Source organism: Coptis chinensis, chromosome 3, assembly GCF_015680905.1.
Source record: "Coptis chinensis isolate HL-2020 chromosome 3, ASM1568090v1, whole genome shotgun sequence".
Lineage (NCBI taxonomy): Eukaryota > Viridiplantae > Streptophyta > Magnoliopsida > Ranunculales > Ranunculaceae > Coptis > Coptis chinensis.
Genome location: NC_141458.1, coordinates 98193349 through 98265437, shown reverse-complemented (window position 1 = coordinate 98265437; position 72089 = coordinate 98193349). Strand labels below are relative to the sequence as shown.

Sequence of the window (72089 nt, the reverse complement as noted above, 5' to 3'; positions counted from 1 at the left end):
AGTGGTCCACTTTCAAACGTCATTCAAAGCAACGTCCGTGTTTTTAAGTTTAATATATCACTGAGCGACGGACTTAGACCATCGCAAACAGAAAAATAAAGCTTCAAACGTGTGTTGAAGTGACGTCCGAGTTTTTAAGTTAAACAGACGTTATTTTAAATGACGTCCGGGCTTTTTATTAACTAATAGCGAGAGAGAGAATTTCCTACCCTCTCTATTAACTAATACACTATTACCTACGGTATAGCACCCCCATTGGAAAGAGTTTTTTGATATTTGGGGTGTAAAATTTCCACTCTATACGGTTTACACCCCCCATTGGAGATGCCCTAAGGAAAACTCCCCCAGCAGCAATGTTATTTCCATTAACCGGATTTTTGGTTTTCCAATTTTGCCCTCGCTTAAAATTTCTATTTATAATGTTATAATCTGATTTTATTTGTAATTTATTATATTTGATAAAGATGAATATATAAATATAATTTTCAACTCTAACTAGAGTGGTCAACAATTGCGGCTGTGCTAAAATTCGATGGCCTTTTTAGTGGGCTTCGGTTGCAATTTTTTAAAAATCAATCTTGCTACATGGATTGGGCTTTTGTTGGGCTTGCTTTCGTGGCTTGATTAATTGAGCAACTCTCAATTTTACGCTCATAGAGCGTGCCCAAAATGCTAGTCAAATTTAAAGTACACAGGATTGTCATACCAACAACTTTTTCCACTACTGGATTTTCTAGAAGACACAAAAATGAATAATCACATTAAAGTTGATGTTTCATCACAAGATCGCTCACCAAAACAGTTAAACTGGAAAAAAAAAAAAAGATAATATTAGACAGACCCAACACAAAAACCAACAAAATTGAGATACTAAGATAAATTATAAAAAGATACATAATAGTGCGATCATCGCTAGAAGCCATTTTCACTACATTAAAAAGTCATCAAACATGATTAGAATAAAAAGCGGATAACAAATAATAAGCCATAATAAGCCAATCCTGAATTACAAAATATCACATTGAAATAACAACATTTTTATATTTAGATCATATCAGGTCTTGATTATAAAAAAGTTTGAGGAATAATTCTTTAAAATTATGACTACAAAATTTCTCCAAAACTAATTCATAAGAAAATCCATGGTAACAACCACAAACACAACATATTAATAATTAAAAACAACTCTGAACAATTTAACTGTCATCTAAACATGAATTAGCAGATTAAAACATTCCTCAATCAGATACATCAGCATGTAAAATGTTTAAAACAACACATTAAAATTTCACTCAATTAACCATTGTAGATCATAACATTTCATGATTATAAGATTACTTTAAAAATTATGACGAAAAAAAAATCTCATAACATAAATCATATTTAAATTCACGTTCACAATTCCCAAAAAACTGAATAACAATAACTAGCTAGAATCAAATGTATACAATTGAGAATGAATAAGTGAAAATTTAACAAATGGACCTTCAAATTTTAACACATCGGCTCTCTCTATCTCCGTTATTTTAATTATTAAATGAAAGCAATTTTTCTTGGTAATATTTGTATTGGTGTTCTTGAATATTTAATACCACCAGTTCCAATCCCCGAAACAAACCCACCAGTAATTTGTCTTGAATTTGTGTTTTGTAATATTTGCTACAAGTTCTACCATTACCGAGCCCATTTCATTAAAATCAAAAATTGAAAATCAATGAGAGTCTCACTTGCGTCATTTTTGTTCAATTTTTGGTGAGCAATTGAAGAAAACGATTTTGGGAGAATTTGGAGGAGTCAAATTTTCGTTTTTTTTTATTTGATTTGGACAACAAATTTTGGGAGAGACATTTTCGGGTTTAATTTTGGAGAGCTGAAGTGATTTGGGAGAGAAAGAAGCAAAAATTATCATTCTGCCATTTTAATTTGCTTTGTTTAATTTATAGCAAAGATATGGCATTTGATCTGGTGCAATTTGTTTTGATCCAGCGGCCGACATTTTGCTATTGGGATGCTGTCTAAAAGTTTGTTGTCTACTTAGCCGGCCCGTATATTGGGGGGAGATAGAGGCACATTCATTATGCGTGCATTATAGCCACATTTTCGACATACAAATTAACTAAGGCCTAGTTTTTTGTGGAGATGATCTCTCCACCATGAAGATCATTCTCACAGAAAATCATAATATCTGGATATATCTAACCATATAAAAACTAGTGTTCATTTTTTAACTTTTCATCTAACAGTCTAAAAGTTTTGTGAGCATGTTCTAATGTTAGACTTCTTTGAATGAGTTGAATTTTTGTGAGCACGTTCTCCATGGTGGGGAGATCATATCTACAAAAAATCATCTCTTAATTCAACTTTTAAATCCATGATTTTGCTTGGATTCATTCACAACGTGGCTATATATATATAATTCGGCGGAATAACGATATTCAATTAAAGTGGACACTGGGATTAAATAATTATATACCAAACCAAAACAAATTGCACGTGGAAAATTAAATTATACAAAAAATAAGAGCATCTCTAGGTGGTAGTAGTATACTCTTCAAATTTGAAGAAATTTTTTGGAGAATCTGGTCGCAAATTTCGACCAATTCTAGGTGGTCGCAAATATCGTCCGCAAATGCAATTGTAAACCCTACCACGCGCGCCATTGGTACTGGCGCGCACCAGTACTAATGTCGTGCGACATTACCACTGTCGCCCCCAAGTTTAAAAAAAAACTCCCGCGACATTCCCACTGTCGCACCAAATTGAAAAAGCAAAAAAAAAAAAAAAAAAAACTTGCGCGACATTAGTAGTGGCGTGGTGCTTCAAAGTCAAAAAAAAAAACTTGGGGCGACATTAGTACTGGCGCGCGACATTACTATTGTCGCTCCGCATCCGCATCCAAACCTCCAGATTTGCGAACAAGAATGCGAACATACAGGTTATGCGACCATGAATGAGGCCACCTAGAGATGAAATTCCGAGAAATTCCAAATTTTTTCTTCAAATATGAAGAATTTGACAGGTTATACTACCACCTAGAGATGCTCTAACATCACAAAATATATAATAGAAAATGAAAAAAAAATAACGGCAAAATAATAATAACAAATATTTTTAAACATATATAATACTGAATGAAACTAACGCCAAAAAACAATTAATGGGGAACCGAAAATTGGATGCAAATGCATCGAACTAACATCAAATAATATTTAACGGGAAATCGGAAACTGGATGCAAATGCAAACATTAAACTAATCTTAAAAAGTAATTAATATAAAATCGAAATATGAATACAACTGCATTAAACTAACCTCGGAAAATAATTAACGGAAAATCAAAACTTGGATGCAAATACATCAAACTAATATAAAAAAATGATTGTTGGGAAATCGAAATGGATGCAAATGCATTGAACTAACCCTCAAATATTAAATTAACGGGAAACCAAAAACTGGATGCAATTGCATTTAACTAACCTCAAAGAAAATTTAATTATAAATTGGAAACATGATGCAAATGCGTGAAACTAATCTTAAAGAATAATTAACGGGAAATCATAAACCGGATGCAACTGCACTGAACTAATCTTTAAAAAAAAAAAATGAATGAAAATGCATTGAACTAACCTAAAAAAATAATTAACGGTAAATTAGAAACTGGATGCAAATTTATTGAATTAACCTCAAACAATAATTAACAGAAAATCGGGAACTATATGTAAATACAACCTTATCAAATAATAAACGATAAATCGAGAACTGTATGCAAATGCATTAAACTAATCTCATATAATAATTAACGGGAAATCAGAAACTAGATACAAATGCATTGCTGACCTCAAAGAACAATTAACAGGTAATTGGAAATTAGATGCAAATGTATTGAACTAACTGCAAATAATAATTAAGAAAATCGAAACTAGATGCAACCGCATTGAACTACCCTAAAAAAAATAACGGGAATCGGAAATTAGATTCAACTGCATTGAACTAACCTCAAAATATAAATAATAAAAAATTATAAACTGGATGCAAATGCATTGAACTAACTTCAAAACATAGTTGGATTATATGTTGTGAGAATGTCTCGATAAGTATAGTTTTGCATTTAAAATTGTGTTTATCTGACCTTTTTCCGTATGATTAGTAATTCCTTGCTATTCAAGTAGTTTCAATATATATGAATTTCGCTTTATTAGACAATCTTACAAAACTTCAATCAAACTTCTATTATTAAACAACAAAATGAAGTTGAACAGTGAACGAGTTTAGGCTGTGAGTGGTTAGAAATCTCCATTGATCCATGAATCCACACCCACTTAGCTAAGTTGTGAGCAACCCTACTACATAATACCAACAAAATAAACTAAATTACACAGTGTTGTTGTGATTAGAGTAATGAACAAAATGGTGCACGGGTCAAAATGATGTGGAATTTATGTGGAGTGGTGGGAAGTATGTATTAACTCGTTATTAGTGAACAACCCAACTCAAATTGATGCATTGAACGAACTCTAATTGGTTTAACCCATCACTTAATTTTGTTAGTGGCCGGGTTAAGTTGTCTTCTTCACACCTGATTCTGTCCACTCCCTGGTCTAAGCCCAGTTTATAGGCCCAGATAGTATTTAATTGGCGCACGTGGAACTATCTTATTGGCTGTTCTATGTCAGCAAAAGTTGTTGAGTTAGTTAAACTGTCAAAGACTTGTACAATAGTAGTTATCTACACCCTTTGTAGGCTTGAACTCAAAATCCAAGCAGGCTGGAACGAAGAGAAAAACAAAATGCTGCGTGTTGTAACATGGACACGTGTCATTGCAGCATTAGCTTTCATCTTCCTCCTCTTTGTAACCATCACAGAATCTCACACAAATCCCCAGGTTCATCTCCAACTTCACATCTCTAGAATTTAATCTCTCTGTCCTCCTGAAGATTATAATTTTCTTTTAATCGCAGATCAATTGCAGCAAAACGTGTGTAGCACAGAATTGTAATTGTAAGTCCTTATGATCTTGTTTTTTTAAATAGCTCACGTGCGCTAAAATATTCATTAAATTTTCAGCATTTGGAATACGATATGGAAAGTTTTGTGGAGTTGGGTGGACTGGTTGTCCTGGCCAAAAACCATGTGATGAACTCGACGCTTGTTGTCAAATTCACGACGAATGTGTTGAGAAAAAAGGTATTACTTTATTTTACTCAACGTTTTACCACATTGTAAACAAATTTGTTTATGTGCTAATTTTTTTTTAGAGATTTGACAGTTCATTGATAGTAGTAGAAGTTTACGTGGTACTCTGTTAGAAGAGAGGTAAAAACTGGAATACAAAAGTTGGCTAGTGAGTTTGAATTTGAAAAGGTGAACAAAGTATATTTTTTAGCTTCTAAAGATTTATGAGATAGTACCGTTAATATGAAAACTACATACTCATATATTTTGCCTTGGGCATCAATTTGCTTAGGAAGGGCATTGGAGGTTAGTGGAACGAGTCTCTTTTTCGTTGATTTTTTTATGGGGCAATTGTTGCAATAAATGTGTATATATTTGTGATCTCAATAACTGCAAAATTAGATAAATAAAGAACTTAGAGTCTTATGGAAATCAATGAGAGAAAAACCGATCTAGAGTAGTGTTTGACACTAGACACTATGTCCTTAAGAAAATATTGCCCCGCTATGGTGCTTACGGTTCTTGCGACAATTTGTCTTCTAGGATACAACGATCTATCGTGTAGAAGAAGCATTTTAATCTACACGTTTGTGAATCAAAGTTATCCTTGTACTCTCATAGATAAAACTTGAAGAATTCAAAAATGCATTAGTGAAACGTTAGTGTCGAAATGGCGTATGCTATGGATGCATGAAGTTCTTCTCAAATGCATAGGGACGTTGGGTTTATATAGTTGTTAGTCAAGACACTCCAACAGGTGTGAAACCTATTGGAAAAGGTTTTATGTCCTTTTGAAAAGGCTTGATAACCTTTAGAAAAGGCATCATGTCTTTTAGACATTAACTTGAATGGACATCACAACCTTTCAGAGCATTGTGTCTGTTAGAGACATTCTTAAACAGACACCTATCTTGTTTGAACAGTCACACATTTATTAGATTTGTTCCTGCACAAATAGTTACATAACTACCTAGTAACTCGCAAGTAATTGGCTTATGCAAGAGCGACACATACACAGTTTTAGTTTTGCCATTCAAAAATCCAACATCAAGTACTATGATACTGTTTCTTGTACTTTCCTTCTTACGTTTCTGGGTTTTATGAGATGGGTATTAAGCTCTTAGGGTTCGCAATGTTTCGAGTAGCGTCGGAGTGGGAACACGCCTATATTAATCTTGAGTTCTGTACTTTCCCTCCTAGGTTCTTACCTTTTCAATACATATTTGATCTTATTGTTGGAGTATGCATTTGGAAATACAATCATGATATAAGTGGATCTGTATGACTGTAAGTTCCCTTGTCCCACTCCTAACCGAAAACTCACCAGATGGGCTCTCCTTCCTGTCCCTTTCTTTTTTAGAAGAGTAAGCATCTTATTATGCAAGGTGCTCATGCCATGCCTGTCTTTTTTTCCATCTGAAGAATATGGACTGGTTTCCAGTATTTTAAAACTAACTCCTTGTGTTAATCAGTGGTTCTTATGATTTTTGAACAAATTGTAGTTTAGAGTTTAGCATACCCAGTTTGTTATTTCCCTAGCCTATCTCTATTTTTCGCTAGTTCGTGATATATAAACAGAAAAAGATTAGAGGTTGTGCTAGGATGAATACTTGGAATGTGACATGTCGTTCATCTATTTTGGCTTCTGAGCTTCCTTACAGAGGAGCTTCTGAGCTTCCATAAATTTCACGACATCACTGATTTTAATCTGCATAACACCCATATCTGATTGGGAAAATATTTTGGGATGGTCTTGGGCTACACCGTATCAGGTTCGGGCTTCATCTGGCTGGGCACAATCAGATTTCAAAGGACTTCAAAATGCTTCTGGTTTGCGCTCAGATTCCAAGGACTTGACCACATCCTGGCCCTAATAAGCCCCAATGATTTGGCTGGGGATCCGGTTGGATAAATCACATATAGTTTGGGTTGCACTCTGATCATGTTTCAGGCTTTAGGCTAAATTTTCATCCCTAATGTGAGAGTCCAACTGTGGTATGGTTTCAAGACAAGTCTAACTATCCTAAAATACAAAAAAAAAAATACAGTGAAATGAGAGCAAAACATAAAGGAATACAATATCAGAATTGAACGAAAGATATTGTCACAGCCCGAATTTCTAAACAATAACAAAGTGAATATTTGAAATATAAATATCTCAAACATCACTAGTTTCACTTATTTAAAAACCCAGACTATGACGGAGGATACTACACATACAAATCCTAATAGCCATGTCATAAAAGAAACAACTTAAATTAAAATAATCCCAATAATTATCCGCCATTGCTTTATTAAGATATCATCCGTCCAAATAAAACATCAAACAAACTCTCAATATAAAATTCCTCACTACCATGTTCTCATGCCATGAAAAAAAGTAAACTACGTTATTACATTCTTCCAATAAAGAATCAGACCTAAAAGAATACTAACGGATTTTGCTCCGGCCTAATCCGATTACACACCACTCTGGTTCCATCAGCCTTCCACCTATGTTCCCAAGAACACACCCACGTTACCAAAACAAAGCAAACATGGGTCAGCAAAATGGAATTTGCTGGTATGAGTAGACTAACCACATATAAACATTCCAATATTTTTTTATCCAACTAACACTTTAACTCTATCATAACCTAATCATTCTCAAATTTGGGAAGAAAGGTAGTTCCGTCTTCTCAACCGCATAGTTTCTTCCCAAGCAAAACTTTCATTATATTAACTCATTTTAATCACTTCGTTTTAATATCTAAATACTTGAATTAATACTTACCAATATCCATTTCTTTGTATAAGGGTAGGACTGGCGTCCCTCATACAAAATATTATTAAGTCCTACCCTCCTCCGATAAAAAGAAAGTTAGAACTTGTATATATAACATACGCAGATATCCTATATGTATTCAAAGGTAAAAACCACGCCAAGATAATCAAATCAATTTCTCTTATCAATTAATCAATTACTTTTCTTATACCCCCACCCTTTAGTACCTACTCCACGATTTGCACTCCACACATTTGCCAAATCACATATTCTTTGTGTCTCTCTCCCGAATACCACAATATCATAGCCATCTCCGGGCCTTCATACACATATTTCACGACCTCTTTAACAAAACTTCGGGTCATTCATGGCACATTCAATGAACACCTTAGGTCATTCCCGCCACATTCAATGAATACCTATCATATCACTAACGGGCCATTCATGACACATTCAATGAATGCCCCGGGTCATTCCCCGCCACATTCAAGGAATACCCAATCCTACATTCCGTTACAGACACTCAAGGAATATAACTAACCCGCTAAAAGGCTTAATACCTTAGTTCCTCTTTAGAGCAGTCTAAACCATCTGGTCATTCATGGCACATTCAATGAATACCTGGGTCATTCATGGCACATTCAATGAATACCCTTATATAACGCTAACGGGCCATTTATGACACATTTAATAAATGCACACCTAACATATGACATCATCAGTCATAAAACTCAATTCCAAAACTTGAGGCGTGAAGAGTTCTAAAAGGATGCGATAAGTTTTGTTTACGCATTATTGAAATTTATTGCATATATTTTTTTTCAGAGAACGAAGGAATATCTTGATTCAAGTATTTTTGGTTTACGCGTTATTAATTTTATGGATGTATAAGTGTCATAACGTTGTGTATCATAAAAGATTGAAAAATCACAAAGCAGTAAATACACGTACACAAGTATATTTAGAAAGGTCCTAGCCTAAGTCAAACATGCTAATTGTCCTAGACTTATCCTAATAGGCCGAATCATAATTTTAGGAAAAAGTCAAATTTTCGGGTCAACTGGTCAAAGTCAACCCTGGTCAAAGTCAAAGTCAACTCTGGTCAACTGTCAAAGTCAACCATGGTCAAACTCTTCTAACCCCAAAAGCCCAAAGCCTAAAGCCCATAGTCTAACTTAAGCCAAAAATAAAAATCCAAAAGTAAAAGATATTAAAAAGATATTAGCCCATACGATTTGGGCCCAAGCCCAAAGTCGTTTTTTTTGCTACTGTTCATCTCCTTCCTCTCAAATTTCCACCAACGCCTCCACCACCGATGCAGCCACCACCGGCCATCGATGACTAAAACAAACCCAGCGGTTTTCATCCCCACAAAAACCCCTACACACCTATCCTAACAATTCATGATTTCGCGTTTATCGCAAAAATCGTGATCCCACGCCATTAACAAACCTTTGGAGCTTCGACAGCTCCTCTCCAGCACCCAATCCACCGCAACACATCCACCACAACCCAACAACACTCTCCCAACAAAAACTCAAACAACAACACCAATCCAAACAAGAAAAACGCAGGACGATTTGGTGCGGTTTTTCATATCGCCATCCGAGCTTCCTCGGGCCCACACCTCGCGACCCCAACAACCCAAAACCCAACAATTAACGTCACCACACAATTAAACACAACCCATCATTCAAACACAACCAACAATATATATGGGACGGTTTGGTTTCTGATGGCGACGCCATTAGCCACCGGTGTCCAGACTTCAACAGCTAAATGCTAGAAGTCGCCCTAGTTTATTCATCGTGCGGTGGTTCAAAATGGTATCTAACCATTAAGAGAGTTGACAATATCGCAATTAGAGAAAACGGCATTACTGATATGCTTAATCGAAACCAATAAAAGAAATATAACATATTATGACTACTCACCGTTTTAAAACCGAACAGCCCGAACAGCTCTCCGAAAGCGAAACCCCGAAAGCCCGACGTCTACTGTCACGCGAAAAGATAATCTTCCTCGTTCAAAACTTTTTCAATAAAACTCTCCCTTTTTTTTTTTATAAACCCTCGCTGTGTTTTTCCCTCAGAAACTCTCGTGAGAAAACTCTATTTTTTTCTAGTTTTTAAAACCTCCCCGAAAACAAGGGTTTTAGACTTATCTACTTACTTACGGGCTTTTATCCAAAACTACTGGATATCTTATCTCTGTTATTTATTTACATTATTATTATTATTATTATTAATATTAAAATTATTATAGGAAAAACAATTAAAAGACGGGGTGTTATAGATATACCATAAACTTGATAGATCTGTCGTGTGTTTATAAGCTAGTGGATGCTATTCTAAAAATGGTATTGCTTCTTGGTAGAAATACTGTAATTTGAGTTGGTGTGTGTGTTAAATCCTAGTGGTCATAAAATTAATGTTTTTACAATGAACTGAGTAGTGTCCATCAGATCAATATAATTAGCAATGGTTAGTTTGCATGGTGACATAGTTGGATCTCTTTCAATGCAAATGGTTTGTGTAATAACACTGTGTAAACATCTCCCTTCTTCAGCTCGATTGAGGTTCTTAACTTGTGATTTTTTTAGGAATGATGAGTGTCAAGTGCCATGAGAAGTTCAAGAGCTGCATAAAGAAAGTACAAAAGTCTGGGAAGACCGGCTTCTCCATGGATTGCCCTTATGATACTGCTGTGCCTACAATGATGAATGGTATGGATATGGCTATTTTACTGAGTCAGATGGGTAGTCAGAAGCTCGACCTCTGATTTTGTATTTTAAGTCCTTCAGCGAGAGTGGATTTCATGCCAATTGGGAAGCAATTTATACTCAATCTAGGTCTTCTTTTATGATAATTATTTGATGAAGGACTGGAACTTGCATGTACAGAATTGTACAAACAAATCATCAATGGTCTGCCTTTATTTTGCTATTTGATCTTTAATTTAAAGTTTGTGTTCGGCTGGTGAGGGCAAAATGTATATTGGTCGTTTCTTGAGTAATATTACCAGAAAAAAATACAAATTGATTATAATGCTTTTTGTTAAAATTTTAAATACAGCTCATATTCATAAAGTGCGATCCAAAAAATCTAGCAAATATAGAAACAAAAAGATAGCTATTCCTGAACACAACTTATACTGAGAACTCTCACTGACATCTGGCTTGCTCCCTAATAGAGAAAGAATTCTCAGAAGGAGTGAGATGGAGGCATGCAATTGCTACAAGGGCTTAGCTACTACCAGAATGCAGAATGAGAACTCTCTCCCTTCTGAAAACTACTTTAATCCAAACTTTTTTGAGTTTGATTCTTTGTTCCCTGTTATTCCTAATGAGTGTATTAATATAAGATATGATGCTGCCTTTCAGGGTATGTCAGGGGAAGCAGCTGCTGGTACTATAGCTTGGGATTCAGAAGGAAAAGTAGTAGGGGCAGGTACTAGGAGTTTCCGAGCAAAGTCTGCAGAGGAAGCAGAGATGGTGGCTGGTGAGGTGGCACTAGGACTTGCGTTGCTTCATGGGTGGACTGCTTTGTATATAGAAGGGGACTGCTTAGAGGTCACTAAGGCTCTTAATGGTCAGACATGTTCTTGGAAGTCTGAGAGTTTGAGAGACTATGTAGTAAAGTTAAGCTCTAATTTTGCTTTCTGTAAGTTTAAGTAGATTTCTAGGAGGTTTAATGGAGAGGCACATTTGCTTGCACAATGGGCTTTCCATAAGCAGCAAATGGACCAGCTTCCTCTGTGTATCTTGCAAGACAAGTTAATCCCTGTTCTGGTTTGATGGATTAGTAATATATATGGTATTAAAAAAAAAAAAAAAAAACTCTCATTAACTAAGTAACTGAAATTTTTATCAACAATTTGTTTCTTTAGTAACTAGTACTCTCTAGTAATACCAAGCGCAAAGATTGTATGGAATTCTGTATTGTTTTTTTTTTTTCTATGAACACGTAATTCTATGAACACGTAAACCAACATTTTTATTTTGTTATAATATGTTAAGAAAAACAATGTGTGTAGCTGTTGACATGTAATATAATAACATAATTCACAGCCATATGAGACCTGGACGGTGTGAGGGCAAATAATTTTTCGACCCAGCATTATTTTTCTTTATATTCCTATGCCTTCCCCTTCTTAAAAAACAACTGAAAGTGTCACATTTTACTGGTGGTTTATGGCAGTCATATGTCTCTCTCTTAGGATGCAAATTTAATATCTCGATATTATAATGCTTCAATTTCTCTAGGTAGATAGTTTTAGAAAGTGAGAATGATAGAAATTTCAAAGAGAAAACCAAGTTACCCATGGCTGCATAAGTTATTAATGGGATGAACTAATGACCGTCAAATTGTCTTTCATTAACGGCCTGCAGATTATATATATGGAACAAAAACACGAGAATAATTCTTGTAAAGTTCTTCACCACCAACTAGTTTTCCTTCTTTACAGTACTCTCTATAAAATATATAGTTTTGTACGACAGCTAGTAACGATTGAACAAATATTTGTTGGACGCAAATCACAAAAGAGCGTCAACAAGGGCTTAGGGTCGAGCAACCAGCATGCAATGATGGAACTAGATCATCATACCAAAGTTTCTTTCGTTTCAAAATTCCTAAACTCATGTAAAATAAATGAAAATTTGTGGATGTTGCATGGAAGACTTGCGAATGTTTGAAATTCGTAGATGCCCACTAACAAAATCGGTAAAATATGTGGGTGATGATACTTAGAGGTTTGGGGGTGGATCAAATAATTATTGGTCTCATTTAAATTGGGTCCTGTTAAATACACGCCCCGGTTCCTAAGAGGGCACTCTCCGACCCGGAACCAGTTCTGGTTAAAAGAAAATACATCCGGTTCAATAGAAAATTAGAGGGGCACGCTCCTTGTAACTGGGTGACTTCTTTCCTCGGTTACCAACAGTCGTAACTCATCTATAGCAACGCGAAAAAAAAAAAAAAAAAAAAAAAAAAAAAAAAGTCGTAACTCTCGCAAACAGATCTGTATCTCTCCTTCCACATTTCAAGTGAGTTTTACTTTATACTTGAATGTTGTTTCCTTGTGAGATTTTTCGTTGTTTGAATTTAATCATTACAAAAATTCAATTGCTAGTCATTGGATACAATGGTAGAGTTGTTGTCTTACTATGTTGTACCAAAATCATAGATATAGCGTATATGATTTTTGAAATGAAATTTAACTTATTGAATTGTTAAAAAAATGTGTTTTTTGTAGATCTGATGTTGATTCTATGTTTTGATTCGTATTTAGACAAGTGGGTATTGGAAATTTTCTATTGAATTTGAAGTTTTAAGTGTATGGTTAGTTTAGAATCACGTTAGAATACTTTAATTTAGCATGTTGAAGACAATTGAATCAGTGTAGTTGAAACTTTAAGTTGCTGGTGTTGATTTGTTAATGAAAAAGACTTATTTTTTAGTTCTGAATATTATTGAAAGTTTTGTTGTCATTTGCGTTGTGTTGATGAGTGATGATCACTATTATTTAAAGTAGAAGTATATATTACATTTTGGTTGTTTGGATTATGCTTGTGTAAAGACGTAATAAACGACTTCGTTTTATGCCTTCATGCATGTGTTGTTGTTGTTGTCATTGATTTTTTTCTTATTAGGTTTAAAAGTTGCTAATTAAGTGGTAATAAGTGTTTAAGTGTTGTTGTTGTTGTTGTCAGTTCAATTATTCAATTTGTTGTGTTTACGTCGCTTGAGCGAGTTTTTTCTCGGATAAATCCCATTTTGTGTTCTTTAAGTTTCTTTGAGCAAGTGTTAGCTTAATCTTTGCACCCTTATTCAATTCATTCAATTTTAGTCTACTACTTGCCTATCTTAAGAAATAACCCTTTTAAATAATAAAATAAAAAACCTTTGTTTGGATATGAGTTGTTTGTAGGTAGTTATTACTTATTGCGAAGTTCGAGTTACTTCAAGTATATGAGTATATCGTTCTTTGGTACTTGGAGATAGTTTTAACTTCCTTGAGTGCTATTAGACCACAAGTTTGGTAAAGTAAAAGAGTATATATATGAACAAAGAAACAAGGTTCTTAAGACTAACGCGTAACAACTTCCTTGAGTGCTATTAACAGCTCAGGTACCTAACCAGATCGACGTAGATGATATCATCACAACCTCTCTTTAACTAAACTGTAGAAGATTGTAACCTGCAACTACTGTATGAGGTTGCAAAAAGACAAACTTCATGCAGTCATACCAGTTCAATCACTGCCACTACCATCGCCAACACCACTACCACTGCCATTACCATTACCACCATTACCTTCACCAGTGAAATTATTTTAACTTGTTGTAAGAAGTACTGAAACAAGAGTACTTTGTTTTTTTTTTTGCAATTCTTTCTTTTTGGGTGTTTGATCGCTCACTTGTTTCATTTTGTTTCAGGGAAGTTATTTGCCGAGGAAAAGGGAACTTGTCAAGGTATGTACATTTCTTTTTAGTCCACTAATAGTGTGAGCTAAATTTTGTATTTGGTCCTGCTAAATTACGATTTTGCATAAGAATGCTTATGTTAATCTCAATGTGTGGAAATGTGGTTCTCACTTTTGAAGTCATATGAATAGTTTTTTACCATGCTGCTAATTTTTAGTGCTATTTTATAGAATTGGTAGCAATGGCAAGGACAAAGATAACCAGCAGACAAGATAATGATCAGATGAAATTAAAATTGGCTAGTAATGAAGAACTTTTAAAAAATAAAAGAAAGCCCTCGACTGCTTCAAACCGAAGGAAGAACAAAAAAGTAGCAATGGATTTTGAAAAAACCCATTGTGACGAGGTCGAAGCGGAAAATAGTGAAATTCGTATGGATGTCAATGAGACTGAAAATGTAGATGGTGGTAATAGTTCTCATCTTGTGGCTAGGGATGGTAGTGGTGACGATAATTATGGTGAGGGTATGGAAGAAGATATCGATGGTGAGGGTATGGAAGAAGATGTCAATGGTGAGGGTATAGAAGAAGATGTCGACAATGATGGTGAAAATGAAAGTGATGGTGATCAGTCTAAGGAAATGGAGGAGGTCGGAGCGAATAAAAAAAGAAAAGGTAAAGCTCAAACTAAAGACTTGGAGGCTAACGAAGGCAAGTTTTGTGGTGGTCCTATGGACTCCTCCATTTTGTATGGGTATAAATGTCACGTGGCTCACGATGTATGGATTGGTAACTTAAATGAATTGATAATTAAGTCTTTTGGTATTTATAAACCACTAACTAATAGTTGTAATTCATGTTGTTCGTCGTTTCCTTTTCATGAGTTCGTAATTCACGTTGTCTTTATTTCAGGAGCGTAGTGTTATAAGGTGTATTCAACACTTGGCCAAATTGGATCAATGGAAATTGGAAAATGAATGTAAAGGTTTCCACAAGAAGCTGAGAGAAACCGGGTTACATGGTTTGGTGTTTGGTGTATATAGGCACGTGAATCCGGTGTTGGCTTGTGCCTTTTTTGAAAGATGGCATTCAGAGACCAACTCTTTTCATCTTCCGTTTGGGGAGATGACCATCACCCTGGATGACGTCAAACAAATTTTTAACCTTCCTATCAATGGAAAATCAGTGTCTGGTGAGTTGAAAATATCGAATGCTGAGGCAAAAACCCTGCTCCTTGAAGGTCTTGGGTTAGAAAAAACATTGATCGATAAAGTAATGCCAGGATGCGCCACACAAATAAAGCTAGAAGTGCTTAAGAAACATTTGGCAGAGAAGGTGAAAGACCCAAAAGAAGAAGAAGGAGATGGAAAAGAAGACAATGAGAAAGGAAAGGGAAAAGGGAAGAAGAAGAAGAAGAAGAAGAAGACAGATGAAGGATCAAGTGAGGAAGAGATTGAACGTGCCGTTAGAGGATACATTTTGTTCTTCTTCGGTTGCACCGTGGTTCTCGCGGACCAACCGAGTTGCCGTTCAGGTTTGTGTATCTTAAAGCACTTATGAAGTTCAAGGATATCAAAGATTTTGCTTTGGGGCGCAAATAGTGTTGGCATATATATACAAGAACCTTGGGGTCGCGACAAAAGCTAAGAAAAAGACAGAGTATGTTTGTTTATGACTCTTTTGCAGGTAATTAATATTTATTTTATTTTTACTTTTTTAATTTGTTTTTGCATTCACAAGTGTGTACTAAAACTATAATTTTTTTGCAATAACTATAGGCATGGATATATGAGCATTTCCCAATGTTTAGCCCTCCCCCGAACATGAATTATGTGAATACATTGCCGCGTGTTATGCGATGGGCAAATGGCATGTCAACCTATCTCGATCCGTTGGGGGCATTGAAGCATTTTAGGTTGATGATGGATAAGATGACACGTCATGATGTAAGCATAGTTTGTTAGTTTATTTATATACACATAGTTTTTGAAATCTTGTTTGTTAATTTTAATTTTGAACTTGATAGGTAATTTGGAATCCATACAGAAACGTTCAAGACGTCTGCCCGTTGGAGGATATTACATTTTACAATGGGGGTATATGCTTTTTTGACATAGACGAGGTATATTTTGGAGAAAGGGTGTTGCGTCAGTTTGGAATCCAACAATGTATACCGTCAGCACCATCTCCATCTCTGTCATCAAAAAACAAACTGGAAAAATTAGTATGCAGGGAATTGTGACCCAAGATCGGGAGTGTCGGGATCATTATATTATACGGTCAAGTGAGAATAGAGTACCTCTTTCTCAAACTCCATGGGATTGTGTGGATACGTACTTGGAGTGGTATAACGCGATCAGTCATCCTTACCTTGTGAACTTTAACCCTCGTGATCCTCCTCCTTACATTACCCTATATAGACCACCTCCTTGTGATTGGGTAAGTTCAAATGTAGTTGAACTAATTTTGATTTTATTTTTGTTTGAGATTATTTTAAGGTTAGAAGTGACTTTGATTTATGTTTTGCGAATGCTATTGTCAATGAAATTGGTCGCCTATTAGAAGTCGGGTATGTCTTCCGGAGGAGGTGAAATTCCTCCGAGGAGAAGCGGGAGTACTTTCATAGGGCTTTAGCAATCGACGATCAAAATATTGATGATGGGTAATGACTTAAACTTACTTACCTAGAAAATATTTTGAAAACATACCTAGAAATAGCTGTTTCTATTTCTAAACATACGCAAATCAAAATATTGATGATGGTACAACAATAACAAATGAAATAACTGTTTGGCATTGTTAAGGAGTTGAGGGCTATGATCTTGTTTTAGGTGGTGACTCTTAAGATCCGGTATAGTGGTGTAGAAGTTCCCGCATTGTTGGCGAAGAGCATGGTTTTGGAAAAAAATATGGGCCAAGGACTTTCGGTGTTCTAGTTTTACAAGAATAAGAAAGAGTAAAGAAAGAAAATTAGTAAGGGAAGATGATTAGTTTTAAAATTGGAAAATTTTGATAGGTTAAGGTATTCATTTCTCGAAAGTGCTTACTTAAATACAAATGAGGGTTGTCTGGTTTGGGTACTTCGTAAATTTGTGATATTTTAGTTCTGCTTGTTACTATAATGTTGTAAACCTGATGTATTTGTGGATTGTCTTGATTTCCCTAGTATTTTTCTACTGGAGCAATTAGCATTTGGGTCTCGTTTCCACCAGGAACCGCATGTTGTAATCGTTTCTTTGATCAACGAAATTCAAGTTACCTAAAGTTACCTACAGAAGAAAAGAAAAATGAAGTCGGTGTTACATGTTAATGTTTGTTGGTCTAAAATTATCTTTGGTGGTGTCTATGATAGGGACCCAGGAAGGGAACAAGCAGCTGCGGTTTGCAAAGGACCTTAAGGAACCATCTTGAAGCTGTGTACAGAAAGATTTGAGTACAAAGCCATTTTGAAGCACAGTGCTTAGGAGCAGATAGTAGTAGCATTTTTGGAAATATTGCAGCTGAACAAAGAAGTGGTACTCGGGAACAACTCAAAGCTGATGAGGAAGAATTGGACTTGCAACATGCTCTGATAGAGTACCAAGTATAAGACTTTTCTTATAAAGCTTTTGCGTCTGAATGTAAACTAGTCAACTTCTTTTAATGGGGAGTTCCATCCTTGTATGGTCCAGTGTTTGCTATTGTTCCGATATTTTCACTTTAATGATTGATTACCGAAAAAAAAAATTTGTTGGTCTTGCATGCTTGTAGGAAATTTAGTCCATCCACAACACATGAAGAGGATGTGATGTGAGAACCTCACATCAGAGAAAGAAAACTACATGTAACGAAAAAGGCACCAGTAGCCCTTAAGCTCACAAAAGCTCTTATTGAAAATTGTATTTGTTAAACGGTAACCGGTTACTAAAACTCAATTTCGGTATCCCCAACTAAAATTTGTAATAGTAAAGTGGTAACCAGTTACCGAAATTAAAACTCAATTTCGGTATCCAATTGCTAATTTGATAAATGGTATCTAGATGCTGAAAATTGCTCAAAATTTTGGTGTTCAGTTGCTGAAAATTGTATTTGTAAAACGGTAACAAGTTAAAAAATTTCGGTCTCCCTAATTTGAGAAAAATTGCTCAAAATTTTGGTGTTCAATTGCTGAAAATTGTAATAGTAAAGTGGTAACCAGTTAAAATTAAAACTCAATTTCGGTATCCAATTGCTAATTTGATAAATGGTATCTAGATGCTGAAAATTGCTCAAAATTTTGGTGTTCAGTTGCTGAAAATTGTATTTGTAAAACGGTAACCAGTTACTAAAACACAATTTCGGTCTCCCTAATTTGAGAAAATTGCTCAAAATTTTGGTGTTCAATTGCTGAAAATTGTAATAGTAAAGTGGTAACCAGTTACCGAAATTAAAACTCAATTTCGGTATCCAATTGCTAATTTGATAAATGGTATCTAGATGCTGAAAATTGCTCAAAATTTTGGTGTTCAGTTGCTGAAAATTGTATTTGTAAAACGGTAACCAGTTACTAAAACGCAATTTCGGTCTCCCTAATTTGAGAAAATTGCTCAAAATTTTGGTGTTCAATTGCTGAAAATTGTAATAGTAAAGTGGTAACCGCCATTACCAAATTAAAACTCAATTTAGGTATCCAATTGCTAATTTGATAAATGGTATCTAGATGCTGAAAATTTCTCAAAATTTTGGTGTTCGGATTCTTTGAAAATTGTATTTGTAAAACGGTAACCAGTTACTAAAACGCAATTTCGGTATCCCTACTTTGAAAAAATTGCTCAAAATTTTGGTGTTCATTTGCTGAAACTTGTAATAGTGAAGTGGTAACCGCCATCAAATTAAAACTCAATTTCGTATCGAGTTGCTAATTTGATAAATGGTATCTAGTTGCTGAAAAATTGCTCAAACTTTTGATGTTAGGTTGCTGAAAATTATATTTGTAAAAAACGGTAACCGGTTACTAATCCCCTTCATTAATCAATATTTATCGGTGTTCCATCGTAGGTTTCTTCGCTTTACAACTGGGGGATGCCTAATGACCCAAATGCCGCTACCCTTGGCATTAGCCTTTAAAGCCCAACTTGTCGCTAACAGTTCCACGATGTTGCCACCATTGCTTCATTGGTGGAGGAACGGGACATGCTTCTACAAGTTCAATATTTACATAATGACATCCATGCACATGAGTTGTGCCAAAACTCTCCTCATTTTCTCCGGATCTCTTTGGGGATCGTGGCGGGGAGGATACAATAGCACCGGGATTCCCTAAATGAACAAGTACCTCATCAAATCTTGATGAGAACATGTATCCAACAAAAGGCATACTCATCCATTTTTATTTGGGGGGGGACCACTTTCATGATACATTTCTTCTAACATGATTCGACAAATGAACCAAGACAGAGGTATAAAATGCGAGGTGGTTGTGGAGCTCATCTAGCAACCGACTTCTCATCCATGGCCATTCACTTTGTGGTCGCCCCAACGCAACACATAAAGCTCTGTACCATTAGTTTCCATCACCCTCAACGCGTCTTTCACCGTTTTAATGTACTTGTGCATTTGTTCGAATATCTAAATTATAATATTTAGGATCATGTATGGTATAAGCTGGTGTAGATGGCCGTGTGGGTGGTTTAGTCTTCCTTAGCGATGTAGATGGTTTTGGTGAAGGCTTTTCGATTGGTGTAGATGGTTTTGGTGAAGGATTTTCGATTGGTGTAGATGGTCTTGGAGGAGGCTTTTTATTGGTGTAGATGATCTTGGAGAAGGATTTTCGATTGGTGTAGATGGTTTTGGAGCTTTAGATTTTTTAGGAGAGAAACACTCGACAAACTCTTCATGTTCACGTTGGGAATGCTCAAAACCGGATGGATCACGTTTAGAGGAATTTTCATCATCGGTGCTAAGCTTTCTTTTAACATTCTTACTACCCTTCGGACGCCCTTTGGTTATGGCTTCCTCATTTGGCGGCTCTATCCATGTAGATTCGAACCGCAAGCTCCATAACACTCTAACCAAAATCCTCTGTGGTGGTCTTCGAAGATTTTCTAAACCTTTTTAAAAAAAGATCCATGGCAGGTCTATAATCGGGACCAACACCAAATGATGTATCAGGAGAACCGGATAAAATTTTCCAGAAGCCATCAATTGCTCTCAAAGGAATACTTCGTTGTTCTCTATCAAGTGCAACGAGTTCGTGTGCACATGGCAATCCATGGGTGGTACGTAATAGATGTAGGCACTTACTCTCATCCTTTCGAACATCTTCCATGTGGTTCTCCATCTCTTTAAAAATCAAATCCAATGCCTTCATTGAAACTAGGTTTCGAGCTCACTAAACAATGGAATCGGTGCTCGTGCTTAGTTTGTATCAAACTTCTCTCAAATGAAGCTCGATTGGTCATTTGGATATTTAGTTGTGGGTGGATTAAGGACCACATACCTAGAAAATCATGGGTGCATGACTTTCCTAGAGACCTCTTTAGTTGAGCATGAGCGACTCTACTGGGCTGGTAGTCGATACCAAAATGCAGGTGTTGGTCTATACAATAGCCTACAAATCGTTTTTATATCGCAACCAAGTGTCACGCGAGAGATAAGAAACTAGAGAGTGGAACGACCGAGCCATCAAATATTTCTCTAATGAGGCATATCTATTGACAAAATCTTCCTTCGTGTGTGATGCTACCACCCAAGCCCACTTGATTTCGACCTGATTTATCGTCTTCTGATCTGGAATCAAATCGTTGCATTTTGCAAGCACACAGGTGGAAATGTGCCATCTACACAAATGCTTATATGAGTTTGGAAACACTATGTCAGCTGCTTTCATCATTGCTAAATCTCTATTTGTCACTATCACTGACGGGGTCTCGCCACCAAGTAAGTCGCGAAACTTCTTCAATGCCCATGTAAAATCTACCTCCTTCTCGGCTTGCATCAACACTTGACACACCATAAATGACTTCCATGTAGAAGTCACTCCCACAATTTATAGAAATGGCCAACGATACTTGTTGGTTTTATATGTAGCATCCATCATAAACACTCTTGGAAACAACATAGCTAATCGAGTTGTGTCCGGATGAGCACAGAACAATTCCTTTATCTCGTTAGTGTTTTCGTCATATCTTACCTCTCTCAAGTATTTTTCTTCTTGTAGTACCTCAAACAATTTTTGAATTTGTGTTGTTCGCCCTCATATCAATCAATCTTGCCTTGTATCTTGCATTGTAGATTTGTTGCACATGTGAGTAGTTGTTTGGAAACTTATCTTTGGATGGAAGTCATTACCTCCTTAGGCTTTACACCATTTTTACTAAGCTCACACAAATAATTGAATTCTTCCTTGGTAAGTCGACTAGCATAAAATGGCCCACTAGAGTCTTTGACAAGGTATGATTGTGAATACCACAAACAACAATGATTTTCCAACCATCGGAAGTTCTTCGTTGAAATTCTCCTTTAATACAAAAGGGCATCCATTTTTTTTTTGTTCCAGTCTTTCTTAGAGTCTTATTTGCTTCTTCGCCTTCTTATGGGACCGATAGCTTCCACCACACTCTCAAGAAACTAAGATCACCCTTGGTACTCTATTTCCGGTTGCTTGATGTGAACTTTTAATAATCACAACATTTCCTATTTCTTTTCCTCTACCTTGTGCCCAACTTATCATTTCTTTTCGACTACTGAAGATCTGTGACACATGTAAATAGGTCATTAAATCCAATCAATACTTCTTTGTCAAAATTCAAAGTTTAAGTCAACCGTAAACTCATACCTCTTTCTCAGAGTAAATTTGCATGTCACATCCACCACAAGCTGTGAAGCATCCTATAATGAAAAGAAAATGTTAATATTAAATGAACTTGTTTATTATCAGGAATATCAGGAAACAATCGGTAACATAGCAACGCGATACCGAATAATGCTACAATATATAGCAACGCGATACCGAATAATACTACAATATATAGCAACGCAATACCAAAAATGGTTTTGACAAACGGTATCTCGTTACCGTGAGTTTGTTGAATGCCTTTCTTCAATGCCCCACCTACACCTACCTTTTTTTTAATTGCATACAAATTTCCCGCCAACATTCAAATTATAAACTTCGATACTAAGATACCGTGACAAAAACAAAAAACAAATTTTAAAAAATTACATTGTTGTTATGCCCTTCTTCAACATTGAGATATGGGTTGTTATATTGTGATGAACATCCATATGAGAGTTGGGTAATGATGGCTCTTCCATTTGAGATGAGGTAAGAGGTGAAGATATTAAGAGTTGAGAAGTAGAGGAAAGTTGAGTTGAGTTAAGAGTATGGATGTAGATGATTGGAGAAAGAGAAAAGTGTAGTTGTATTTAGGATTTGTATTTTGATGGTGTGTAGTTGTATTTTAAGGTTGTGTATTTTGAAAGTGTATATTAGTTAAGAACAATATGGCAAAATATTGAATTTTATTGAAATAATTGGGTGAAATATTGAATTTATGTTAAAATAATTGGGTGAAATATTGAAATATCGAGATGTCTAACCCTAAACCCTAAACCTTAAACCTTAAATTGAAATATTGATAAATGGTATATAGTTGCTGAAAATTGCTCAAAATTTTGGTGTTTAGTGGCTGAAAATTGTATTTGTAAAACTTAATTTTCGTATCCTAATTTGATAAATGGTATATAGTTCTTTTGAAACTTGCTCAAAATGTTGGTGTTAGGTTCTTTGAAAATTGTATTTGTAAAGTGGTAACTAGTTACCGAAATGAAAACTCAATTTCGGTATCCAATTACTAATTTAATAAATGGTATCTAGTTGCTGAAAATTACTCAAACTTTTGGTGTTCAGTTACTGAAAATTGTATTTATAAAGTAGTAACCAGTTACCGAAATTAACATAAGATTGGGAAGATTACAACATTCTACATTCTACAATTCCTTTTTTTTCCCTTCCCTTTCACAACAACTTTTGTCCCAAACCCATGACATATGTTGTCAACTTCCACTTCCAATTCCAATGTAAGCTTTCAATGTGCTTAAATTAGACTTAAATTCAACAAAAAGGAAATAGTTAGACATATACCCAACTTAAAGAAAATAATTGAAGTGGAGAAGAGAAATCCTTGTAAGTGTGTGGATTGGGTGAGTTTTCTCCTATAGTTTTGAATTTTTGTAAGTTTATATATTAGGAATGGAGAAGAAGTGTTTAAAGAGAAGTAGATTTGAGGGTGGGGAAAGAAAGAGAGTAGAAAAAAGGCTAAAATTTGGGTTTGAATTTCAGTTTGAATTTGAGGGGGAAACAAAAAAGTTGAAAATGAGTTTTGAGTTTGATTTTGAGAGGGAAATTCAAATCAACTTAAAAAGAGAATAAATTGATTTCGAAATTTCATAAAAACAATTGGGCAAAATATTGAAATAGTATTGAATTATTGAATAATTGGTCGAAATATCAAAATTGTTTTGAAATATTGAAATAATTGGTCGAAATGAAAACTCAATTTCAAATGTTGAGATATCGAAATAATTGAAATATTAAAATATCGAGATGTCTAACCTTAAACCCCAAAACCCTAAACTCTAAATTGGGAATATCGAGGAATCTCAAATTTTGATACTATTACAAATTGAAAAAATAATAATAAAATAGGTGTTAGATTAGATAATGAATATTAACTTCCAAATGTATTAGATGTTAGATACTAGATTCAAAATATAGTTAGAACTATATTGATTTTTTTTTTTTTGAAATATAGTTCTATTATTGTTAGAACTGTATTGGCTAAACCACAAACATATGTACAGTTGCTACATATCAATTCTAAAATCATAAATAATAACCAAAATGTTTTATTATGGAATGGAAAATAGGTTTAAATTATATCATTTAATCAAACTTTAATTTGTTGGTAAAAATTTAGATGTTAAATCGATTCAAATAAAGTCTAGTTAGAACTAGGGGTGACAGTTTTGTACACGACCTACTAACCCGACACGAAATTAGCGGGTTTGGATTAGGAAAAAAGGCTTTTGGGTCATTTAAGGGTTGACCTGCCTAACCCGTCAAATAAATGGGTTGGGGGGTCACATATGTTAACCCGAGTTATCCGTTGGTAGACCCGATTAGTTCTCGGGTCTAATGGGTCGGGTCATCAACCCGTGATATGTATAACCTGTTTTAAGACAAGTGAATTATTTTTTAAAATCTCACTATCCCAACAACTTAAAATAAACGACTAAAATGAGAAAGATTAGCTGTCATATTGATTCATTCGATAAATACATGTTTCGTTATTCAATTTTCATTGATATGTAATTGAATTATGAATGATTCTTGAGAATTAATATATATATTTTTTGATATATTTTTTTGATAAATAAAATCGTGAAATACTAAATATTTTGCATTTAGGTTGTCTGTGAATCCGATCAAAAATGATTTGAAATTGACCCGTTGGCTTAGCGGGTCACCTGTTGGGTAACCTATTATATAGGCGGGTTGGGTTTGGGTTTAACAAACTCGACACGATTAATAATTGGGTGATTTGGGTTTGCTCTCCTAACACGTGACCCAGATATGACACAACACGAATCCGACCCAACACGTATGACCAATTGCCACCCCTAGTTAGAACTGTACTGTTTCAAACCTTAAATCCTAAACGTAAGTAAAGTTGCTACTAATTCTAAAATAAAAAATTACAACTCAAACGTTTTATTATAGATTGGATAACATAACGGGTTAATTTAAATAATTATATCGTCTAATCCAATTTTAATATGTAGGTAAAGTTTTAAAGTGTAGTTAGAACTGTACTAATTCAAACCTTTTCCAAAATAAAAAATTATAATCTAAACGTTTTATTATAGATTGGAGAATGGGTTTAAATTATATTATATAATTCAGTTTTAATTTGTTAGTAAAAATTTAGATGTTAGATTCAAAGTCTAGTTAGAACTATATTTATTCAAACCCTAGAGACATGTACAATTGCTACCAATTCGAAAATAAAAAATTATAACCTAAATGTTTTCTACTAAGTTATCACCTAAAACAACTACAAATAAGTTAAAATATGCTAATTATTAATCAAATGATTATCAAATAGATGATGAAATATTTAAATATTATAATTTGACAACACAACAACAAGATACCGAATGGTTTATGAATTTTTGGTGTCTATTTGTTGTATCTTTACTTGGTAAGTGGTAACCCGACACTGTAATTTATGGTTATGTTTCAGCAACCCGTTACCGTGGTTTATAATATTTTACGACAATGTGTTACCGTTCATCAAAATAGCACATACATCAAGATTACACAAAATTTATTTTGAAATCTAAGATTCAAACTATCATAATTCATTTAGTTTCAATTCCATTAGACAATTTCAATTACATTAATCTCCAATTTATTTATTTTTCATGTTCAATTGATTCTTCTAACATCATATAATCTTCAATTTATTCGAGATTGAGATGTGGGTATTTGTAGTACGATAAATCGTTCATTTGAGAGTTGGATAATGATACATACTTCATTTTAGAGTTAAAATATAGAGGTATTGAGAGTTGAGAAGTAGAGGGAAATTGAGTTGAGTTGAGTCAAGGAAAATTGAGTTGAGTTGAGTCAAGAAAAATTGAATGAATTGGATGTAGATAATTGGAGAAAGAGAGTGTATTTTGATAGTGTATAGAGTTGCACAGTGCAAATTAGTTAGTTAAGGGCAATAGGAGGTTACCACTATTTTTGATGGAGAGTGCCCTCTTAGAAAACATGGGTTTTAAGTTGGGACACAAATGTAATAACAAATTCCGGGTTGGAGAGTGCCCTCTTAGAAATGGAGAGTGTATTTAAGAATAGCCTTTAAATTAGGTTTGCCCAGTAAAAAAAATGTTTGAAATTCCAAATTGAGCTGTTTTTCTTTTTCCCTCTGATGACTTTATGGCGTGCTGATGCACACCAAAATTCACAATCTGATTGCATGCCACTTGTTTTGTTGGCTGCCTTTTTAGCAATCCAAGTTAGACACTCGATTATGTTTTATGTTTTAGTAGCCAGTTGCCCAGCCAGTCAGGTGTGGCAGTATTCACTATTCAGTACAAGTTCCAAATGAAAAACTTTGATGTCTGATTTCCAATGTGTTTTATACTTTTACTAGGGTATGCCCGTGCCCTACGGCACTGATATGGAGTCACTTGTGGCACTAATTTTGTAGAAGCACCCTAAACTTGCATACAAGACAATGCAGGTACTACCGATCAATACAGAAAATACCACTAAGAAACTTAAAGAAAAGTGATTCAATTCACTGAATAAATTAAAGGTGGTTAATGCAGGTACAAGAACACAATCCATTCCACACCCCTTCATTGAGTTACGCATGGCTATCACCCATTTCTTAAGCTAAGTCTATTCACGAAGTTCCTTGAATTCCCCCGATATCCGTAAGTTACTCCTTTGGATATCCAAGTGAAAAATTCATTAAAGATAACATTCATATTTGGATTCCTAATGTTGTGGTTACAAAGTCTTCTACCGTGTCCAAATACAAGAACAAATCGTACTTCATACTTGTAAAACCATTTCACAACACATTTTCAACACACACACACCCATAGAAGATAACAACTATCTTTGACATGTTCATCCGGAAGTTTGCAATGATTTAAAATAAATATATATACATGTAGTCGCAAGCATAACAGTTGAATAAACTAACCTCGGCAGCACTAATCTTATCTTATCGAGAAACATAGTCTTCCAAGTCAACCTCATCACTCAAGTTCATCTTAGCGGTCTGCAGACTTATACACGCACAATCCGAGAGTATAAATGATAATGAACGTAGAAAACAGACTCGAGCCATTCCATGGAGGTTCCTCATTCTTATGTTTAAACCGATTAGTAATTACATATTGGAACTAAGGCGGTATTCACCTACTTAAGGTTGAGGCTTAAGAAAACAATATACTTTCTCTATAGCTTTTTGACCACGATATAAAATTGCAATATTATTAAAAAAAAAATAGATTATGGAATCAATCCTTTCAATCTTTGGGATATACACTATTGTAGCATTACAAAATAAGAAGTTCACTTGTATAAATATGGACATTGCGGAAAAAGTTTATACGACGGGCTTTTTGTTTTCTCGGTCAATTTATCGACAGATTCATCCGAAGGATCCCAGATCGAACCTTCTTCTTCTTCTTCTTTGTAGGATCAAAGGAAGCAAGCTACAACAAAGTGAATTGGTAAAATATTTTAATAAGATGGATAATATATGTTTACAAATGAGTGAATCAATACAACGCCTATCATGATGTTATTCAATCAATATAGATTTAAGTTTTCAAATAAAATTCACAACACTTACTGTTCGACTCTCGTCCTTAATACCCTCCCAAATTATTAGTTTACAGAATTGACCATTAAGTTTTAATAGGATGTTCTACAAATCTCTAGCAATAGCAATCAAATTTTCAATTTTTTCTCAAAAAATCATACCTTTATAAACCCCAAAACACCTTTTGGGACCCCATGGTGTACGTGTTCATCCTTCACCTTCATTCACATAAACCAAATTCCTGCAAAAGAAAAAGAAATAACCAAACGAAACAAATGAACTTGAAAGACGAAAGAGTACTTTATGTAACATAATGTACAAATATGAGATTGAGAGGAGCTCAAATATCTTTGTATTGTGTAGCCTTGTTTGTGGCTGTGAAAAAGTCACCACACTTGAAACTTCCCAGTGGAAAAGTTGATATTTACTATATCTTTTGTCTTGTGCGATCTTTGGGATGTTAATTATTATTGATCTTCCTCTAGAACCAGCTTTTTGGCAAGTAAAAATGCATTCAAGTATAAAGCGGTATCGAGATTGACAGTTAGCTCATGGAAGCACAACTACGTTATAAAGCACAACTACGTTAGATATATAAAGGGACGATCATTTTCAATATAAGCACAGAGCGCTTCTGCCATCCTGCAAATCATACATTCTAGTAGAATATAATTATCTCTGAATGTTAATATACAGGTACGACAATATCGATGAGAATAGGAGTAAAATAGAGATAGCAAATGAAGGATTGTTGAGATGATTGATATAGGAACAACCCTCTCCAGATTTTCAAGTTTAAGTAAGGGCGGAAGTTTGAGTTAAAGTTCATTTTGATCCCAACTACGACTAAAGGCGGGCTTCAAAATATCTTTATCTTTCCGAAAAGAGCGGATTATCGAGCATAATGCGGTGCTAAGAACTTACCCATTCTTATTCAACACGTCCATTGTGAAAGAAGAAAAGCCCCAACCCGGAAAAATAAAGGTCGTCGCGTTAAGAATGTCTTCACTTAATGCATAAAAACAGCTCATACCATATTAGAAACATAAAACAAACCAAATGAGTACAATGTTTTTTAACCAATAATTACATTTACACGAACCAACAACCAACCCAAGCTTCATCCCACGACCAAAAAATTAATTAATTCATGGCACCCACATCCGGAAACAAGTTTTGAGGTTAAGTAGGGTCGTCTATTCTCTAATCGGTACATCCGTTACCCAACCATAAATCGAACCAAAGTGTTACACATTGCGAACTTACGTCTTTGGAAGATTTACAAAACGGTGACAATCTTGGTACTTGCAAAATTTGTTTGTGATCTCATTCACCAAAACTTCGATGAAGATCTAGAAGTTGTTTGAGGAAGACACCATGCATCAACGATGATGATGGCGTGATTAGAGGGCGGATGTTGGAAGGAAACAATTCTTTATGTTTTTTTACTCTAAATGAGAGAAGAAGAGATATGGTAGAACCACAATTAACTTAGAAACGAAAAGACACCTGGCACAGATGAATTTGAAAGTCTTACGCCATAACTTAGAAAAAATGATAGTAATCCATTTGGATGGAGGCCTGGGCCCCACACCATCGTGTTTTATTAGATAGATTTGGTAACTGATTTCCAATGTGTTCTTGTTAGAAAAACAAGAGGAAAGTGCCAAACGTAATCATCACACAACTTTTTACATGATTGACGAGCAGAATAAAAAAGTTTAAAATCTAAAATTTCCCATAATTGAAACCTCAGAGTCGCCATCACACCTAATCCCACCCTCCTCAAACATATTAGACTAATAATATCAACAAAAGTGATGACTCATTTCGCAAAGCACAAACACAGACCCATTCTTAAAATTTGTTACTCGTTCATCAAGACGCTGCAATCTTTGAGCATTTAAGGCAACCAAAACCGTTGACCAGCCTTCAATTTCCATGTGATAGACATTGACCTCCCTTATTTTTGTCCTGAAACAGTTAATCAATAGCCGACTAAAGGAGCACTAGATACAAACCCCACATCTTTTCGTTTTTAGCCGTGTCCGCGTCTTTTAATTTTCCACTACAAAAAAATAATCCGAAACTTCCTTTCAAGTTTCAAGATCCATAAAATAAAAAATATTTTCTCTCTCTCTATCCCACTTTCTGTAAATCAAATTTTTTGGCGTGAACAATGCTTCACAAGAGCTTCAAGGCTGGAAAATGGTGATTTATTTATTTATTTAATTTGTTTTATTTAGTTGTTGGGTTTTAATGAATGAATGGTTTTGAAAACTGTGCAGCAAGACATCATTGAAACTAGCAGTGGCACGAATAAAGCTATTGAAAAACAAAAGAGAAGTGCAATTGAGACAGATGAAAAGAGATTTGGCTAAACTTCTTCAAACTGGACAGGAAAAGACCGCTATGATTCGGGTACTTTATTTTCAACTAATTCAATTCAATTCAACTTCTTTAGTCAAAAGTTATTCTATTGATATTTGTATGTTATTTCCTTGTTTCAGGTTGAACATCTGGTAAGGGAGGAAAAAACAATGGGTGCTTATGATCTGATTGACATATACTGCGAGCTTATTGTGGCACGCTTACCGATTATTGAGTCACAGAAGTAGGTCTTTCTTATTTACTTCAAATTCCTTTACCTTAAAATTTCATCATGTGGCTTATTGGTTTCAGTCTTACTTGTTGTCATCAAAGTGTTTTTCTTTGGTTTAGTTTTTCAGTACATGTTTCGAAGACCAGATTACATATTTGCCTGGAACACCTTTCTTAACAATGTACTAACAACTTGGGGAAACGGAAATTGTTTTGTTGGTGCTTCAAACACGCAGACACATATCAATGACATTTAGGAAGTAGTTTTTTGTTATTTTTAGTATTGTGTATATTCATATTTTATATGTTATTTTGGTCACGGTACCAAAGCAAATCTGCAAGTTACAGGCTCAGAGGAGTGAGAGTTGGAGAATTGAGAAAGGGCTAAATATATGGGGTTTGGTCTAGTCTCTATAGGATTGGTTCGGGGATTTAGGTTTAGTATCTCAACCTGATAAACATTGGTCCAGTTGCTTTATATAAATAGTTACAACTTTTAGGAAGTGAAGCAGACTACAGTATTATTATTAATAATAATAATAATTAACAATAAAGGAACTTGACAATTTTCTAGGACGTTTAATACTGCCCAACCATTGCTTATGTGGGACAAATGAGATGGACTTGTATCGCAAAAATGATCTCGACCTCACGAAAGGTTGTTGTCAAATATATACGACCAAAAACTGTAGAATTTCATATTAAATGTCTCGAAATTAATAATTCTTAAAATTAAAAAGATATTTTGCAATAAATAGATAAACTAGCTTGTATGCTCGTACATACTCACCGGCTATAATGATATTTATCGTAACAAAAACCTGTTTTTTGGAAGTTTTGAAACCCATTTTTATTAGAGGAGGGATTCCGTTTTAATAGTCGATTTAATTTAGAAGTATGATTCCCTGTTTTAATAGAGGAGTCCGTTCCCATTTTAATAGATGACTTAATTTAGAAGTGCTGAGATTTCCCTTTTCAACAAGGGAAGGATTCCCGTTTTAATAGGAGATGATATGAAATTTTACTATAGCTTGAAAAATACATTGATAGGAGAAGTTGTAATTTAGAAGTGCTAGAATTTCCCATTTCAATAAATAGGGGGAAGGATTCCTGTTTTAATAGGAGATGATGTTGATTTTTAATAGAACTTGAAAAATACAATGAGACCATGAGTGCGAGCTTTAATATTAATATATAGAAGTAACTAGACATAAACTTATGTGGTTGGATTGCGGATAGAACAAGTATTGGACCTTAGAGATAGAGTAGTGAGAATTACGTGTTTAATTGTTTATGTATGATTTATCCATTATGCTGTGTAATGGATTGTTGTTCTTGGATTTTGCTGATGGAAACATATAGAACAAAGTACTCTAGCAGTTTAGTGATTAAGTTTGAGTGGTGGGACAGTGTTGTGAACATTCCACGGTCCATTATCATAAAAATTATATTTCACTCAAAACTTCACCTGGGGCACGTGTCCCAGGACACACCTATGTGGCTTCTCCACTGCTCTCGAGCAACCGATAGCGCCAAGGCTTGTCTGGGTGCGCCTCTGACTGTGGAGTTGAACTTGTGAGGTCTAACTAGGCACACCTCTAGCAATAACATTGTTGCTAGTGATAGGGTGGAATATTGGGGCCGGGCCTACAGGTCGTCGGTTGGGGCATAATATCTCTTTTAGAAGAGCTTTACGGTTTTGGGTATTGCTAAGAGGTCTTAGGAGGTATCTAGTCCGCATGTGCACTGGTTGCACCTTGTAAGTTGTAAGTGAGCTTCTCTCACACTTGTACCACATTGTGCAACCAATTGAATAAAATTTACTTATAAAAAAAAAAAACCCCTTGTGAGGTCTAACCTCATTCTCAGGTGACCTGTTACCCATGTTGAATCTCTCGATAAGATGTGATTGTTGTCTAGTGTGTTTTTCACAGAGATGAATTGGGGTACAACACTTTCCATGCACTATTGCCTACATGCTGGATCTTTTTGTTTTGACATAGGTAAATCTTACAAAATCGCTTTAAAGACTTTAATGTATGTCAGTAACTATTTTATTAGAGCCTAGATCCCTTGAAGTTATGGCTTAAGAATGCTGCCTTAATAATGTATAATCTGCTTATGGTGTGATGCATATCTCGTTTCTTTCTTTGTATTGTATTTTCTCATTTTGGAGCAGAAGTACTCTGGGAGCATTGGACTTTCCATGCCAAACTAAAAGTTTGTGTGTGTTCGTTTTCAAACTCACAATATCTTTCTTATGATGTTACCAGAAACTGCCCGATAGACTTGAAGGAAGCAATATCTAGCTTGATCTTTGCGTCACCTAGATGTGCAGACATACCTGAGCTACAGGAGGTCCACAAGCTTTTCAAAGCAAAATATGGAAAGGAATTTATTACTTCGTCTCTTGAGTTACGTCCTGATTGTGGTGTAAACCGTAATGTAAGTTCTTAAGCCTGTGCAACACTAATTAAGTAATTATTAGTTCCAGATACTGAACCTGCAATAAAAGTAAAACGGTGGATATCAATACCGGCATTTTTTTCTTACTGGTTCAAACAAATTTGATCTGTGTTTTGGAGAATGTGTTTCTTTTCTCTAAGATACATATTCTCTAGTTTTTTTTCACTGTGGTACATGTTTCCCAATAGGTTGGGGAAACACAACCAATATTGAGTAAAGACGCTCCTCTAATACTTTTTCGGGTAGTCTACTACTGTAGATAAATAAGTTGCCATGTTTGTCATTTAACGGAATGGCCATCTAAACATGGTTGATACTTTGGGGAATTTTTAATTGCATTAAGTGGACAGCTAATGTCACCTCATTTAGGTTAGTTTCTTGGTCTGTTCAGAATGTGAAATCTAATGAGTCTCCGAGTATGTAGGGTTAGGGGTAAGCTTGACAAGCAATTGATACTTGGTGTTTTTCATGTACGACCCCTTTCTTTATCCATGTCCTGGCTCCTGACCATGTATATGTTCCTTTTGGTTCCAATGAGTTCTGCATTTTCTCACATGGAAAAGGGAATTATATGCATTTCCATTTATGTTGACTTCTTACAGATCAAAAAAGAAAAAGTCCTTTGGCTTCATGTGCCTATTTACTATTTCGCAACTGCATTTTACTGTCAATAAAAGGGTTTGCTTGGATCTTTTGTCATTCTTGTTAATCAAGATCTTTCTTTTTTTCAGATGGTTGAGAAGCTATCCGCAAGAACACCTGATGGTCAGACAAAACTGAAAATCTTGAATGAAATAGCCCAAGAACATAACGTCGAGTGGGATCCTAAAGCATTTGGAGAGAAAGAACTCATGCCTCCTGAGGACCTTCTGGTCAGACGAATCTTCTCCCCCCCTGTATTTGTTGTATCACTGCACTTTTGGTGACATATTTTATGAATATTCAACTTCTGAATCTTTTGATGTCTCAGAATGGTCCAAGAGTAACTGAAACTGTTGGTCCGAGGCCTGTGGAACCCTATGTTCCGTATCTTCCTCCCACAAATCGCCAGAAGCCCGAATCGTCATATGTCGAAAATGTTAATGGATCATCGCAGAGTTCTCAGAATTCTCATCCTACGAACATTAGAACTCCTGACGCGGCAATTGACAGTTCTATGGAGCAGAGAGCTTCAGGTATGAAAAAGAAATTACATTCTCTGGTTTTGTCCTTATTATTGTTTTCGACCGGTTTGAGTCAATGGAAGTACCACGGTACTCTACATATTCAACTAATTAAAACCTTCCATCGGGTGTTTTGTCCCTTTTACAGGAGGTGCAACTGATGGTAGAGAATTTCAGCGTCCATCTTTCCAGAATGAGAATTATTTATCTCCAAATAGGCAGAACTGGAACATGGAATTTAAGGACGCAACATCTGCTGCACAAGCAGCTGCTGAGTCTGCTGAAAGGGCAAGTTTTGCTGCTAGGGCTGCAGCAGAGCTGTCAGGCTTCGGAAAGCAATATTCCACAGGATGTCACAAGCCATTGATGCAGGATCAACACAGATACAGGAACGAAAAAGATGATGTGGAAGGATTCTCTGACAGTATGTTGGATAGTCACAATTTTGTGAGGAGAAGATCTAATCATTCTGATTCCTTGAGGAGCAGTATGGCTAACGATGACAGTGATGTTCAAATAGCAGATAAATATTGTCAAAAGTGCTCTTCTGAGGTGGAAGCAGTCAATAATAAGAAACCCGACGAAAGCCATATTCAGGCCCGCTCTGGGGTAGAGTCCGTTAATCACCAACAGCACATTAATAGTGGTGGTGTTGGCCACTCTTTTATTAGTACTGATGCAGGAATCATGCAGAGTGGCACCAAGCAACCAAGCTTCGACGATTATCCTTCAGTAGTTTCAGATGACTCTGTGGGTCACTCTTTTATTAGTACTGATACAGGAATCACACAGAGTGGCACCAAGCAACCAACCTTCGACGATTATCCTTCAGTACTTTCAGATGACTCTGTTTCAGATGAGGAGAGTACTGGGCATAAGCATGGGTTATATATCCCATCAGCAGATACAAAATTACCTTCTCAGTTTTCAGAAAATTTAAGCACTTGGAGCCCTGGCGAACAAAAGGAAATAGCCACTGGACATTCACATTTTGTTATGGAGTCCGACCACTCTTCTGAATTTTCAGAAAGAATAAGCAAGACTTCACAATCAGGCGCCTTATTACCAGCAACTTTTGATGATTCTGACGGTCTGGATTCTGAGAGTGAGGAGGAATTGAATAATGCCAAACACAGTGGAGAAGTAGAGTCTACTATCCCCCTACATCAACAGAATTCCTTTGCCATAAGCTCGGAATCTGCACAGGGGAGTTTATCCTCAGTTCCAGAAAAGGAGTCCAAAGGAATCAACAGGAAGCCTTGGTTACATTCCTCATCCGATGATTCTGACTCTGATGGGGCACACCCTTGGAAAGATAACTACGGAGTGGGTGACAGAAAAAAAATTCAGCCATCTGGTGGACACAAAAAAAATTCAAATAGGTCGGTGGGTGACAAGGAGATGTCTTACAATCCAATGGTGGAAGAGGAACAGCCTGCGCAATCTTCATCTCGTCCATTGAACAAGGATATCAGAAAGGGGAGTGACATTGTTGCACCGGGTTCACCTGATAATGTGAAAGACTCAGAAATTTCTTTCATGAGTTATGAAAGTGGGGAGTTGGACTTTGGAAGATTGAGGGGTGGCTTTCGCAACAAAGGTTACACACGCCCACCCTATCGCAAGGGTCTATCAGTAGACAATTCACCCCTATACATGCAGCAAGAGACAGAGGACAATCCTACCATTGAAGAGCAACCAATTGATACTTCAGTGGTCAGGACCTCGACGAATTCCGAATCTCTCTATCAGGAGACGTACAAGGGGAAAAACCATGCTGATGTTCGTAAGAAAACGAGCTCTAGTAGTCCTAAAACAATTTTTTATTCGGATAGTGATGATGCTGAGGTGTACCCTCTCCAAAGTGCTGGCAACAGAGGTAAATCAGGTGGTAGACTGTCCCGCAGGACAAGAGAATCACCGGCACAATCTGATGTGAATAGCATTTCTACTTCAAAAGCGGATCTGGTGTGACGGGTTTGCCTGACGGGAATAAATTCTCTCCGCAGAATTCTTATGCCACTGAAACTCTTCCCAATCCTCAAATTCAGAGAAGGGGCTCAGGAAGCAGCAGTACTATCAAAAGTAATGTCTCAGCTGAACAAGTTTCTGATCCTCAACCCCGGTCAAAACGTGGAGATAACTCTAGGTTGGCAAGAACTAATATTTCGGTTGAGCATCAGCCATCCAAATCTCCACCAAAGACTGAAACTTCGTATCGTAATGAAAGTTTGGATTTGTCTCATTCTTCAAAGCTGGAACAATCATCTATTTCTGCAACTGATAGTGGCACTGCAGAAACTTCAAAACTATTGAGTTTGGATAAAGGGTCACCATCTAGAGAGAACTCACTCAAGAAAGCCGGTCATGTTCACCCGAAGCTTCCGGATTACGACTCATTTGCTGCTCATTTTGAGTCTCTCAAATTGAAACGGTGACCAGTTTAGTTATGTTATTACTTATTTCTGGTTTGTATTCTCTTTTTTCATGGATGGTTATAAAAGCGGATGAATCACTCGAGATTTAGAACCAAACTCTTATACTGATATACACACGTTTGTGAAACGCGACTTTGTAGTATATTGTGATTTTCACAAATCTGTATTACTATTTTGTTGAAATAATGTATAGTAACATATTCTTTATAGCTTTTAAGAATTATTTGATAGAACTCTCACCAATGTTCACCTATACATGAGAATTTTTATTCCACAATAGTTCCCTGATCAGAAAAGTCTTCTTCAATTTACGAAGCTAGCTTGCCACTGGTCACCTATACACTCTTCATACTTTGTGTTCCATAATTGTTCCCGGAACAGAAATTTCATCTTCAGTTCACTAAGCTGGTTTACCAGTCTTTCATGGATCTGGATTCCTAAGAAATGAGCTGAGGTCAGCTTCAATTACCTCTCAATGCTTTGGGTGGAAAAGAACGTGCTTGTTGCATTGCCTACGCTCAACTCTACTCGGAAACTATCATGCATACTCTTTTCGCGCTTGAGCCTTAGCATCAAACAGGGTTCTCCTCTTGACAACTATTCAGTTACCATACGCCATTCATTTTTTTCGTTTCAGTGCTTCTTCAGCAGACCTCCAACTGCATTTATTTTTCAGTTAATGAGTCGTCACCACTCACCAGGTCTTCAGCTGCAATCCTTTTCGACCGAATGCATTTTAAGCAATCAATTACTTTTCTCACTTCCGTAGCATGTAATCATTGATCCCCTTAGCCCAACCAGATCATGCTGATTAAAACGCCTTAGAAGTTTATTTATCTTTGTTCCATTGGACTTTCAGCTTGCAGAAGCTAAATATCAGTTAAAAAATGTTTGTAATGTCCTTTCAACCTTCTTTATAGTTCGGGGAATCGTAACCTGGAACATGCTATATAGATCAAGTAATTGAGCTGTTTTTATTTAAAAAATCGAACTAAAACAAAGAAAGACAGAAAGAGAGAGAGAGAGATCAGCAGGGGCACACACTCGATGTAAATTTCACTTAACACCGAGTTCATAATCTGATATCCGAATGAAAAGGTTGTTATCCCTATCTCAGAGGAATTGAAACTTTTTCCGTATTGAAAGTCTTGTAAAATCTCTGCTTAGCATCATCTATCCACTGTCAGGTGATCGAGTTCAGAAAAAACGTACAAACAAAGTGGACCCTACATAATCTCAGAGGATCCAATTTTCTTTTCTTCATTCATGACCATCAAGAAAATGTGAGTAAAATTTTCTTGCTGACATACCTGTACATTCTCACCTAATGTATTTCTACCTATCTCCGTCAAATATAAACAACTCTCTTGGAAGTGTGAACCAACAGAGGGAAATGTCTCAATCTTCTGCTAACAATTCACTCTGTTTGCTTGGTTGTTTTTCCTTGCTCTAGACTCTAGTCTAGTGCTCTAGTCCTTGCGAAAACAAACAGAATAGCACGCTAAGTTAGCCGTGTCACACGCGGGAAAGACATTGATGTTCAGTCTTGGATTCCCTGACAATATCTTGCCTTCCAACCTCATCTGCAGTTCACCACACACTTCATCTTCATAAACAAGGTCCAGATGCAATGCAAGTTCAATCAAAGGCACTAGTGCTGCGACCATATTGGAGAATATTTTTGTGCTGGTAGCATGGCAGGAAACAATATCGACAATCTGTTACACGTCTACCAATTTTATCACCTTACTGTACAATTTTTTCTGTGACAAATCCAATGTTTTGAGATTCATTGATATTTTGGGTCAGATAACTTCGACGATATCAATAATTTGGGTCCTTGTGCGGTAGTATTGGACTATTGGCTGTATACTACCATAATTTGTAGGATTTATTTTCCTTCCACATGGAAATGTTGTCTATAGTCGCTCAATAATAACATTTCCTTATTTTCGTGGTGCAATTTTCCCTAGCCCTCCAATTTGACTGGTATACTACAAGTACATGGAAAAAAAATATAGAAAACTGACATTAGTTAATGCAGAGACCAGATCATTGGAGTACCCAAAGTGTGTAAAAACATACTGTCTTGCTTGTGAGAGGCTGCAAACAGTCCAATATATTTTGCGTGATGAGTGTGGAAATATCCATCACGTATGATTCTTGCCTGATTATATGTGTCGGCCATCGCTTACAAAATGGTTTGTTCTTTCGCACATTGGAGGGTGCAGATGCTCAAATAATAGTAGTAACTGTCAGTACTTCATCCAAACGACTGCTTCATAGACCATAGACCTGACACTGAGTAGTCGTAATTGCGCATCAATCATGAATTCCGCCACGTGTTACGCTAGTGATGTATTTGTGGTTCTGTACTGCTCCTTATTTGGACACTTGGGCAGTTGTGATTTGTGGTTCAAGCTGAATGTCCATCGAATGTTCTCAGTGGTGAATGCTTACTTCGCACGCAAAACGCAATACTGGCAATCTATTTGATAAACATGAACCAGGTCATGTGGGCATCCTTAACAAGTTGCAGCTTAAATTATTGGTTCGGCTTGGCTTGAGATGAACTAATTAGATTGTCTTAATCTGTTATTAGGGTGGGAAACATGAGTTAGGCAAATGTTTTGCTATAATAATCTGGAAAGGTTGATTTCCCTATCTTATTACGGTATTACTTTCAGAATATTGCCCAGGAAAGCCTATTTTTATTCTCTAAGAAATATCCGACAGTACTACGTGTTTTTTTTCCACTTAAATTCAGTCATTTTCCACAAGAAAAACTCATTTTGTAATAGACTTGAAGACCTGACAAAATTTAGCAGTTGTCTAAATTATGGTATGGCCGTATGGGTCTGTATTTAAGATGTTATACAGTATGGTTTTCTGAAAAGAAAAATACACTGATAATCAAGTGAAACGTGCGGTCTATAGTGACTTAGTTTAAATAATTCGCCAACCAATGCTAATGATCGCGGACGGTGTTTCACTAAAAATAACCAATTAACTGGCTGATACAATTTTAGTTGGACAACACAATAATAATATTCTTAACAATCCGTCCAACTCTATCGAAACTGACATTTTATTGGCCCCAATTCACATATTCACATTGCCGAGAATCTTAAAATATTTGATTTGTAGCTTACTCACCTTGATTTGGAGGCTGCATGACTACATCCTAACCAAAGGAATGTACTTTATGAAAAAGTTAGTGGAATAAAACAAGAATAAAAATTCATTGACTTAATAACATTCTCAGAAGTATATACATTTTGTAATAGAAAAATGAGAATATATTACGGAAAAGAAGGGCTTTAGAATACAAAAAGAGAGTGAGGAATATATATATTATAGGTATTTTAGTTGTAAACTAAGAACAAGGATTATGTTGCATACTTGTATTAACTATTAAGATTTGGATTTAGTAGATGTTGCATACTTGTATTGGAGACAGTATTTAAAGTATGAGAGAGAGTGTGTGTGAATTTGTAATTTGTAATTTGTAACAACTGTTCTTGAAATATGGTCATCTATATCAGCATTTAAGTCTTTTTCTCTCATTGATTTCCATAACATGAATGAAGCAAACCTGTACAAATCTAAAACCTTTCTGTTTTGATGATTTCTGATCAGAAATGAATCTCAACTCTGGAATTCTCTGTTTCTGATGATCAACGACCCCTATAAATGCTTTTAATTTTTCTCTCTTTCATGGAAACTTCTCTTCATGTTCTTTGTTCCTTCCATGAAAGCCTACTATAAGTTATAACAAATCTCACTTTTAACTTATTTGGCTGATCATCTCTGAAATCCAACTTCACAAACTTGGAAATTCAAGCTTTTCCATATTTGTAAAGAAGTCATATTCTCTTCTTAATAAAAACTCTGTTTTCTGTAACTCCTCTGTTGTGAAAATGCAAGATCCAACTACCTTTCAACCAATCAAACCCAGTTTTCCAGAACCAGAACACTTGAAGTGCCCACGTTGTGATTCAACAAACACTAAATTCTGCTACTACAACAACTATAATCTCTCGCAACCTCGTTACTTCTGCAAGAACTGTCGACGTTATTGGACTAAAGGTGGTGCACTTAGAAACATTCCAGTTGGTGGTGGTACTCGTAAGGCTGCAAAGCGTTCTTCGAATGCCAAACGCTTCTCTTCATCTTCATCTTCATCTTCAGCTCCAAATGTTGTTCTCAAGTCTGAACCAGTTGCGATTTCAGGCCAAGCAATTGTCCCAGTTGATCAAGATCGACAGCTGCTGGACATCAGTGGAAGTTTCAGTTCTTTATTAGCATCAGCTGGGCACTTTGGAAATTTATTAGAAGGATTGGATTCAAGCGTGGCGCCGAGTCTTAGAACATTTCAATTTGGTGACTTCACTGAGCATTCTAATTCCAGTTCTATTGAAAATCCAACATTGGATTTGCAAAGTAGTAACAATCATGACACTTTTTTGAGTATCCAGGGCGGCGATTCGAGTTGTTGGTCTGGTGGGAATGGTTGGCCTGATCTTGCTATTCATACACCAGGTTCAAGTTTTCAATAGAAATACCAACACTTCAAACTGAAGAACTGATTCTGATTATCTTATGTTATACTGATGGAATTTTAAGTCTATATATGGGGTGGTGAATATATGAACTCATGAACATTATGAAATAACTCCGGCTTATGTTAGCTTTTGCTTTAGGTAACATTGCACAATACTTCCTCTTTTAAGATTTACAATGTCAGTGACTTTTGGTTGTGCTTGTACTGTGTGCTGTTTTTGCAAGGAGATTAGGAGAATGACAGTACTCAGTAGATGCATGAGAATGTTTTTTGTTATATAATATTTGATCTTCTGATGTTCTTGACATAAATTAGGAGAATACAAGTAGTTATGGGTTTGCCATACATGACTTGCTGGGTTCATTGTTCCATAATTAGTCCCTTTTTTTTTTCTTCATTCTAATAGTTGTTTATTTACTACGATACATGATGAGTGGGAAGCTGTTTGGGGGAGAGCAATGTAGGGGGAGGTTGTTCTCAGGGAAAACCTAACTGGATACTGGATCAGAGCATGGATTATAACAAGATAGTACAACGAATATAATTATCAATCTTCTCTAGGTATTTGAACCCCATCATCTGTGGCAAAAAAAATTTGTTGATCCCCTCATATGGCCTCATGGTACGTCTCTGTCTATTTGAACACGTTAGTGGTTCTCATCTGTGTTTAGTTGCTTAAAGACCTGCGGTTAGCACATGTTGCATGGCTTGCATCAGCGCATTTTCATTCGTCACAGGGAAGCCAATAGGCTCAGATCCCACAGAGCTTGACTCATTACATCCTTTTCATGTTATACCTGGATAACTTCACCAAGTTGAGCTACAATAGGAGAATGCAGGTCAGCCTAAAAGACGCTTTAAGTGGTAATGGTCTAGCTTACGTTTGCGAAATAGGAGAGCTTTTAGTGCTCCCATCGATTAATTTCTGATCATGTCTGGTGCTGTAAGTTAAGCGAATGACTAAACGCCAAATGTGCATATTCTTGTTGGTTCCTGTGCTATTAGTCCTAGTAGACTGAATGGTCTAAGGCAGTACCAGCAGAGTCATACTAGTTTAGTGTTGGGTGGGAGACAGAGGTTCAATTCCAAGGTCTAATAGTACTGACATTTGTATTTGACTGAAAAATGAAACTTATGGAACCCTTCCAGGGAGCTACACCTTACTTTTGGACTTTTGAAAAATAAAGAGGGACATCTCCTACTTAATTATGAAAATGATCGATTGGAAGACTTCTCAGTGCAGCAAAGAAAACGTCGCATTATTTGTCTGAGTCAAGCTGCTAGTCTATATGCTTGAAAATGGAATTTTAGGATTAGGCATCCCCTATTTGATTGTATCTGAATGCAATTACAAATAATAAACAGCGTTGTTCATCGAAGGTCTCCCTGACTATGTATGGGGCACATAAACGTTCGGTGGACCACGCGGTGGGTAAGCTTCATCCTGTAATCAACCCACCATGTGAGGCAACTAAACGCATTACGTAGACTTAATGCAGTAATGAGGATTCATCAACTCCACCCAAATTAACTATGTACTGAAGTTCGAAACTTATTGGATCAATTAGAGACTATTACTATCTTGAAGACACTCCTGTTAGTTATTCTTCGGATCATATAGTTCATTTTACTGTTTAAGGGTCTACTGAAGCTTAAAATGGTCAGATTGGTTAAGGATTTTATCTAGTTAATGATCAGAAGCGCATGCACTTTTCTTTATACCAACCTTTCAAAATTTTATACCGATGTGCATGTCTCTGCGCCGTGTTAATCAGCTAGTTTTACGGAAGCTGGATATTATACTTGTGCTCAGGAACTACTGAACTTGATCATTTAGTGAAATATTGTTTTGAGCATGTTAATATGAATATTTCAGGTTGAAATAATATTAATCAAACCTAGTAAGCTACTAAGCTAGTACCATTGACTACGAATTATAGACATGGGATCCAATTTACATTAATTATTGTGGTTCATTGTCATTCAAAGTGACCCGTTTTAGCTTAGGGGGATGAGACCAAATAGAATGGTCCTTCTATCATTCCAAAATGTGCACCATAACAATGACCCACCTTGATCTTTTTATCGAAAAAAAAAAATGACCCACCTTGATCATATTTCATTTTGTGGGCTCTGTTTCTCCCTGTCTTCATTGAGTGTTAGTTACAGGAACTACCTCTCCTTTCCTTAGAGGGTGAGGGAATCATCAAGTGAGCAGGTAGCGTTGCCCCCATCAAATATAGTTAGCACATGGTTCATCATGTCCACAATGCTTGATCCTTTGGTATCATTATTGCTTGCACTAATTGTATGCATGCCTTAGCTAGCACGGTTTTGCAGTTCTATATGTTGAGTAAAATAGATACATATCAGCCACTTGCACCCTTTGTCCGGATTGGCCCATCCATGATGCATGAGTTCAGCCTATGCTGATCTTGCCTACGTTTGTCTCCTTCGATCCTGTTGTTCTTAATGCGAAAACAAATTAACAAAGACGATCAAACCTTAAAAACAAACAAAACCATTGTACGATCGTGATTATTGTCTTTAAGTAGGCCCCTTCGGCCCTTCCCCACTATTAGTTGGATGTCCACTAGATGATCAATACTCGTTATAGTGGCTTGAAGGAAAATGGATGGAATAATTTGCAATAATTTTTGAAGTTATTTTAGTTTATTGATGATGATTGCTACGACCATCTACAGATCTACAACACAGTACACTCATTCAAATTTCAAACTAGCGGATTGCCTACTTGCCTAGTTATCGCTGTGTGGACATTGCATTCACACAGGCCTTAATCATGGTGTGGTCAGGCCCGGGATCCCTACTTCATGGTCCTGTCGAATTACTATAAAAACTTCAAATCCGTCCACCAGGTTTAACAAGTGAAAATGTTGAATTACAATACACAGAATCAATGTTAGTAGGTTAGCCTACTTGGTTTGTTGATGTGTACGACAAATACAAGTAAAGTAAAAGGAATAGAAAGTGCTGACACTCCACAGTCCACACTTATAAAGTCATAATGGGTCAGTTCCCTATTTGTTCCTTCAGAAAGTTAGAGCTTATGCCAAACTCGCGAAGGACTTCCAATCAAGATCTCCCCTCTAACAAATAAAATGTAATGTGTTTATCTTATTTGGTAAATAATAAGTAGGAATGTTTAATACAAACTACATTACAAGTGAGTGATTTTTTGTTCTTAGCCATATTTTCTCCAAGTGCTCCAAGCCCAATCAAAAAGCAACACATGTCTATAATATTTTGAAATTCAATTACCAATAACCGCCTTTTTCTTGGACTTACCAATTTGCCTTTATCAAAATTTAAAGATAAAATCTAAAATATTTGCTGAAAAAAAAACAAGAAATGATCTTTATTTCAATTTTTTTTTTTTTTTTTTTTTTTTTCTAGGTTTTTTGTTTTTTAAAAAGATTATTGGAGTTAAGGCAGACCTCACCTATTTTCATTGCAAAAAGGTTAAATCTTACAAGCCTCCATAATAGTTGGATCCTTAAAAGGGGGCACACTAAAAAATGAAACATTAACAACAGGCCTCAAGCCTAATATACATGAGAACACATTAGACATGATAAATCAAACCTAAAAAAGTAGAGATAGTAATCCTACTTTATAGCCATAATTTCCTTAACAATCTTAGAATAATCCTTCCTAAGATGAGTATGCACTTTCTCATAGTTATAGAAAAAACATTTGCAGGCACAACAAACATAAGTGAGTCCTAATGTATCATCCTAAAACTCTTTAGTATAGTCCTCAAGACATATGATCTTCTTTTTGTTCTTGGTTAGCGACTTTACCTTCTTCATCATTGTAAGTATAGGCTCTATTTCTCTTGAAGCACGTTCCTGAATCATTTTGCTTCTTTTTAGCTTCACACTAGTCTATTGATTTTGATCCTCAGAAGGCGCTGCATACCTTGATGATCTTTTAGGCAAAATAGGTGTTGGGGCTACTATAGCAGTATCCCCAAACAACTCAGGTTCATTCTCCGAGAAATCATCATTTTCATCCTCATAACCAGCAACTAACCCTTCATACATGTTTCGTTATCTAATATATGTTCAGCATTTGGTTTAGAGGAGTAACTCTATGCGAATGGCTTTGGATTGGTGTAGCCCTATTACTCTCATCTCTTTGGTCACTAAGAACACCACCTTTCACAGGTGTAATAACTAGGACACCCAAGCCAGCACCGCCACTAACAAGAGAGGATTGTGGAACAATCACCATAGAGTTTCTGCTATGATGAGGAGTGACGAACATAGTTGTACTACCTATACCACCTCCACCATTCTGTACCTCTAGATTATGATCATAGGATGGTGGTATTTGCTCATCTTGAGCAGTAACTGCAGTCTGTTCATTATCAGCGTTTACTATCACTGGAGAATCATCATGTTGACCCTCGGGAGTTGTGTTAGTTGTCCTTGTTGAGCATTCTTCTTAGGAGTCCATCTCTGCTGAATCTTTTTTTGTTGCACCTTTTGTACTCTAGCTGGTTTTTCTATCCTAGCAGTTGATACATTCACTACCTCAGACTTATCCTTTTTCTTTGGACAATTCTCATCAAAATGCCCAAATATGTTACAATCCTTACACTGCTATGGAATCCAATCATAATCTAGGCGTATATCCTCTTTGTTCCCTTCTCCAAGATTGACAGAAGTAAAAGAGGGGAAACCAAAGTTCACATCTACCACTATACAGACCCTTGTATAGTTGATTCTTGTACGTTTAGTTGTTGCATCATCCATGCAAATGAGTTCTCTTAGAAGGCTAGAAACAAAATCGATCCCATTTTTTGTCCAAAGTTGCTTAGGAAGATCAATTTTAATCCATATAGGTAAAGACTTGATTTTGCTTCTATATCTTTTAATGACTGGTGACCAAGGTCTCACCACAAAAATTCAACCAACTAAGAACAAAGGACCATGATCGATGACAGTTTGTCGATCTTCATCGTTGAAGAATTTAAAGGAAAACAAGTCCTTGTCAGCAATCATGTCAAACCCACCCTTAAGTTTCCATTGTTTAGTCACTGTTTCCTTAACAAAAGGGTAAGATAATTGTTTTTTTTTTATGTTGACTAATGAATAGTGATTCCCCATAAATATCTTTTTTATTGGGGCTCAAATGATAATTATTGATTTTTTTTATTATTAAATAAAAAAAACTAAAGAAGAAATTGTTGACCAATATTTTAAGGGTAAAATCAGAAGTGCAAATCTAAAGAAATATGTTACCATCTAGATCTTCAATATAGTTGACAACTAGATTTTGGACCCGGGCATACGCTCGGGATCTATTAAATATTTTGTGTGCTGAAAAGGTTTTTACAAAATGTTTTACACAAATTTTCGAATCAGAATATATTTTTATTGAAAAGAAACCGAAAGAAGTTAATGAGCAGTGATTATGGTGCATAAATACTTGGAAACTAAGGGATCAAATTGAGATAGGCTCTTCAGTTTGTGGTTTATGATATTAATCCATAATTTTCAAATATAATTATCTTAAATTCGATCTAGTTTGTATAATAGTTTTCTTAGATTTATGGTGATTTAGCGGCAAATTTTCGAATCAGAATATATTTTTATTGAAAATAAACCGAAATACATTAATGAGCAGCGATAATGGTGCATAAGTACTTGGAAACTAAATGATCAAATTAAGATAGCCATTTCACTTTGTGGTTTAGGATATTAATCCGTAATTTTTAAATAGAATTATCTTAAAATCGATCTAGCTTGTATAATAGTTTTATTAGATTTATGGTGATTTAGCGGCAAATTTTTGAATCACAATATATTTTTATTAAAAATAAACCGAAATACGTTAATGAGCAGTGATTATAGTGCATAAGTATTTGGAAACTAAGAGATCAAATTGAGATAGCATCTTCACTTTGTGGTTTAGGATATTAATTTGTAATTTGTAAATGGAATTATCTTAAACTCAATCTAGCTTGTATAATAGTTTTATTAGATTTATGGTGATTTAGCAGTAAATCATCACCGCTCAGCTTACGTACTAATGTGTACAAATCACTAAAACAGATTGATTGTTTCCATATCCTCAAAGAATACACTATTCCCACTTGAAAAGATTTGTCACATGAACGTGTCCTACGAACGGGTGCCGTTATATTAAATTATTCTAAAAAATATTAGCAACTATGCATAGCTATGAGATATGAAAATTATATTAATTACTCATTTAAATTTCTTGCACCACTATGCATAGCTCTATAAAAAGGAAGCATCAAACCTTGATAAAACTCATCGACTTCTTTTTATTGTTAGGTTTAACAATAGAAGTTTGATTGGAGTTTTGTAAGAATGCCTAATGTGACGAAGATAATATTGAAGCTACTTGAATAGCAAGACATTCCCAATCACAATAAAAGAATTATGATAAACACTACTTAAATTGTAAAACTATATTTGTGGAGATATTTATTCCTCCTACATATAATACAAATATGTTTTAGGGTTATTAGTTCAATGCATTTGCATCAAGTTTATGATTTTCCATTAATTATTCTTTGAGGTTAGTTTAATGTAGTACATTGCATCTAGTTTCCAAATTCTCGTTAATTATTCTTTGAGGTTAGTTCAATGCAGTTGGATCAAGTTTCCGATTTTCCGTTAATTATTATTTGAGGTTAGTTCAGTGCAATTGCATCCACTTTATGATTTCCCGTTAGTTATTCATTAAGGTTAATTCAGTACAATTGTATCCAGTTTTCGATGTTTCGTTAATTAGTATTTGAGATTAGTTCATTGCATTTGCATCCAGGTTCCAATCTCCCATTAATTACTCTTTGAGGTTAGTTCAATGCATCTGCATCCAGTTTCTGATTTCCGTTAATTGTTTTTCTAGGTTAGTTCGATAGTTTATAATTTATATACAGTTTGCATACATGTAAGACTCTATTTTTATAAACTCACTTTCGTTTTGGGTTCCTAATTACTCATGTGAGAAGGCTAAAAAAGCAGACATTTATGCTTTGAGGTCAGCACGATGCAGTTACATTCGACTCCTGATTTCCAGTTAACTATTTTTTAGGCTATTTCAATGCATTTGTATCGAATTTATGATTTCCCATTAATTAATCTCTGATTTTAGTTTTATGCAGTTGCATCTAGTTTTTAGTTTTCCGTTAATTATTCTTTGAAGTTAGTTCAATGCAGTTGCATCCAATTTTCGATTTTATGTTAATTGTTCTTTGAGGTTAGTTTAATGCATTTGCATCAAGTTTCCGATTTCCCGTTAATTATTTTTTAAGGTTAGTTCAATGTAGTTACATCAAATTTATAATTTCCCATTAATTATTCATTTAGATTAGTTCAGTGCAGTTTCATCCATTTTTCAATGTTTCATTAATTAGTCTTTGAGATTAGTTCATTGCATTTGGATTCAGTTTCCGATTTCCCATTAATAACTCTTTAATGTTAGTTCAATGCATCTGCATTTAGTTTCTGATTATTTATGCTTTGAGATTAGTTCGATGCAATTATATCCGGTTTTTGATTTCCCATTAATTATTCTTTGAGATTATTTTAATGTATTTGCATTTAGTTTCCGATTTCCCACAAATTATTCTATGAGGTTAGCTCAATACTGATTTGCATTAGGTTTTGATTTTACGTTAATTATTTTTTGAGTTTAATTCAATGCATTTGAATTGCATCCATTTCGGTTTCCCATTAATTATTTATATGAGGTTTGTTTGATGTATTTGCATACTATTTCCGATTTCACGTTAATTATTTTTCAGGGATTTGCATCCAATTTATAATCTCCCGTTAGCTATTATCTGACGTTAGTTTAATGCAATTAAACCCAGTTTCCGATTTCCCGTTAATTATTTTTCAGGGATTTGCATCCAATTTCTAATTTCTCGTTAGCTATTATCTGACGTCAGTTTAATGCAATTGCACCCAGTTTCCGATTTCTAGTTAATTACTTTTTGAGTTTAGTTTATTGCATTTGCATAAAGTTTCCGATTTCCCGTTAATCACTCTTTGAGCTCTATTATGTATTTGAATCCAGTTTCCGATTTCCTTTTAATTATTCAATGTGGTGTGTAATACCAACTTCTATTGATTCATCTGTAGTGTCTTTGCAAACATGACATAAAAAGTAAATTATGCTTGATTTACTATGTGGGATCATCGAAGATTATCCAGTTCCCGATTTTCCATTAATTATTATTTAAATTATGCATGACTCACTATGTGGAATATTCAAATATTATCTATGAACGGGTGTTGTTATATTAATTATTCTGAAAAATATTTGCAAATATGCATAACTATTATATATTAATATTATATTAATCACTCAACCAAATTTCTTATAACATGAAAACCTCACTTTCTATTAAAAAAAATAACTCACATTTGATAAAACCCTTCAACTTTATTTTATTGTTTAATAATAGAAATTTGATTGAAGTTTTGTGAGATTGTCTAATAAGGTGAAGTTCATATATATTGAAGCTACTTGAATAGCAAGGAGTTTCCAATCATACGGAAAGAGATAAGATAAACACCATTTTAAATGCAAAACTATACTTATCGAGATATTACCACAATATAACCCAACTATGTTTTGAGGTTAGTTCAATGCATTTGCATATAGTTTTTGATTTTTCGTTATTTATATTTTGAGGTTAGTTCAATGCAGTTGCATCCAATTTTCAATTCCTGTTATTTATTTTTTGAGATCAGTTCAATGTAGTTGCATACAGTTTTTGATTTCTCGTTAATTATTCTTTTCGATTAGTTCAATACATTTGCATCCAATTTCCAATTTCCTGTTAATTGTTCTTTGAGGTCAGTTCAATGCATTTGCATCCAGTTTCTGATTTCCCATTAATTATTTCGTGAGATTAGTTTAATGCATTTCATCCAGTTTCTGATTTCTCGCTTATTATTTGATAAAATTGCATTTGCATCTAGTTTTCGATTTCCCGTTAATTATTGTTTGAGGTTAGTTCAATGAATTTGCATCCAATTTTCGATTTCCCGTTAATTATTTTTTGAGGTTAATTCAATGCATTTGCATCCAGTTTATTTTTTTGAGATTAGTTCAGTGCAGTTGCATCCAGTTTTCGATTTCCCATTAATTAATTTTTAATATTAGTTCCACGCATTTGCATCATGTTTCTAATTTATAATTAATTTTTCTTCGAGGTTAGTTCAATGCATTTGCATCAAGTTTCCGATTTCCCGTTAATTTAATCTTTGAGGGTTAGCTCAATGCATTTGCATCCAGTTTCCGATTTTTCGACAATTATTTTTTTATGTTAGTTTGATGTATTTGTATCAAAATTTTGATTTTCCGTTAATTATTCTTTGAGGTTAGTTTAATGCAGTTGTATTCATATTCCAATTTTCTATATATTAATTTTTAAGATTAGTTTAATACTTGCATTTGCATATAGTTTTCGATTTTCTGTTAAATATTATTTGAGGTTATAGTTTGATACATTTGCATCCAGTTTTCGGTTCCCCATTAATTGTTTTTTTTACGTTAGTTTCATTCATTATTATATATTTTTTTTAAATATTTGTCATTATTGCTTTGCCGTTATTTTTTTTTTTTTAATTTTCTATTATATATTTTGTGATGTTATTTTTTGTATAATTGTTTTTAAGTATGTTTTGAGGCCGTGTTAAGGACATATTCGAAATAAGTCGGTGCTTTATTAAAATTGTATGATTTGTAATAAGGAATTAGTTTCTACAAATCACATATTTTTAGCAAATTTTTTTATATGATCAAATATATAAGAATTGGAACACTAAAAATGTTTGATTCGTAACCTTTTATAAATCACCTATTTTTTTTAGCAATTTTGTATATCTGATCAAATATATAAGAAATGGAAATACACTCCAACTCTCTAAATATAAGAATTAGAAATACACTAAAACTCTCCAAAGAGATTCTATGTACGTGAGATTGTAGGCTATTAGAAAAGATTATCTTTCATATTAGAGTTTCACATAGAGAAAAAAAAAACTAACTCTCATATTAGAGTGCCACATAGGAGAGAGAAAATCCTCTATTAGAGGTCTCTGCTTTAGTATATAGATAGTAGATTGTTGCTTCTTGATTGGGCTCGAAGCGGGAATATGGCTGGGAGCAAAAAATCACTCGTTACAAGTGACCAAGAGTTGTTGCAATTCGTTAGGTCTTGGTTTACGTTTTAAGGCCTTAGCAGCACATGGGCTTTTTCTTTTGTTTTTCATTTTAATCCTCTAGGTAAAGTAAATGAGAAACTCAGAATGGGGTGACATTGAAAGAAGGTAACGAAAGCTGGGTTGGGTTACAACTTACAATGGTAAGTTAGTGGGCTATCGTGAGTCCATTTTCTATGCCAACAGTCGTTCCTATAGTCCTTGCCCAATAAAATCTTTTTCTAAGCCCAGGAGGTATGCTTAACTTAACAGCTTAAGAGACTTAAACGGTTGAACCACATGAAAAATCTGTAACAACTCTAATCAAATTGTTCAAGAGTTGAGTGAAGACTACACGATAAAGATTAAACAGCGTTTTACTGTCCAACCAGTTCAATGTTATTTTGATCCTATATGTAGTAGCACCAATTGTTTCTCTGTTGGTCTTCCAGAAAATTAATGCACACTGATCTCTACTTTAGTACTTTGCATAAAAAGTTTTTATGCAGTCTTCTTTGCATTTCTTGAACAAATTGTTTTCGATTAAAGGACGTTACCATGTGGTAGCACAGGGCCAAAAAACCACGGAAAATTGAGGGTTCAATAGTTCGTATAGTATGCGTATACGGGGAATTAAAAGACGTTGCCAGGCCACCTTCCAATAGGTCTGTGCAATGCCTAGCTTCTATTTTTTTTTCCAATAATGACCTAGCTTGCTATGTGACTATATCCTTCAAGGCGCTTCTGTCAAATTTTTCTTCCAATAGAAAGTAATTAAATGAAAGAGATTAAATCGTGGAGTCCCTAACTACTAAGTCCTAACCAACAAACTAAACATTTAAAGTGCAGAGGAGTCAGGAGTGTTACACTATTACCTTAAGAGAATACGTGTATGGAGGAGGTATGTATGCCGACCTATATTTGCTTGAGGGCAAGAAAAGGACACGATAGGTGGTGGTTGGTACGATAATTGCAAAAAATAGGTGAAGAAAGCGGCGTTTGCCAGTATTTGGCCAAAGGAAAAAATAGAGTATATGTTTGGGGCAACGCGTTGGGCGTTGGGAGTTGGAGATTGATAGGTTCCAAAATCAAAGGGGGGTGTGTGAGACGACACTGAATTTGACAGTTTCTCAAAGTAGCCCTGCTAATAAAATTCAATGTAGGTAGTCACACAACCGAATTCTAATTCTAATAATTAACTTGTTAAGACACTCATGATATCGTGTGAAATATCGATAAGCATGCATCTTAAACAATCAATAATCATGTTATCGTTATGAATAAAACGTATTAAAGAAGAAGAAATTGAAATGGTTGATGTACTTTTAGTTTTTAAAGTAGAATCTAAGACAAGAAGGCACATATAAAAGTAGTAGACCCAAACTTGTTCACCAAAAAAAAAATTATTCATAATCGTAAGCCTAGACAATTAGAGAAAATATTCTAAAATTCTATACAGCTACACCTGAAAAGCCTGAAAATACTATGTGAAAGTGTTTGGACTCGTTGACTCATTCATCAGAATGCAGGTAAGGTAAGGAAATCCAATGGCCAAAATATCACTGCTTATGTTGACTTCTGTTATCTTCTTAATCAAGGGGTAGGCAGTGGGCCTAACATATTAATATGGACGGTGTCCCCGAACATGTGGTTAGCATGGCCAGCATAGCTACTTCCTTATAAAAACAAGTCGAGGAAATAGTCTAAGAAGCAAAGGAAAATAGAGCCTAGGAAGCAAGGACTGTAACAAGAAATTTGTTATATTTACAGACCACTTTCAAGTACTGTTAGTCTGTTAAGTTGCATGCATTTTGTGTTTGGTTTTTCACATGCTTCACCTTGACAGAATACAGAAAGTATTCAAGTTTTGCTGAACTCTGATTCTAAAATCCATCTTGGGTAAAGAGAGTAGATTGAACAAACATGTCGAGATCAATGAGAATATCAGAAGAAAGTGGGAGTTGGAGAACAACAAGTCGAACAATGTACCGAAGAGAAGAAAGCATCTTCTCAACATCTGAAAGCACCTGGAGATACAATGAAGACGAGGAGGATCTCAAATGGGCTGCAATAGAGAAGCTCCCTACCTACGACAGGACAACTGTATCTCTACTAAAGTCCAACCTGAGTACGAGTGGAAAATTTCTCCATGAACATATTGATGTCAGGAGGCTAGACTTCCAAACCCGTCAAGAGCTAGTTAATCGACTTGTCCATATCGTCCACAATGACAATGGATTATTTGTACAAAAACTACGTGAAAGAATAGACAGAGTTGGGATCATACTACCAGAAGTTGAAGTAAGATATGAACATCTCAATGTTGATGCACAAGTGTATAAGGGTGGAAGAGCAATGCCCACATTAGTCAATTCTACCTTAAATATGATTGAGGTGAGTTGGTTAGTGAATCTTTAAACATGTTTCAATGCTAGAAATTTGAACATGAATCATATCCTAATTATATCTCTTTGTTGATATGGCAGAGTTTATTGAGCTCTCTCATGATTTATAAAGGCAAGAAGAATCAGCTAAGAATTCTCAAGGATGTCAGCGGAATTATTAGACCAGGAAGGTAAAAATACGAAACTTCTCTCTTCTTAGTTAATCTTTATATATTAATCTTTGGATAAGAAGTACGAGCATGTGTTTTGAACAAACAAATGGTAATGAAAGATGTGATCAGAGTTCTCAGTTAAACTGACAGAACTCAAACCATCGCCCCCCACGTTTATTATTTTTATTTTTTTTAGCACTTGGGAGTTGGGACGGGCATTTTTTCACAACGGGAAAGGAATAAAAACAAGTGATCTAACTAGCTTCTATGCTTTTGAATTGCTCAGGCTTACTCTCCTACTGGGTCCTCCAGGATCTGGAAAGACTACTCTCTTGTTAGCTCTTGCTGGAAAACTACAGAAGGATTTGAAGGTAATATAGTATTCTACTGTTAAGTCCTTCCTTATTTTGCACCTTAGAGGAATACATGCGAAAACGAAAACTAATAAATTTTATTATACCGTTTTGATGGAGAGAAGGCTTCTGGAAATGTAACATATAATGGACATACCACGAGGGAGTTTGTTCAGCAGAGAACATCAGCTTATATTAGTCAACATGATCTGCACATTGGAGACATGACTGTTAGGGAAACGTTGGATTTCTCTGCTCGATGTCTAGGAATTGGTTATAGACAAGGTATCCCTTACCTTCACAGTATTTCCAAGTCATCTTGTGGAACATCTTTTTATTAATTAATCCCTCATCCCACTTTCACAACTTTTGCAGATATTCTTACTGAACTTGCCAGAAGGGAGAAAAATCGTTCGATTAAACCAGATGCAGATATTGATGTTTTTATGAAGGTACACAAAAACATATAACAAATAATAATCATTACAAACAAGATGAGATGTACAAAAGATAGATTTGGTACAGAATGTCTAACCAGAATCAACTTTTCTAATTCTTGATTTCAGGCAGCAGCAATTGAAGGACAGAAGTCTAGTATTATCACTGATTATGTCTTGAAGGTGAGCAGTAATCCTCTATTTAAATCACACATAGACATTAGACAGAGTGATCAATCTAATAAAAGAACCACAAAACATACAGTTGATTGGGCTGGATATATGTGCTGATACAATGGTGGGAGACGATATGAGGAGAGGGATTTCAGGAGGGCAGAAGAAACGGGTAACGACTGGTGAGATGATTGTTGGTCCTGCCATGGCTCTCTTTATGGACGAGATCTCAACAGGACTAGACAGTTCAACTACATATCAAATTGTCAAGTGCCTCAAACATACCATTCGAGTGTTCCAGTCTACCATGGTCATTTCCCTCCTCCAACCTGCACCAGAAACATTTGAACTCTTTGACGATGTCATTCTCATCTGCGAAGGGAAGATAGTTTACCATGGCCCTCGCAACTCCATCCTTGAATTTTTTGAGATGATGGGATTCAAATGTCCCGCTAGGAAAGGCATAGCAGATTTCCTACAAGAGGTTTGTTTTAGTTTCCTCCAACCATTTTGTTGCTAATTTAGTGATTTAAAATTACGTTTGTCTTAATTTTCCAATTAAAGAAAAGTTTCACCGAAAATAGGTGACTTCACGGAAAGATCAAGAGCAGTATTGGCACGACAAGAAACAACCATACCAGTACATTCCAGTGGATGAGTTCTCCCAAGCTTTTTTGTCATTCTATGCAGGAAGGAATCTATACTCTGCGCTCTTTACTCCTTACAACAAGTCCAAATGTCATCCAGCGGCCCTTGTGAAAAGGAAATATGGACTACCAAAGAAAGAGCTCTTCAAAGCCTGCTTGGACAGGGAAATCTTGTTGATGAAGAGGAGTGCATTCATCTACATTTTCAAAGCCATACAAGTGAGAATAATCAGATAACTTGATAATTATTATTTGAAATCATGGAACTCTTCAAGCTGATAATATTATGTTGTACAGATTGCAATGGTAGCAACAATAACCGCGACAGTTTTCTTAAGAACTGAGATGAATCACAATTCTCCACAAGATGGGCAAAATTACATGGGCGTACTTTTCTTCGGAATAGTGAACAACATGTTTAATGGTCTTGCTGAATCTCAAATGACGCTTGTGAGGTTGCCGGTGTTCTACAAGCAGAGGGATGCCATGTTCTTTCCAGCATGGGCGTACTCACTTGCAACATTTATCACTAGAATCCCTGTGTCTATTATTGAGTCTTCCGTCTGGGTGATCATTACTTACTATACAGTTGGACTGGCACCTAGCTTTCAAAGGTTTACTTCGTCCAAACTCACTTTGGTGTTTGATGTTTTCTTTGGATATTCACTGACAAATCTGTTTCGTAATGTCCAATAGGCTCCTTCGCCAGTTGGTTCTAATGTTCAACCTGCATCAAATGTCACTCTCTCTCTTCCGTTTGATTGCTGCATTAGGGCGGGATCAAGTTATTGCTAGCACATTTGGGGCATTTACTCTGTTGGTTGTATTTGTCCTAGGCGGTTTTATAGTCTCTAGAGGTTGGCAACCATGACATCTTCAATCCATTTTAATAAAGAAAAAAAGATAAGAAAAATGATGCAATTATATCATTTTCCAGGAGCTAGCCTTACTAACTAATTTCTTTCTTCACTCATCAAAAATTACAGATGACATATACAAGTGGTGGGTTTGGGGATATTGGGCATCTCCTCTAATGTATGCACAGAATGCAGTTGCGGTGAATGAATTTCTAGCAAGCAGATGGAACACGGTACTTCATTATATCTTGAAAGTTGAAGAATATGTTCTATCTAAGCTAAATATTTGTAGCTAAAATATTGCATATATTACAGGTAGGTGAAACGATTCTTAAGCTAAGGGGGATATTCACAAATGAAAATTGGTACTGGATAGGAAATGCAGCACTTGTGGGGTACAACATCCTGTTCAACATCCTATGCACTTTAGCTCTGGCATATCTAAGTCGTATGTGTGGTGATCCTTTACTGTTTTGTAGGTTTCGTTATGTACTTGATCTTCTTTGGTAACTAATATTCTTCAACTTTTCTATGTTCAGCTCTGGGTAAAGTTCAAGCATCCAGTACAGTTTCCATTACATGTACTGACATAGAGCACAAATCAACTAATGGACAATCTCATAGTAAAGTCAGACACACTGGTAAAGCATTGATTTCACAAGAATGAAAATAATTTAACATTAAGGAAAGGGCAAAGTTATTCCAAATATAGAGAAGAAGCTTACTTGTTTTCTGAACTTGAGATTGTTTCTGTGCTTTCCAGACCAATTTGCCCATGTGACTCAGAAGAAGAAAGGGATGGTGTTGCCATTTAAACCTCTATATATGGCATTTGAGAATGTAAACTACTTTGTTGATATGCCTGTGGTAAGTGAGTTTAAAGTTAGACATAATCATGTGTGCATTCATACAGGCGTTAAGCATTCCAAGGAACAAAAACATTAAGGAAAAAACTTATAGACTCGGTCTGTTTTCTTTAGGAAATGAAGCAGCAAGGAGTCACTGAGGACCGGCTCCAACTTCTCCATGGTGTAAGTGGCTCTTTCAGACCAGGTGTTTTAACATGCTTAATGGGTGTGAGCGGTGCAGGGAAGACAACGTTAATGGATGTACTGGCTGGAAGGAAAAATGGTGGATATACTGAGGGGTCAATCACCATCTCTGGTTATCCAAAAAGGCAAGAAACATTTACCCGCATTAGTGGTTATTGTGAACAAAATGACATTCACTCACCCAACCTTACAGTTCATGAGTCCCTTAGTTACTCTGCTTGGCTTCGCCTTGCAGCAGATGTGGATGTCCATAAAAGAGAGGTAACCCACCTTCAACTACTTAAAACTGATTTTCAACAAATGCCATATTACTCCAAGTGTTGCATAGTCTAAAGAAATTCAAAATCACTGGGCAGATGTTTGTGAGCGAGGTGATGGATCTGGTTGAACTAGACAATCTGAAAGACGCTCTAGTTGGTGTTCCAGGAATTACAGGACTTTCAACAGAACAAAGAAAGCGTCTCACCATTGCGGTTGAACTTGTAGCTAACCCTTCCATAATATTCATGGACGAACCAACTTCAGGTCTAGACGCTCGAGCTGCAGCTATAGTAATGCGAACAGTCCGCAACACAGTCAATACTGGGAGGACAGTCGTCTGCACCATTCACCAGCCAAGCATTGACATCTTTGAGTCTTTTGACGAGGTTTGGTTCTCAACCTTTCATGTTGGCCACTAAACTGGAAATATGTATATTGTCTCAATAAACACAAATATTTGTGATGCTCAACTTTTTTATTTTCCTGAACAGTTACTGCTCCTGAAACGAGGAGGGCACGTCATATATGCAGGTCCGCTTGGTAAGAACTCTGAAGAGCTCATCAGCTACTTTGAATCCACTGACGGGATCCAGGAGATTACTCCAGGATACAACCCGGCAACATGGATGTTGGAGGCTAGTTCAATAGCTTCTGAGAGTCAACATGGAATAGACTTTGCAGAAATCTACCTCAACTCATCTCTCTTTCAGAGAAACAAACAACTGATCGGGGACTTGAAGACGCCATTTCCGGGGTCTCAAGATCTGCACTTCAAGACCAAGTTTTCGCAGACTACTTGGACTCAATTCAAGGCATGCCTTTGGAAACAAAATTGGTCCTACTGGAGGAATCCACAGTACAATGCCGTTCGGTTTTTCTTCACTCTCATTTGTGCTCTACTCTTTGGGAGCATATTTTGGAAAATGGGAGGCAAAATGTAAGTTTTCACTTTAATTTGAACTCTCCAAAACATAACATCCATATGCTTACTAACTCATTTACTTGTTCACTGGGGCTGGTCTGGTTGCCATCTTTGATATATCAGAAAGAAGCAACAAGATTTTCTCAATGCCATGGGGTCCATGTTTGCTGCAATTATCTTCATAGGTGTCAATAATGCATCATCAGTGCAGCCAGTTGTGGACATTGAGAGAACTGTTTTTTACAGAGAGCGAGCAGCAGGCATGTATTCTGCTCTTCCATATGCTTTGGCCCAGGTAACTTGAATACTCAAATACCCTTTTTTAATTTTCTAAACAATTCACCATGCTCTACTAAGCAGGAAAAATGAAAGAGACATCCACAAGTTTTTGCATAATTAATCGCATCAATAATATGCAGGTACTAGTAGAGATTCCTTATATCTTGGTGCAATCCATCATATATGGACTTATAGTCTATTCAACTCTAGGCTTCCAATGGACAGCAGTCAAGTTCATGTGGTTCTTCTTCTTCATGTTTTTCACCTTCCTCTACTACACCTACTATGGAATGATGACTGTGGCCTTGACTCCGAGTGCCTCCTTCGCTGCAGTCGTATCTTCAGCATTTTATGGAGTTTGGATGCTCTTTGCTGGTTTCCTGATTCCTCGAAAAGTGAGTGGTAGATAAATGGTTTTAAATTTCATTCAACTTTCTTAAGCAATAACTAACAAATGGTATATGCAGAGCATTCCTGTATGGTGGAGATGGTACTATTGGGGATGCCCAGTTGCATGGACGCTCTATGGTCTAGTGACTTCACAATTTGGAGATCTGACAACCACCATGACAACGTATGATGGAGTTGAAGTTCCCTTAAAGAAATTCCTCAGTAGTTCATATGGCTTTGACCATGATATGCTACCTGTGGTTGCCGGTGTCATTGTCGGCTTTCCAGTCCTATTTGCCTTGGTATTTGCCTTTGCTATCCGCACTTTAAATTTTCAAACCAGGTGAAGAGGCAAAACTGCAACACTTCCAACTCTAACCGAAAGTTGAACCAAGGGTCGTGTTTATACTACATTTGTACCATACTATTTTTTGTCTCAGACTGTTCATAGTATTCTCAACTTCTATCGTTTTGATAGTATCAAGTCAATGTAATCTGACCACTACTGAATATAAACTTTGCCTCCACTGCAATACATATTGTCTTTAATTATACACAGAGGAGAAAAATATTTAAGTTGAAGCCTCTAACCTCTCAAAAGCGGGCAATAACTGAAACAATGATCCATTCTTTCTTTGTTAAACCCCAAGATCAAATCAACCCAAGTGAAGCCCAGTATATCAGTTGCAAACTAAGCACGTACACTCAATGTGTGATAATTCCATAGATAACAATCATAACATGTGTGGCAACAGATACAGCTGAAGTTAAAAATAAGGTTTAGTGAACTCCTTGTTAAAATGCAATTACCTGCAAGTGACACTTGGCATGGAATTCCGATAATCAGATGCCCTTGGGATACCTTTTGATTGTTGCACCTACATACAAATAAATTACAATCAGACATAAGAAAGTTCTTGTGAATCCAAGAAAAGCACTTAACGTAACTTAAATAGTTAAAATACCTTAAATAGACGATATTCATGAATAGTTAGTTACTCATTTGTTTTTAGCAGTTAATCCCATCTGCTATAGTATTAGGCACTGTTATATTCTTTTATATTTCGCTAGTTTGTCTTCTCTTCTCATCAGTGATTCAGTGAAGTAAGGCAAACAAAGCAATTAAGCAACACATGTTTACAGCCCCATAGCACGAATATACTGTTTTTAGAGTGTCCCTAACAACCTATGTTGTCTGGTCAAAACTGTTAATAAAAGGTGACCTGCCCGGCATCACCAAGAGATCGTCTGGAGTTACTGGCATTGTATGTGCCATTGAACAAATACACATTGAGTGTTGTGTTCAAACTTCAAAGCCACTTGGTGTATTTCTTATAGGATTTTAGTTTTTTGGGCTCGATGTGATAATATGGTATTTAGGTCACGGCCGATCCTTAATAGGACATTAGGCTGTGGCCCTCGCTGGCTATCAGTCTATCACTTCTCCCATCCAAAGTTTGTTAATGGCACTTTTGCCCTCACAGGGTGTGTTGTTGTATGCCATCCAATTGTCGGCCCAATTCATGTTTCCACATGTACTAAACCAACCTTGTAATTCATTTTTTTCGCAATATATCTTCAACTTTTCCAATCTTTTTATTTCAACGATGAAGTGATCAAACTATCACTATTCTATCCCAAATATTGTAATGGCGTAAGAGTGCGGTGATCCTCCAATGGATGTCTATCGTCCATTAAACACTAATGAGGGCATTTCTAAAACGAGCCCGTTATATGAACTTCACCACTAAAAGTGGATTTATAAGATGAATTCAGAACTAATTTTTGGTGAAAATAGTATTCTCATAATGGAGAATCTCTTTACAAAAAATCAACCCAAACGAAAATATTTAACTTTGTTAAAAGTTGTTTTAAAATTTGAAAAATATGGACTGTTTAATAATCATATCATATATTATGTTAGTAGGGTTATTTTGACCATAAAGAGTTGCAATCTCCCCTTTAGAAAGTCTCATAAAGATTTGCAGATCGGCAAGCAATTTCCAATAAAATTAGTTGACATTGGGGAAATCCTTCGTACAGAGGAAAAGTAGAAAACTAGAAACATAAACAAAACCATTTTAACCCACGAAAGAAAGTATAACAAAATAACTTCACTTTTTGCATGTAATTTGATGTACTTGCCCGTTATATGAAATTATATATGCTTACATTCCAGGAGGTGATTGTCTCCCGATAGGCAGATCTAGTGTTAGACTTCATAACTAACACTTTACGGGAATATAAATGTGACTTGCTCATAGGCAACGCAGCCCTCGATCTGGGCTTCTGCCCTTAACACCTTTATAAATTTTTGACACCATATTTTCATAGCTCCCAGCGTTCGTATTGACCAAACATTTGACGCTCAATTGCCTCCTTTTCAATTGATGTGTGGACAATTTTGGGATGGTTTCCCTTATAGTCTTTCATGAGCATTTCTGGCTTGTTATTCTAAATTGTATATATATGTATATATAACTGCAATGTATTGTTAGACACTGTCGACTCTTGAAGCATATAAACTCGTTCATTTAGAAATTGCTTTTCAGGTACAAGTTCGATTTCCCTTTCCTAGACAGAGACGTTGTGACTGTGGATGACAATCGTATTGGTATGCTCTATCAGCACATCTTTTCACCTAAATTTGCCCCATGGCTTTCTTTCGTTGGGTTAACTTGGAAGGTTTATCCCAATTTACTTCATGCTTTTATTTATTTATTTATTCGTGAAGTTATTTTGTTACACTTTCTTTCATGGGTTAACATGGTTTTGTTTATGTTTCAAGTTTTCTACTTTTTCTCTGTATGAAGGATTTCCCCAATTCATGATGACATCGTTGAATGCAATGTTACAATTCTTTCCCCAATGTGGTAATTGTTTCAGTAAGATTTGCCAAAACACACCAGTTGAGGGTTGTGAGTAATGTTTTTTTGGAGATGGTGAAGGAGATGGTGATTGCGGAAAGATGAGACTGGACTTCGGTTTTGAAGTTGCCTACGTACCCAAAGATATTGCTTGGGATCAAGTCTCGATTGCGTAGTTCTGGAAAAATGATGAAGGTTGGATTTTATAGGTAGCATTGGTGATAGTTACTTTCCTCGTTCTCCAATATTCCAATCGTGGGAAGAAGTCGAGAACCGGCGGAGAACCGGCCCAATCATGGGATGAAGTTGGAGAGCGGGGGAAAACTGTCGCTTTCGTGGGATGAAGTTGGAGAACTGGGCGGGACATATGTCATTTCGTGGAATGAAGTCGAGAACCGGGCGAGAACTGTCGGCTTCGTGGGATGAAGTTGAGAACTGGCGGGACATCCGTCGTGGGATGAAGTTGGAGAACCGGGGGACATTTGTCATTTCGTAGGATGAATAGTTCGAGAATCTGGAGGGAGAACGCATACTCGTGGGATGAAGTTGAGAATCGGGAGAGAACCGTCGGGCCTGGTGGATTGAAGTTGAGAACCGGGCGGAACATCCGTCATTTCGTGGAATGAAGTTGAGAATCTTGGCGGGAGAACTCGGCTCATTTCGTGGGATGAAGTTAGGAGAATCGGGGGAGAACTGTCGGCTCGTGGGATGAAGTCGAGAACTGGCGGGAGAACTGTCGATTCGTGGATTGAAGTTGGAGAATCGACGGAAAACCGCCGATTCGTGGATGAAGTCGAGAACCGGGGGACATCCGTCAACTCGTGGAATGAAGTTGAGAACGGGCGGGAGAACCATCATTTCGTGGAATGTAGGCTTTCGGCATGGTTTTTTCATAGATAAGCTCGAAAGTATGGGCTCTGGCGTGGGCTTGTTTATAGTTGGAGCTCGAAAGCGTGGGCTTGTTTTATAGTTAAGCTCGAGCATGGGCTCTGAGCGTGGGCTTGTTTATAGTTGGGCTCACTCGAGTGGGGCTTGTTTATAGTTGGGCTCGCGTGTGGGCTTGTTTATAGTTGGCTCGAAAGTGGGCTTGTTTATAGTTGGGCTCTGAGCGTGGGCTTGTTTATAGTTGGGCTATGAGCATGGGCTCTGAGTGTGGGCTTGTTTATAGTTGGGCTCTGAGCGTGGGCTTGTTTATAGTTGGGCTCTGAGCGTGGGCTTGTTTATAGTTGGGCTTATATTGGGCCACATTTGTGGGGGCCGGAACATCGCCCTCTCTTTGTTACATGGGCAAGGCCTGTGTGGCAAAGAAGTATTAATATTTATGGTACTTGGTAGGTTAGTAAATTGGTAAAAAATGATGGGATCCGGTGCATTAGTGCTGGTATGATCAAGTCCAGCGGTAATTCAGACTTCTGCGGCAATCTAAACTCGAGCGGCAATTCCTGATCAAGTCCAGGGGTAATTCAAACTTCTGCGACAATCTAAACTCGAGCGGCAATCTAAACTCGAGAGGCAATTCATGATCAAGTCCAGCGGTAATTCAAACTTCTGCGGCAATCTAAACTCGGCAATCTAAACTCGAGCGGTAATCTAAACTCTAGCGGCAATTCATGATCAAGTCCAGCGGTAATTCAAACTTCTGCGGCAATCTAAACTCGAGCGGCAATTCATGATCAAGTCCAGGGGTAATTCAAACTTCCGCGGCAATCTAAACTCGAGCAATTCAAACTTCCGCGGCAATCTAAACTCGAGCGGCAGTCTAAACTCGAGCGGCATCGACAGTTCAAAGATTCGGCATCACGGGATCGGCAAAAGTGATCGAAGCAACCGCTCAAAGAGATTGAGCGGCATGTCTTACACGTTGGGTCAGCAATTAATTAAATCCGCAACTTTCTTTTCCAAAAAATTCATCAGTGCGAAGCCATGACAACAATCAACTCTGAAATGGCCTTGAAGACACCTAAACTCAGCTCGTCCAGTATCAATTTAACAGCTTTAACAAGTACAGGCCGTTTAGTATATCATGCTTCAGCCAATCTGGGCAAGAGATGCTTTACTACACAACGATCATAAGCCTTCAGGAATTGATTCCTCGTACATTTATTTCAGAGAAAGGTATGGTATCTTATCAATTAGGAAAGCAGTTGTCACGTAATTGGGCAACTGGAGCTGGACCCCGAATCGGGTGTGTGAGGGATAAGCATGTAATGATGTAAGGGCGTAAGGCAAGGAGAGACCATAATAGTGAAAATACGGTTTTGGATGTGTCTCCATTACTATCCTTCTGTTAGTTACCACAGACTCTCTGCCATCTTTCCTCAACATGAAACATATTTATAGAGGCATAGGCCATATGAGATCTCATGCAACAACATCGATCTTGAAGTGTTTTGTTTTGTGTGTGTGCCGTGTGCGTATGACAATCTACAGGCTTGTTTTAGTGATCAGAAAAACGTAACTAACAACTCAAGATTCAAATACATAATTTATCACGATCTTTGAAAATCTAACAGATATCAGACAAACCATTTCCATCAAGACTCATTTAAACTTTAGACTCAAGGAATGTACTTTTACGTTTGATAACCAATAAAAAAATCTTTGAGACTTCTCTTCCGCTCTTTTCCATCTATGTGGAGTCAGTAGGAACTAGGGAACATGTTCCATTAGGAGTCCAACTTCCCCGCCTCCTTAAATCACACTATGAATGATTCAACTACGTAGATATCATTTGATTGCAAAGTGGGCTTCACTACAAAACTCATGATACACATGTACAGATCACAGATGTACCAAACCTTCCCTTTTCGAAGTCTTCAGAAGAAACAAAAGCTTATATGCAATAACTAACGAACAATTACATTCTAGTTTTAGTGATGTTGGTATCTAATTTGAACGCCCTACATGTGCAATTAAAATATGACTAGTTGGCTTTTCATCAATGTTCAATTACTAACTTTTGTTAGTGGGAGGGTTGAGCATCATTTTCACAGACACCGAAGAAAATCTGCGGTAGAGTTAAATTGAATTTTTCACTGAATTGATCGGCTAGTTGATCGGCATGTTTCGATCCGCCAAATTCAAACTTTTAGTAAGTGAGTTCTGTTGAAGATAAACTAATAGAACAAGGTCGGTTGAAGATGCTGCAATTAATTTCCAAATTCGAATTCACACTTCATATATAACAAGGTCTCTTGAAGATAACCTAATAAAAGGGCGAAGCTTAAGCGAATTAGGAAAGTGATTGTTGGGTCAGTGTTGAAAATCTAGTCCTATTGGTATACGGCTCTGGAGTTAGAATATCTATAAAAGGAGAACTCGTGGGAGCAGAATAATTATCGGACTTAAAAGATAGAGATAGCTAGAATTGAGAAGAGAAGAATAAAAGTTCAAATTATCTCCTTCGTGTTCTTGTTTTACTTTTGCAGTAAGGTATGTTTTTATTAACCGTTCACACTTTTTTTTTTTTTTTTTTTAAATGAGGAATGTATATTAGGATTTGTATCTATGTAGTGATCGCGAGACAGTAAACAAGTGTTTAGATCTTATTATCAAAGAAAGAGAAGGATTAATCGATACTATTCTATTTTTTTGACAGTATTGAAAATATTTGATAATGGAGAAGAATTATAACTTGAAGAGGAGATGGGGTGATAAGGGGATTTTAATATGAATAGGGTGGCGGGAAAGGGAATTGATGCCGATAGTTTGAGAGCAATGTATGATATCGGAGATGATGTTTCAATTGAGTATGTTGGTAGCAATATCGACCAAAAAATGTGAAAAGGATGAGATAATTTTATTGTTTTTCACATTTTTGCTTGGTTGTAGTGTTCCATTTCGAAATCGGTTTCGAAGTTATTAGCTCGATGGAGAGTACATCCCTTACAATTATCTCCCCGCCTATTGGGCTATATTTGCACGCGTAAGCGAGAATTTGTAAGGTTTATCAAAATAGTATGTCGTCGGACCTTTTGTTTGAGTTATTGAAGCCTCAAGGCAAAACAAGGCCTCTTCAAAAAGTTATGCATTGGGATATCATAACCATCACAAACTTAATTATCGGTTTTATGGGATGCCTTCAACAAGAATGCTAAATTGTATGGTTTTAAGATTAAAGGCAATTGGAGGTTCAAGATATTGATTATCCTAACAATATATCGTAAGATATAAACTTAATATTCTTATAATTATAATTTTAAATAGTTAGCATCACATTTTGATTATCTTTTTTTTGTTTTGTTTTTTTTTTTTTTTTTTTATAGGGATTTTTCAAGTTTCCAAATAAATCGGTGTTTAGCAAATGAGATGATAAAAAAAGAAATTTGTTAGTTTGTTTAGTCATAATGCGGATGTCTATGATCTTTTCGTTTCCGCACGATATAGTAGATTATTATCATGATATAGAAACTAGATCTTTGAATGAGCCTAAGGAATTAGCACTTTACTGTGGCTCAAAGAAGAGAAAGAATATTATTGTGGATGATAGCAGTGAAGATGACGAAGAAGTAGAAGGAGATGACTCTGAGGATAGTGGATAAGAAAATATTAGAAAGAAGAAAAGAAATGTACGTCCAAAAAAGAAGAAAAAGAAAACTGGGGATAACTCAAGTAAAATTGAGGAAGAGATTGATAGTCGAGAACTGGTACGTATATAATATTTCTTTTAAAATATCATATATGTAATACCTATAATATGTTTTGGAATGATGTTTCATTGTCACAGGTTTTTTGTCTTCCTGTACATAAAACTACTGATGTGCTTGAGATTGATGATGATGATGATATCGGTGGGGAAGCGATGACTAACAATATATCTGGACTTGATGTTAGTGTTGATCTTGTTTCTGTGATTTTGAATAATATTCGTTATTTATTGTTTAATTGTTCTTTTGGTAATGTAGATGGAAAAAGTTGACGATGGTGGAGATACAATGGGTTCAGCTTCTGTTGTCAAAATCAATTTTGGACTACCAACTTCTTTTGGTGGAAGTAGTATTGGAGTTCCAACACCTGTTGTTGGCACCAATGATGGTGTAGCAACTTCTGCCGATGGCACCATTGCTGGTGTGTCGAGTTTAGTATCAACTGTTGTTTGCACTAGTGCTGGATTGCCGACTTCTGTTGTTAATACCGATGCGGGTATGTTAACGAAGTGTCAACGCATTGTTGGTACAAATCTTTGGATTGCCGACCTGGCGACACCGATGCAGGTGTGTCAACCGGCGTCTACTTTTGTTAGTGCCGACATCATTGTTGGATCAACTGCACCTTCTTCGTTGTAAACTGGGGATGAGCGGTTGTTCTACAACACCTATGCTCATCACTCCAGGCATGCGCAAGCCTTGGCAATTGAAGGTTAAATGTTGAATAGCTATTTAAATAGTATTTACTGATTATTATATATTATTATTTTAAATCCTTTTGTCTAATATTTCAGATCCAGAGTTATTGTGTTTGGATTATCAACGAAGTGTAGATTTTGGAAAAACCGTTAATATGTTAAATTCAAAGCTTGCAGAGGTAATTTTTAGTGTGTGTGTGTGATTTTTTTTTTTTTTTTTTTTTTTTTTTTTTTTTGAGTAACACATTATTTTTTCTATTAGGCGTCGAAGCTTGGGGATTGTGCCAAAGAAATCTTAGAAGCAAAAGAAAATTATAAGATTAAAACCAGTGAATATGCGAGATTGAGAAATATTTGGAAAGAGAGAGAGCTCATCTATCAGGAGAATGAACATTTGAGAGGAGTCATTTTGAGAAATGAAGTAGTTTTGCACGACTATGAGATGAAAATGAATATCATGAAAGCTGAAGTGTCGAAACAGAATCAAGAAATTGTTGCTCTCAAGGAGCAGAAGGTTTTGAGTGATGAAGTTTCGATTTTAAAACGTGAGAAATTGGAATTGGCAAAACGAGTTTGCGAGGCTGAGGGGATTAGAGGAGACTACAAGGTACTATTGAAAGAGAATGCATTTTTGAAGAAGGAGTTAGATGAATGTCATGAGAGGGTGGAAAATTTTAGAGTAGGGTGTGAAGACAAGGATGATATAATTGAGAAGCATGCAGTTGAAATTAAGAAATCTGGGGCGGTGTTGCGTGAAGCATCGGCAAGTGTTGGACTTTGGAAATCAAGAGATTCTGAGAAACGGGAAAAATTGCAGCAGCTGTCAGATTATTATACTATGTGTTATAGGAAGTTGGAAGATGTATCTCCGTCGGATCTATTAGGTGTTCCAGTTCCAGTGGAGGATAGCATTATGCCGCAACTTTTCGAGTGAAGTTTTTATTCTTTATTGTTATGATGATGTGAGGTTAGGTAACGGTTTTTTCTTTCTCAATTATGTTTCTTTTTTCCATCTGTGATTCATGATATTTGGTTTTATCTATTTTTATTAGATTGGTAATCAGAATAGGTCGGTCAAAATATATAATAGTTGTGTAATCTGGTTTTGAGGTAGGTCGGCAAAATAGATATAAGTATTAAGGATAACGTAATTGGGGTGTCGCCGCCCCCATAATATAATAATAACGTAATGAAATTTGGGGTGTCGCCGCCCCCATAGTGTAATGATAACGTAATGAAATTTGAGTGTCGTCGCCCCCATAGTGTAATGATAACGTAATGAAATTTGGGGTGTCGCCGCCCCCATAGTGTAATGATAACGTAATGAAATTTGGGGTGTCGCCGCCCCCATAGTGTAATGATAACGTAATGAAATTTGGGGGTCACCCCCTTTAGTGTAATGATAACGTAATGAAATTTGGGGGGTCGCCCCCATAGTGTAATGATAACGTAATGAAATTTGGGGGGTCGCCGCCCCCATAGTGTAATGATAATGTAATGAATTTTGGGGAGTCGCCGCCCCCATAGTGTAATGATAACATAATGAAATTTGGGGGGTCGCCGCCCCCATAGTGTAATGATAACAAAATTTGGGATATTTGATCCCTAGTTAAAACGAAAGATGGATTGAATTTTATTGAATTATGAAATAATTACAATGAATGAAAAACAAACATTCAACGATAAAACTTTTTCAAATGAAAAGCATTCCATGGCTTGGCAAATTTTTCTCCGTGATTCGGACGAAGGAAATAAGACCCTTTGGATCTTTGGTCTATCAATAATGAATGGTCCTTCCCAATTCTCTCGACAGCCTTCCCGTGATTCAATGAGCTTCGCTTTTGCGGCTAAGTACCCAATCTTCGGTTCAAAACTCTTGAGGCAAAGCTTTCTATCATATTTGCGTTTCATGGCTGCCCGATATTTTATTAGACATTGTAAAGCTTCTTCTCGAAGTTTTATCAATCGAGTCCGCCACCAAAGTTAGAGCAACGCCATTGTTTCCGGTTTTTGTAATCGCTTCGTCCTTGTAGTTGGTGCAATTAATTCTGCCGGGAGGACAACATCCATGCCATAAGCTAGATTGAAAGGGGAAAGATTGGTAGAATGCTTTGGAGTCAGGCGATAAGCCCAAAGCTAATCGGCGGGCAACTCTTTAACCCAATTTCTTTTTTGCTTCATTGAGCTTCTTCTTCAAAGTCGAGAATCGCCTTATTGGTTGCTACGCTTTGTCTATTTGCTTGTGGATAATATGGAGCGGAGAAATTATGCTGAATTTTTAGTGAGGCTTAAAATTTGTGAATTTCTTCCAAGATCAAATTGTTTACCGTTGTCGAGACGATGTTAGATGGAATTCCAAAGCGACAAATGATGTCTTTCCATAAGAAACGCCGCACATCCGTTTTGAGATGTTGACAAGCCGGTTGAGCTTCTACCCATTTAGTGAAATAATCAGTCCACAACCAATAAGAATCGCATGACACTTCCAGGAGCCTTTGGTAGGGGTCCCACAATATCCAAGCCCCATTTCGAAAAAGGCCAAGGGCTTAGAATTGGGTGGAGTTCCGTTCATGGGAAGTTTGCCCATATTTGCATGTTTTGACATGGTATGCATTTTGGGCAAATTCACCTGAGTGTCTTTGCATGCTAGGCCACCAAGATCCTTGAGTCATGACTTTATGTGCAAGACTACGCCCCCGAATGGTTTCCACAAAGTCCCGAGTGTATTTCTTCGAGAACTAGATGACCTTGATCTTTGGAAAGACATCCGAAAAAAGAGGATGGAATTATTTGCTTTCCTATAAAGTAGGAGATTTCCCTTAGAATTTGGAATTATGACAAATTTCCGTGCATCTCTTAATTTTGTAGGAAAGGAAATTTAATCCTCGTAGAGTTCCATGTTGCGTAAATTCTAAATAGTAGGTCTCCAATCATCGGTGAAGAATCACCGCCGATAGATGGAGATCCAAATGTGGTAATTCTGGAGAATTATCTGCTTCGCGGGACTCATCTTCCATATCAACATTGACTTGGTCGACATCATGTGTGAGTGGTGAATCACTCTCAACACGATGATCGGCCAAACCTTGATGGTCGGCTAAATCTTCTTGAGCTGCTTCCTCTGAGTGAGATTCTGAACTTGTGCCGGCCGATTGAGCTAGCTCTTCTCTCTTTCTTTTCCTTGTTACGACATTGACTTGCTCGAATTCGAAATTCCGATATGTCGTCTGGAAATAGCATAGATGAGCAATATATAAGTTTTGAACATGTTCTTCTATAACAGTTATGCTTGGAAAAGGTTGGAAATCAATATAGATTTTTCTTTCATTGTTAACATCAATCATGCAGAGATAGGCTAAGGCATCGCATGACGATTATCATTATGCAGCGAGAGTGGTGAACAAGAATGGATTTGAAATGAATGGATAGCTCATGCATTTTTTGGACATATGCACCCATCCTATCATTTCGAAAGCAACAAAAGATCCGCCAAATTGATTCGCAACAAGCTTTGAGTCGCTGAATAACTCGATCTTTGTCGCCCCAAGTCAAGTGCCGATTCAGCATTGCATAAAAAGAACCGCTTCATATTCAGCTTCATTGTTTGATGTGCAAAAACCGAGGCTAACAGATTTTTCAATTTTTCGCCATCGTCGGATCAAAACACAACCAAGGCCCGAACCTAATTTGTTATTGGAACCGGTCCGTGTGTGTATAGTCCATAAAGAAGGGTCGGTGACTTGTGGATGGATCGGCCGATCCTTGTTTTGGATTAGGAGGAGGTTCGCCAAACCGCTTCTTCCATGTAGGTAGGTATGTCATCGACAGAAAATCGCCATAAGTGATGCCATTGCATGGCCTTTCTCGATGATCGGGCTTTGTAGATAATTTCGTAGGGCACTCAAATATGTTTCCCATTCTCGCTAATCGGCTCGAATCAGCATTTCAAGAACTTTTCTCAAGGGGTATTCGGTGTAGACATTGATGATACGCCATTGAAAATAAGGCTTCAATCTTCGCGGCACTAGGGACAAGAGAGAGCTATTTTCTCAACTGTGAATACCTTGTTTCGAGTCGTAAAGGGTCTTACTTATGAAGAAAATTGGTTGTTCATTTTCATCATCAATGAATAAGACGCACTCACAGCCTATTTTCGATGTCGCCAAATAGATGCCAATTGTTTGTCCCGTGGTCGGACTAGCAAGAATTGGCGGTTGTACTAGGTATTATTTTTTATTTTCTGAAAAGCTATGTCACACTCATCCGGTCCATTTTGGGGATCCCTTAATGGCTTGGAAAAAGGGTGGAGCCGATCCGAATATTTTGAGATAAATCGCCCAAAGCCGCTATCCTACCCGTGAAGTTCTTTGGATTTGCTTCTTGGTTTTTGGCGAGGGCATTTCGGTAATTGCACGGATTTGATCAGATTAGCTTCAATGCCTCGTTTGGTCATAAGATATCCAAGAGAAATTTTCCCGATGCTAACCCAAATGCGATTTTGATGGATTTAGCCGCGATTCAATATGCATCACCGATCAAAATATTTTTGCAAGTGATGAAGGTGTGATGACTCTTCATGCTTAATTTGATGACCATATCGCCAATATAAACTTCCATAAACTTGCCTAAGAAGTCTGAAAATGATGTATTAATGAATTTCTGATATGTTGTCGGTGCATTTTTTAAACCGAAAGGCATTACCTTATAGCAAAATAAGCCTTGGTCTGTTATGAAAGTTGTAAGTTCTTGTTCATCTTCGGCTAATGCAA

The 72089-nt window shown here is 36.3% G+C and overlaps 4 protein-coding genes and 1 long non-coding RNA gene across 7 annotated transcripts; 4 read left to right on the top strand and 1 right to left on the bottom strand.

Moving 5' to 3' along the window:
- The first annotated feature begins 4661 nt into the window (after positions 1-4661).
- On the top strand, positions 4662-11773 carry PLA2-BETA (phospholipase A2-beta). Of its 3 annotated transcripts, none has more exons than XM_086603586.1 (5): positions 4704-4881; positions 4958-4997; positions 5064-5183; positions 10538-10660; positions 11318-11773. In XM_086603586.1, exons 1-5 carry the CDS (start codon positions 4786-4788, stop codon positions 11389-11391), a joined length of 453 nt encoding a protein of 150 aa, XP_086459712.1. In that variant the 5' UTR covers positions 4704-4785; the 3' UTR covers positions 11392-11773. The 3 variants fall into 3 exon arrangements, with proteins under 3 accessions (XP_086459713.1, XP_086459712.1, XP_086459714.1); XM_086603588.1 differs by having other exon boundaries at positions 11128-11773; XM_086603587.1 differs by lacking the exon at positions 11318-11773 and having other exon boundaries at positions 4662-4881; positions 10538-10982.
- An 18010-nt stretch (positions 11774-29783) lies between these two features.
- LOC147512004 (uncharacterized) lies at positions 29784-36526 on the top strand. The gene is given in 8 exon segments (XM_086603585.1): positions 29784-29942; positions 30020-30152; positions 30242-30345; positions 32606-32777; positions 33530-33670; positions 33769-33973; positions 34110-35926; positions 35929-36526. Coding segments are annotated over 8 exon segments (3075 nt in total). The 5' UTR covers positions 29784-29910; the 3' UTR covers positions 36400-36526.
- A 3184-nt stretch (positions 36527-39710) lies between these two features.
- On the top strand, positions 39711-41259 carry LOC147512003 (dof zinc finger protein DOF1.7-like). The gene has a single exon (XM_086603583.1). The coding sequence runs from the start codon at positions 40320-40322 to the stop codon at positions 40956-40958; it is 639 nt and encodes a 212-aa protein (XP_086459709.1). The 5' UTR covers positions 39711-40319; the 3' UTR covers positions 40959-41259.
- Positions 41260-52877: 11618 nt separating this feature from the next.
- On the top strand, positions 52878-59642 carry LOC147512002 (pleiotropic drug resistance protein 1-like). The gene is made up of 20 exons (XM_086603582.1): positions 52878-53574; positions 53667-53755; positions 54024-54108; positions 54216-54375; positions 54466-54542; positions 54657-54710; positions 54793-55185; positions 55286-55567; positions 55646-55962; positions 56045-56205; positions 56335-56438; positions 56521-56653; positions 56745-56846; positions 56969-57072; positions 57186-57518; positions 57614-57904; positions 58010-58455; positions 58564-58735; positions 58860-59114; positions 59187-59642. The coding sequence occupies exons 1-20, from the start codon at positions 53104-53106 to the stop codon at positions 59454-59456; spliced, it is 4299 nt and encodes a 1432-aa protein (XP_086459708.1). The 5' UTR covers positions 52878-53103; the 3' UTR covers positions 59457-59642.
- Positions 59245-60519, bottom strand: LOC147512001 (uncharacterized). The gene is made up of 2 exons (XR_015219560.1): positions 60075-60519; positions 59245-59987 (listed from the first exon to the last, which is right to left on the bottom strand). It is a non-coding gene; the product is annotated as an uncharacterized LOC147512001 (long non-coding RNA).
- Between the last annotated feature and the right edge of the window lie 11570 nt (positions 60520-72089).

What these genes read in the sequence shown, in the direction of transcription:
- PLA2-BETA (XM_086603587.1), top strand. Translation starts at nt 4,666, where the DNA reads ATGTCAGCAAAAGTTGTTGAGTTAGTTAAACTGTCAAAGACTTGTACA. An exon ending in AATCTCACACAAATCCCCAG is followed by an intron (nt 4,882 to 4,957) that starts GTTCATCTCCAA and finishes TTTTAATCGCAG; the next exon opens with ATCAATTGCAGCAAAACGTG. An exon ending in TGTAGCACAGAATTGTAATT is followed by an intron (nt 4,998 to 5,063) that starts GTAAGTCCTTAT and finishes TTAAATTTTCAG; the next exon opens with CATTTGGAATACGATATGGA.
- LOC147512003 (XM_086603583.1), top strand. Translation starts at nt 40,320, where the DNA reads ATGCAAGATCCAACTACCTTTCAACCAATCAAACCCAGTTTTCCAGAA.
- LOC147512002 (XM_086603582.1), top strand. Translation starts at nt 53,104, where the DNA reads ATGTCGAGATCAATGAGAATATCAGAAGAAAGTGGGAGTTGGAGAACA. An exon ending in TAGTAAAGTCAGACACACTG is followed by an intron (nt 56,847 to 56,968) that starts GTAAAGCATTGA and finishes TGTGCTTTCCAG; the next exon opens with ACCAATTTGCCCATGTGACT. An exon ending in GTTTCCTGATTCCTCGAAAA is followed by an intron (nt 59,115 to 59,186) that starts GTGAGTGGTAGA and finishes TGGTATATGCAG; the next exon opens with AGCATTCCTGTATGGTGGAG.